Raw genomic sequence first — 62787 nt, forward strand, 5'->3', positions numbered from 1 at the left:
GAAGATAATGTACAATGATCTTCAATTTAGTGAGCAAGCATCAAACTCTCTGAGTCTAAGTGACACCAACAAATATAAAGAACAAGCATTATCTGTACTAGTACTTTCACTTCATATACAAATAATATTTATTTATTACTCACAGGTTGAAAAGTTAGACAGAAATAATGACAGAACTCACCAGTTTATTATTAGTTTTAATATCATGTGGTGCTAGAGCTGAATAGTCACTGAAATAATAATATACCACATGAAATGCAACGCCATGTAATGCTATCTACAGCTAACAGAAATAATAAAATCTCATGAAATGAAGCAAATTTATGGAGTTTATGACCTACTTTTCTGCATCTTATAGGGTTAACAAAAACAGGCAATGCCATGCAGTGTGCAATGAGGGAAATTTGGCCAGGCTGCTCTTTTTCGATTTCCAACTGTTGAGGTATCTGTATCCTGTAGCAATCTGAATTAATGCTGCCATGATACTATTAATGTTTTTAAGGTTTTTCTAAAAGTGTGAATTATGTTCTATTGTTCCATCTTCATGTTTTTTTCGACAAATAAGATTTGTGATAATAGACAATGCAACAGGAATTGGGCTCTAATCTATGATGTCAAAAGCACACTTTTCCTTTTAAGGAATATTTCACTTTATTTCTTTTACAATAACAAAAATTCTAAACTTACATGAGATCTGGTCTGAAATGATTAATTATTGCACAAAAAGCCATCCCATTTCTCCAAGATGTTGTCAGGTTTGTGACCTTGACCCCTTTATAACCCTTAGTAACCAGTTTACACCAGTCTAATAATTCTAGAGTAGGATCACATATTGATTGTTCAGGAGATTCACGCTGCAAGAAAAGATGATTTGATAATCATTTGAAATATAAAAAATGTTAAATGATGTAGATTCATATTCAATGAAAACTGTTAATAAATGTCATCAATACTTACTAGGAGTTTTCACTTATATTGTTGTTCTATAATGTATAATACAAAATCAGTCATTGAGCATTATGGAAACAAATGCACCTTTACTTATAGAATTGTTCCATCTTACATAAGATCTATATCAGGTAAGGACAAGACAGATAAACTTTCTAAGTAGAAACTTACTGTTTGAGATTCAGTTTGAGAATCATCAGGTGATATTTTACTAAGTGATCTGAAAATATATATTGTTAATGTAAAGTCAATGATATATCATAGAGTTTTACATCCTATTGTTTTGTTCATACAGACTTGGCAAATAATGCAAAACTGAAATAAACCAGATCGCATAATCTCTAACTGAAAAACTCAATGAGGGTACACAATTTGATATCAAGGGCTACCCTGAATCATTCTAAGATTACAAAGCTTATTGCATCTTATTGCCAGAAAACCATTAATTTAATAGTGCAGAAGGGTGAACTGCTCCTACTAGGCTAGCAACATCACCAGTTTATCAGATGGTACTTATCAACTCACCTCTCTGTTGAAGTTGGAACTATTTCTATGGGTGGTGGAGTAATAGCTCTGATCTGTGGTTTCTCATCTTCAGGGGTAGAGGGGGGTGTTCCTTCATATAGTGGTCTTTCAGCAGGGGACAGGGACTTCGTCATCTTTAATGTAAGAGCCTTTTTGCCATTACTTTTCTCTCCCTTTTTAGTCAGATTAGATGGTAGTGTACTGTATTTTCCTCGCTCAGCTGGCTTCGGTTCTGGTTTGAGAGCATCAAAGGATTTCGACTTCACAATTTCATTTGGATCCTCTTCATCTGAATCCCCGAAAGGATTGGTTGAGAATTTTTGAGGAGAAGGTTGAGTTGAGACAGATGTATTAAGACTAGAATCTTTAGAAGTATTTGCTTCCTCCTCATCATCGAAGTCACCAAATGGATTGGGGGGTGGAGGTGCTCTCTTGGTTTTTCTGGGTTTACATTTTTCAAATTTAACTGGAGGGGGATCTTCAGCTGAAATAAAGATCATACCATTTGCTCTCTATGACTTTTACAGGCGGTTAAGTCTCACAGGAACTTAAACAATTAAACAAGATTTTGGAAAAATTAAACTGAAATTTCAATTCTGAAAGAAGAACATTAAATATCAGACATGATCATTTCTGTTTAATATGAACAAAAGTGAAAGAAATATTGCAGAGCATGATTTGCATGTTCCAGACATTTACAAATACTAACATTGTGTTAGATAAGCATATTATAACATTTTGCAAAAGAAAGGCGAAAAAGAATGCCAAGGATCAGAAATGAAATGAAATGAATGGAGCTTTACGTCCTTCTTTTGCCAAGGATCAGAGACAGCATGATAACAAATGATAGTCACATAACAATACAATGTTATATTCATGCTTATTTAAAATAGGTACATAGGTTAATATACTGTCAAACAAAGATAAACACATAATCAGGAGAATTCATACAATAAATATTCAATCCAACAACAGAAAGAAACCTAAATTACCAGAAAACGAAAATGAAAATAAAAAGGACCATTCCAGAAAATTATTTCAATCTGAATTATCTTTTTAATTGCAAAACCTATTAGAAATCAATAAATGATCATTATCACTTTAATATCAAAATTTAATTTTGCTAGACACTACTTTGTTGAAGTCAGATGACATCAAAATACTTAGTTTTGGTCAAATCTTTACTTTAATGAATCTAATTGTCTTATATTTTTCTTGCACAATTTTTTTTTTCAAATTTTATCTGGTATGATCCTTTAAAGAGCAGAAAATAAAAAAAAAACAAAAGCACACAAAATAAACAAACCAAAAGGATTTAAATCATCCTCATATTCCATGCTATCATCAAAAGGATTACCAGTATTACTCTCTAGTTGGTCTATCTGATTAGTTAAATCTTTAATCTTAAACGATAGATCTTCTTTAGATTCATCATCTTCTTCTAGTTCATCTAAATTACCAATATCACTTCTTCCTATACTCATTAAACTAGCTACACTCTGCATATCTTCATCACTAGAGAGAAAGAAAGAAAAAGTATATTTTACAAGGATAACAACTTAGGTTCACAAATAAGGATCCTTTCTACCAGCTTGTCCAGGGTCAAACCTATTGGCATTGATCTTTACTAGATTATCTGTATCTATTTACAGCTGGGTCGACCTGATATATTCAAGGTCATCACAATTTCACATGGGGATAGAACCCATTGCCATCATTTGTTTGACTGACCAAGCAAATGACTTCATGTAAAGAACCAACGACTGTGCTATACATGCTAATGGGTTCAGAACTGCCTTGACTTGTGAATTGTCAAATAAAGAAGATTGATGACTTACGTTGCTTTGCCTTCTCTAAGAAATACACAAGATAATGTCAAACATATTGTAGCTGATACAACTTTCTTGGTAGCAGGTTTAAATCTGATTTTAATATTAGTTTGTGACGGTATCTGAGTAGCGTAATCCTTCATATTGATAGTTTTACTAGCTAGAATCTTCCTTCTTCCTTTTGATTGCTGAAATTACATGTGTAACATAATCGAAACCAATAATGGCAGACCAATCTTGAGAGAAAATATATGAAATGGATATCCTACTTTATGGACTGTATTTGGAGAATGTAGACATGAGCACATTATGGGAAAACAAATACATAAAAATTAGAGACAAATACACCCCTACAAAATCATAACACTATGCAAAGATTTTAAAATTCTACTTTAAAGGGATTGTTAAGAGTTTTCTAAATATTTTATGTGTATCAGGGACACCAATCAACACCATTCAATTTTTAGTCAGACGTCCCCGATGCTTATAAAAATTTTAGAAAATCTCTTTACAATCCCTTTAAATTCAGCCCTATCCATAACTGCCAAAGAATTTTAGATGAATAGACTTACATCTTCAATAACAAACGTCCATTCTTTATCTTCATATTCAGCCTGTCTGGAATCTCGGAAAAGTGTGACCATTATCTCCAGATTTTCTGGTACTGTCCAACTCACATGTCCACAATATGGATTCTTCATTGATGGCTGCCATGTTAAAACCTTCAATATGAAATAGTACAGTGTTTCTAAGCTGTCTTTTACAGACTTCTTTACAGAAGTTCATAAAAATATTAAAGAAATGAGGACAACATGATGAGTTACCTAGCTTTACATTTGAGTAATGCAAAAAGGATGTGACCAAAATATTGGCAATGATATGATGATGCCTATTTGTTGTAAACACAAAAAATATTAATAATACCTGTGAGGACTTCCTTCTATTTCTTCTTGTCCAAACAACACAGATTTTATTGGGTTGCCTTAAAATAAATTATAATGTAACTTATAAAATTCATAATATTATGTGAACAATAAATTTTGTTTTCCTATCCTAAAATGTTCACCCAGTCGTGAAGAGCTTTTTACAATATAAACACAATCTTTAAGTGCAACTTTAACAAAGTCAATTCAAATTGTCAATGATAGGCTACATTTTGTACACTTATTCAGATAATGTTTTTGAATAGAAGTTAAAAATCAACATCAGTTTTTATAAAGACAATTTTTCCAGACAACTACACTACAAACTTTATTTTCTACTTTCAGCTATCATAGAAAAATCTTTTCAAATTTCTTTATTCATATTTGAAAAAAAGGTGAAATATAAGTTGAAAGGGAATGAAAAGAAATATAGATCTTTATCTGTATTTGAATAGGTAGATCCAATAGAATACAGTGTACTCTGTGATATCCAACATCTGAGTACTCCAACATTCTGCATAATCCGACATCTTCTTCCGGTCGCGATTGATTTCCTTTGTATATCAGTTTTAAAGAGTATTCCGATATTATGTGTACTACGAATTACGACAAAGAAATCTGTAACATCTACTCATTTGACCTTACCTTGGTTGGTAGATGACCAGTTTACGTTCGCTTCCAGCAGATGCTGATATCGCAAACTAACCTTGACCTTATCTGGGTCAGTGAGCTATATATAGTAACATATGGCACTTTGAGTACTCCAACACTCTAGCTTTTCCAACATTGTTTTACGGTCCCAGAGTATGTCGGATTACATAGAGTATACTGTATTTCCAATTCCATCTGAATTTGCTGTTCTAAAAATGGTACCAGTATTTCATACACTAGTTAAGAATATTCTAAAAAGCCTTTCTTTTTTTGGCTTTCTGCTTACCATTTTTTAGTCACTTCTAATTCAAGGTCTGTTAATGATGCAGTAAATTGAAATTTGGAAGCAGATTTCCCAACCCTCTGTAATCTTTTCCAAACACTCATCTTTAGGCTGTGTAATTCATTCCATGTTGATTAACTTAATTCATCTAAACTTATAACCTGGAATATAATCATTCAAATAAAGATAACAGCTAATTAACACCGTCACACCCTTCAGGCAGTGTAGATTAATGACCCAGTTGGTTTGTTGGTAGATGATAAGTTAACGTCCACTTCCAGCAGAAGTTGATATCGCAGACAAAGTAATTGTTGTAGTTAGATGAATTGGATAGTTTGGTACTTACTGTTGGTTTGGAAGATGGATTAAGGACCCTAAAGTCCTAGATTATTTTTAACATGATGAATATTTAGATGGTTTGCATTTAAGAGTAGAATTCAGTTTAAAAGGGATATGGTTATCTAATATTTTTCCCTAAAAAATCTGATCACATTCATGCATAGGAAAAGCCTAGCATGTAAACTTAAGTAGCTTTCATCGAATTCAGCAGATAACTAATTATAAATATCAGATAATCCTCATTTATTATCCAACTATGGGGAAGTAATTCTTCATTTTATTTGATCTTACACAAGAATTTATAATTAGGAGAAAAGAAAAGTAAAATTATAGGAACTCCACCCTTGGCCTTGTACAAGTTAATCCTTGATTGCCATTGACCTTATCTGCTTATCAATAAAATATCTTTCCTTAGTTTGATGCTCTGACTTGTAATAGAGATAGAAAAAAATATGTTATAAGAACTACCCAAAATCCTACGCTTTTACATTCTGGCTTAGTCATTTATTACAAAAATTTAAATGTCTCAAATAAATGTCAACAAAATACGACTATACTATGATTCAATGAAGAAAAATTTGTTAAAAAAATATCTGTCCACGTCTGCTGGAAGATTTCTTTTTTGGCAGTTTTATCATAAATTTATTTGAGACATTCGAGAGACCGGTAACAGGCGATGAAATAAAAGTGTACCCCATATGGTTCAGAATAATCTAAAGTCATAACAAAATAATTTTTCTTACCAAAACAATCTTCGATGTTTATTAACCTTCACTTCCGGTTTAACTTATCATTTAGACTCGATTATCACAATCTGATAATTGAAATTGAAAGAGTAGAAAAGAGACAGGATAATCACAAATTTCATTAAACTCACTTTGTCTCATTATTCTGTTTAATGATTTTTTTAGGCCGACTCATATTCTTATAAAACGTAAAAAATATTACCTTTAATTATTTTTTTCAATTTCTCCAGTTAAATAAATGTCTGACATAGCTTGTCGATATCAAAATAATTAATCTTAACGCGCATGTTTGGAAGAGCTAACCCGATTTTTTTCTTTTTACATTACCTTTAATACTTTATGTCTCGACAATGGGGCACAACTCCATTTAATGACTTTTATTGACATTTTGATCAAGTCTACATTATTACATATACTTGTTAATCAAGCCTATGGCGTCCTAGGATTCAACATGGACGACTGCAACTTAGACAAACTTTCTTTGAAACCTGGAAAATTAGACAAGAAATTTGATAAAAATGTTACTGAATATAACACGGTGTTAACAAGTGAAATTGAAAAAGTAGCAATTGATGCATTGACCAGTGATTCTGGTGCATCGTACAGAGTTTTGGTGAGTGTTCAAGTTTTTGAACGAACTGGTGCTCTTGTTCAAAACTTGTTGACTAGAAAAAAAAATGAATCATTTAATGATTGATATTATTGAAATCATCCAGAGTGATTTGATTCAGCGCAGAAGAATAAATTTGTGGCGCTTACTAATAATCGTAGATTTGTGTCTAACAATCATAACAAGGTTTAATTCTACTTGTTGTCTCTTAAATCCCTTACATGCTGATAATTTTACATGTTCCTAGATAACTTTAACTGCAGACATGGGATTGGGATCTATGGCAAATACTTCTCCCTCTTAACTATGATGCATATTATTCATAAGTAATTTTTCTTACCGCTATAAAGAGAATGTACAAATTTTGTTTCTGTTTTAGGGTGGTGATGAAAAGAAACAAGTTACATTACCTGAAGGATGCGTTACTGATATTAAAGTGGAGGTCACAGCAGAAGATGGAAAGACCATGAAATTTTATGTCATTCATGCTAAAAGATTGTCAGCTCAAGATGCATCTTTAAGTAGCTTGAAGTTAGACAGAGGCATTTTATTACCTGAATTTTCATCTGATAATTTGTCGTATTCAGGTATGTATGTAAATGAAGAGAATAGAACTGAGTTAAGTGCTTGCTAAAATCAGTGGTTTTATATAAACAATTATTGAAACCTATTCAACCTGTTTGCCCCCTGTCAGTAATGTGGGTTGTAAGGGCTAATATTGAAAAAGTGTCTAAGTTAAGCCATTTGACTTAAATTGAGGTATTTTGAGGATCCATAAAATTGAACTACAGAGTAGCCTTAAGTTGCTGTCCTATCAAAATTACCTTCATTGCACACAGTAAGAATACTTTCAACTGTTGAGAGAAATCTTTCCAAACTTTTGTATTATAATTGAAAAAAGAAATAGAAAGGAAGGAAAAGAAGAAAGAATATAGAAAATAAATTGTCCATTATCAGAGATATATAGCCTAAGATATAAACTAAATGTATCTTTGTTACAGTATTATTGGCATGTAATGTATCAGTATTAAATATAACTACTACAGTACCAGATATAAAGAGTACTATAACTATAAACAATGAGAAACCTGATATACCGGTACCATTAAATATTGGTTTGACTATAATTAATATAGAAATTACATCGGTAGATGGCTCTAATAAACAGGTAGGAAAATGTATATGATATGTCTCTGTTTGAAACCATGCAGCCTTATCAATAATAACTGGACTAGGGTTCAATTTATCCAAATAGCTTTGTATCAGGCAGTGGTTGTGTGGACTTAAATAATCACTAGCTATGAAGGGTTTCTCATGCTCACAGAATCACTCTGCAACAGGTTATGTCAACTATCCATTTCTTTTTTTAACCATATCTGGCTTATACTTATTCTGATTTCATCAAAATGGTACATAACACTGAAAATTCAACTGTGTGCCTTTCTGAATTAGAATTACTTTTGTTATATTTGTCATTGCAGACCTACACATTAGAAGTGGCACGCAAACAAGTACCAAGATTTGTTAAACTCTCAGATCCTAAAGAAGCTTTGACCTACGAATGTCCAATTTCATTGAACCCATTTTACCAGCCTATTACTATCAAAGACAGTGATCCAAAACGCACTTTTACTGGACCACTGATTAATGAGCTGACCAAAATCTCTAAATATGATCCTATTAATGGCCGCCCCCTACCACCAGAATGGAGGATACAAGATTACAATGTTGATAAGAAATTATCATCAGTTAATGTTGTTATTCCCTGTATTGATGGATGTAAGTATAGTGAGCAAAATTAATGTGTATATCTTTGACTGATTCAAATTATAAACACAAGCAGTCTATTTTATTATTTGAAGTTACCATGAATAGAAATGGAAACTATGCAAACCAGGCTTACATTATGTTCATTACTTCTGGTACCTAAAAACAAATATGGCTGCTTGTGTTTCTTTTCTTTTTTTAAATCACATATTTAAATTGTATGCACATAAATATCTGTAAATTTGATTTACATAGCTTGTGAATGTGTTGTTTAGCTGTTGCATGGAATCTGCTTCTCTGATCTGATGATTCTGATCTGATCTCTGATAATGGTTTATTATTGCAAACCAATTCCACAGACAACTCTGAGATATTATGTTTGGACTTTCTCCCACAAATTTTATTTTTAGTGGCTTCCTTTTTGTTTTATTTTGAAAAATTTGCACTTTCATCAGCATGAGTATGACTTGTCTTTAGTAATCATTTTCTTCAATTGCACTGTTCATTTCTCTGTAATCACATGTTTTGTAGCATTTTCTGAAAGTGTTAAATTCACAGAAATTGGTGGATTATTAGAAAAATGCAACATTTCACCTAAAGTAGAGGTAATGTTTTTTCAGCACAACTGTTCTCTAGAGTACAAAGACTTCTTCCACTTTTGTGAGGTGCTGAGCAATCAGAACCTGGATTTTCTTCAGATTTGAATTTTTTTTTAACTTTATAAAATTTTCAATGGCCCCATTAGATTTTAAGAGTAACCTGGCTTTACCAATTATATTGTAGAATTTACAAGACAAGTTTAAAGCTACCACAGTAACCTTGAATCATACAATACAGGTACAGTTTTATTATTCAAAATTTTTTTGAAATATTCTCAACTTAAAGACACTTATTTCACACCTTATATAATTGAAGATGTGCACCATTGTAAAAACCACACCCAGTCACCAATAAATAGATAGGACTGTGGTTCACCTTATCCAAATACTTTAAGAAGTTTAAACAATTTTTCATATGAAAGGACTGCCTGTACTTCATTATCCAAAAGATCTTGCATGTTCACAATCGTAAAAATAACTTTGTGCAAGTATGCTGTTGTTTTGTCTCTCCTTACTTACTACAAAGTTTTCCTGCTATAGTGAAACAAGGAATAGTCTCAGGACATGTTGGTATCTATGGTATGAAATAGTCTACCAAAAAATTATTCTTTATAACTTTTAGTCTAGAAAATGGGAGAAGAATTTACAGCAGATTTATCATGAAAATGATGTGAATGAATTGGTGAAAACAGGAAAAGAAGAATTAGAAAAATATTTTGATGCCTTGCCAAAACCAGGTAACTAGTCTTTATTAGATGAATTGTGACTGTTTTAAGTTAATTAAGCATCAATTCAGTTAAATATTGATTGACCTTAGAATTAAAACAAGTCAATCAAAGAGCTATGCCGAATCCCCAACATAATGAAATAAGTTGTAAAATATTGCATTCGATATTGATCAAGAGGTTCCCAAAGCATAATATTTAGCCTTTTATGTGGCTATTCCTTAATAACATAATTAACTTTTTCAACACTAGTAACCACATAGAATGATGTTATATTTGACAGGTCTCTATCGACAGTTTGAAGAAGGGGAATCCCCATTAGATTATCTAGAAACTGCCATTCAGAACTACGCTACTGCTGTTAAAAATAAACCTAAAGATCCCAGTTTACATTTACAACTGGGTTTATTGTTAGAAGAAAAATATTATGTTGAAGATATGCATGGTTTGAAAGCTGAGGTGAGTAAAAAAATAATTTTATGTGCAATCAAATGTGGCTTTGATATGTTGTGAGTTTCAATAAAAAGAAACATTTTTTGCTGATTTCTGTCAGTTTCAGTGTTCAAAGTCCACTTAGATCCTCTTGACTTCTAATATTTAAATTCAAATAAATATTGGGGTATATGCTGCTTGACAATGGTTTTCTTCAATAGTCCAATTCTGTGCAGAAAAACATGGATGTTGAAGTTTATTTTATCGGGCTTTATAACATCCATTCCTTTGTTTGTAACATCCAATGTTATTCATGATTGAATGAGACCTTCGACTATATTTTTTGTGGATGGTACTTTTTCAGACCTATGATGCATTACCAACAGCTAACACTGAAGCTAAAGAAGGTTCCAAGTTAGAAGAAGCATTAGCTATATGTCAGTTACGTGGAGTTGATTCCACAGCACCAGTCTCCCTGAAACTGAAAGCTATAGATGAAGAATATCATCATTTACTGGACTCAGGACAAAGCCATAGAGCAGATCAAGTCATGGGAATCTATGCCTGGTTCTCAAAGAAGATGTCTCAGGTATGGCTTCATCCATTTTGACAAATAAGTTCAAGGTTGTAAGGTCAGCAATCATTAAGCTTACATTTATGGTTCCTTGGCCACATTTTACTTGAAGCTACCTTGGCTCAGTCTGGATATTTGGAGATTAATTCATAATAGTGTGTTGAGATAGTACCTTCAGACTTTTTAACAAGGTTTTCGCTGTCAATGATGCAGGTCAAAATAGCTTATATCAGATGAAACAAAAGGTCTTGTAAGCTACTGACAGTTTACACTAGTTAACATTCATCTACAGTCTAGCTTTCAAAATTTAACTTACTGCACACTGCAGGGAATTGTCAATCTTCATTAAAGAATCATATGTAGATGAGAATATATTTTTGAATTCTGCCATATATTTACTTCCAGGAAGGTATGGCAGCCCAGAAAGTAACAGATGAAGAATCCCCCCTGGGACAAGCCTATTTGAAATACCTGGATGCTTTATCTCTGGATGAAACGAAATCCCTTTATAATTTCCATGTTGGTAGATTACTGGTTTTACAAGGGGACTATAAAGAAGCCATTAAAAGACTGGAAGTTACAATCAACTGGAATCCACAACATCAAATGGCAAGGTAGACTTGAACATCTTGAAATTAAATTGCTATATCAGAATTGGCAGATCTAACGTATGTTTGTATGTATGTCTGAATGATATTTTTCTGGGATGGTTTATTTCAGATTCTATCTGGGGTTAGCTCTAGCTCTACAACATGGTGGACCTGGTAGTCGTAGTAACGAAGCTATTAGTTATCTATCAGAAGCTATGGAAACCTTGTTAACAGAAAATAGTAAATTAGCCATGACAGATGATGAACCAATGTAAGATCAGTTTTATGAACAATTCAAAACTCATCTTTGCATAAGGGTGCTTGGTTTATTTTGCTATCTGTCAGCCCTGCAACCAGCATAACGGACAGGTTGAAAAATCTAGGTATTATCTCAATCTATGCTAGGATTGAGCCTTGGACAATCAGGTTTGCAGACAATTGTCAGCGCTCACTGAGCCACCCCAGCACCTTCTAAAGACCACAGATCTTTAGGTTTATTGTCATATTTGAATCCAATGTAATTGTCTTTGTTTGATTTCAGATTACGACGTGAATTATTATGTGAGAATTTATTACGGTCTAATAACGTGATATTACTACGTGGTATCATACAACTAGGTCAACTTTTACTCTCTAACCAAAATACATCAACTATTTCTGCTGAACATGTTTTTTATACGTAAGTAGTTTTACAATTCTATGTACAGTCTGTATTGATTAGAATCCAGTCATTTATTGTCATCATGGTTTGTAGATGAGTCTGCCTATCTTGATTTTAGTATTACAGTCATCTGAGTGGTCAATCACCTCCATTAATTACAATTTTAATTTTATAATCCAGATTACTGGACTTAAACCTACTCAAGGTTTATCGAAATAAGGCCCAAAATTTCAAAATCATAAAGTCTGTACCCAATTTGATTCTTTTTTTAAAAAAGATTCTTCTACAATGCTTGAAATGTGACATAAGTTAGTAAATTCTTTGATTTTTGAGAATTTGAATGTATAGGCCTACTTGTTGCTTATTTATTTTTAAATTTTTGTTTTCAGTGCCAGTTTATTAGCCTCCCAGGTTCTACCAACATTATCTCGTGGAGACTTATATAAACAAATAGAATGGATATTACTAGACTCTCATTCTAATTTATTGGAACTCTACACCAAATCTCCAAATGCCACAGAAACACTTATTGTTTTACACTGTGAAAGATTGTCTGGTCTTATTTTCCATTGTACGATTCCACAAAATGGACCATTACAGGAACTTCAAGAAAATGTAAGTACTGAATAAATTCTAATACACTACCTGCATGAAGAACTATAAATGTTTAAAATGGGTTTGTGAGTAAGTTAATCAGGCATTCAAGTGGAGCTAACAAATATGCCTCTCCCAAACAACAAACTGACATCACATAGCCATCTTGTTTATCAAACATTGTCTTCATGATTTAGGGATAGGACTCCAGTATTTCATTTCCAAATTTGACATAAAGGATATCTTAATGTAAAAATGAATTTTTCAATTTCAGACTTGTCAGAAATTAGTTAAAATTCAGCCATGTAACAGTCATGCTTTATATCTCCTGGGAACAGCTCAGATGGCAAGATATGAAAATAGTTCAGCTGGGGAGGCAGCAGATAGACTATTAGCAAACGCAAAATCATCTTTTAAAGCAAGTATAGCATTAGAAGGTCAGCCAAAGTCAGGGGATGTACCAGAATTAGTGAAAGGTATGTTGGTTACATTGGATTATAATTTATCATCTAAAACACTTAAAGAAACTGGAATTTTTTAGCTGAGCTATTCAGTAATAGTGTTCACAGCTCACCGTTGAAATTTGAGCTTTCAAATCCATGTGTATCCAGAATTATTTGTGTTTGAATGTTAAAATGATACTCTGTGATATATAGAAAAGATATATACAGAGATAGTGAGTAAAATTCCTAGTTTGAAGTATTTTTATAGAAATTATGTGATTTTTGTACATTTCTAATACTTCTGAAGACTATTTACATATATTCAAAACTTGAGATCCATTCTCCCAACTGGTCCTTGGTCAAACTTCTTGACATCTTTCCTGTATTATCTTTATCCCTTTACAGCTGGGTTGACTTGAATAAAGAGGACAGATGAATATTCAAGGTCACAAGATCAAAAGTTTAGTACATGTATTGTAGAGTTATCTTCTTGAAATTATGCAGTGTGGATGCTTGATTTGTGCATCTCACAAGCTGTCCTAGTGGTGACCTTCCAATTACAGAAATTGTCATGACTCGTTCTTTGCACACATTGTAGTTTTTCTATCCACCTTTAGAGCAAGGATGGTGGCAAAAGAAATTAAAAGAAGAAGAAGAACGAAAAAAGGCAGAAGAAGCCAAGAAAGCTAGTGAGAAGAAACCAGGACCAGCTACAAGAGGAGGAGCTACTGGTAGAGGGGCACTTGCTGCCAGGGGTAGAGGAGCTCCTACAGCTCCTAGAGGAGGTATGGTGATTCATAATACACAGAATCTAAGATGTAATCATATTATTTGTTTTGACTTTGAATAGAATGAGATATTAAATAAATATCTTGTTTAAAATTCTTGGAATTGCAAAAAGTAGGATACAGTTTTCAAATGAGGTAATTGATGACTATATTTCAGGAGCAGCTGCAAGAGGGGGAACAACTCCAGCTAGAGGTGGAGCAACAACCAGAGGAGGGGCAGCTGTAGCACGAGGTGGAGCAACAAAGGTTTGTGAGGTATTCAAACAACAACTCGTAACTATTAACATGTATATTATTTTTTTCATTATCATTTTAAAAACTATTGTAAATCTATAATTATAATTTCCCAAACCTGACATAATGTAGACTAAACATAAATGTTACTTTTTCAGCCTGCAGCAGGGGCTAAATCTGCATCTCCTGCAACAAAAACCAATGTGAAACCAGCAGGGTCAAAAGGTCATGTCTGTGAAGCAAAACCATCAGCTACAGGTAATTCAGTATTTTCTTGATGGTGAACCTTAAAGGGTGTACAGTCTTCCACAAAAATGGCACATTTCTCTCGTATCATCTATCCCAGGGGAAAAAGCTATCAAAATTATCTGTTGGATCCTGTATGATTCAGAGTTTTTAAATTAAGACACTCTTACTCTATACTACACATCAAATCATCTGAATTGAATACTTTCTGTTTGTCCATCAACATTTATTTTGTTCCTCCAGATTCCAAAGCAAAAGCGAGTTCACCATCAACACCACAAACACCAGCTACTGACAATAAACCAGCAGCATCTGGACCTAAAAATACACCATCCTATCTACCACGGCTTGGATTAGGTAGAGCCTTTAAAGCATCCAATGAAACTGAAGAAGCTAAGAAATATTATGAAGAAGTTATTGCTATGGCACCTGAGGTAAATTTTCATAGTTATTCTTGGTAAAGAATCATTTGCTTTTGTTTTATAACAAGGTGTAAAGAAAATTTACTAGGGTCTGATTGCCTTCAATTAGTCATCTTCCAGTCCATCCAGCTGAAAATGGGTACAGATAATCAGGAAAAAAATTAATGTCAAGAGGTTTGGTCAAGTACAAGCTGGCAGAAAGGTTCCTTTGTGAAAATAACTTGTAAATTATGGTCCTTTCTTTCTTCAGAATTACCATTATTCATTTTGGAATAAATCGTAAAATGTTCTTCCATTAAAGGTCCATGATGCTTATATAGAGAGTGCTGAAATGTTGACGAAAACAGAACCAATGGCAGCTGTAGATATATTTAGTAAATTTCCAGTACCAGAAAACCCATCATTTGATGATGCCTATATTTTTGGAGAGATTGTAAGATTATTAATGAAAAATGAAAAATATGATGATCCTAGGCTAACCACTAATCTTATAGCTTATGGTAGAGTTTTAGGACTAGGTAAGTCATCCAGATCATCCGCATAACTAAAGCTGACTTTAGCTTATGTTCTTACATGTTCGTTAAGCAACAGTACGATGATTATGCACATCTTACCGTTGCTTTCACAATGCCGTATTTGTGAAACAGTAAGATAATTATTGTACTGTTGCTAAAGGAACATGATGTTCTTGTGGATTATACAACCCAACTATTGGGATGCTATCAATGGAGTGGAAATTGTAAATGGCAGAACTTTAAAAGGGAAGGAGACCACTGCATATAATTATGTTCTAGCTGTCTTGATTAATTCCTTAGAGCCAAGCTAATGTCTATGTTTTCGAATAATTTCAGCTGCTTTGGAGAAGAATGTAAAAATATTGGAAGAAAAGTTTAAAAGTGAAATATTGAAGAATGTTTATGCTGGAGTCAATCATAAATCTGTAGATGATCCTGATATGCAACAATTTTTTAAATTCAAACTTTGGATTTGAAATTTTGAAATAACTGAAAGCTCAGATTGTCCTGATAAGAATCCATTAAATTGATTCATTATGGAATTGGTAGATGCATATGAATTTCCCGACAAAAGTCTGCAACATCCCTAAATGTAATTTGTTAATGCTTATTTGGATTCTGACAAAATTTTGCACCATTTAAACTAATATGTCTCGCAGCCAAAATTATTATGAATATGTGATACTAACTTGTTTCATTTATTAATTTATAAGAAAGTTATTAACTGTGATATTTTATTGTTTTTGTGATATTTTACAGCCTTGTTAGTTTTATTTATTTAAAGATATGTTTATTTATTAATATTAGAAATAAAAATTTTATCTGTGAATTGACTCTTCTGATAAATCTGCATCCAAGAAATGATGATTACATGAAATTGTGTCATCCTATTTGTCTACATCTGATTTAGTTACTGAAGACAGGAAAACCCATCCTGTGTTCAATGAGAGAAATTTTGCCTGGAGAGAAACATTTGGCTTCTATTTTCTCTAGGGATCTTGTCCTATCTATCCAAACACATTTTCCATGTAAACCTTTCTGATCTACATCAATGATCTTTTCACATGCACAGCCTTTAGTGCGAAGGGCCTGGAATATTGTCCTAACTGAAAAACTACACATTTTGCATCACAAACAGGATGAAACCAGGTTGTAAAATCTCCCCCAAATTAGTTTGACCTTGACTGACATAAGGCCTTATTAGTCCTTGATTGTGCTTGTGATCATGTTTGTAATACTGTAGTCCCTATGTTAGTTTATTAGTAATAAATAGAAATACAAGCATAACCCTGCAGTACGTTAATCAGCTGCTCAAGTAAAGTCATGCAATAACAATTCTTGACTGAAAACTGTCAACTGTTTAGAGAAATTTCATTTCACTCATAAAATAGTAATAGATACAAACGATGGTCAGTAAAACAAACTACCGGTACCAGATAATTACTGCACAGTATGTGTTTCGGACTAACAACAAAACCGATTCGGGTTATGTTCGAGAGAAAGAACGTCTGTCAAAAATGTCAAGTTTGAGATTATTATTGGCACAAAATTGCCAGAGTTTATTGATATTACACGAATGTAAGGCTTGTATGAGATTGTCTACACAAAATAATCGAAAATTCAATAGAAGTTCTATAATTTATCGAGAAAAGGTAAGAGAGTTGGAAAGTGATTTTCTGATTCATTCGGACATCTTTGTTTTTCTCATATACATGTAATATAATCCGAAAATTTCTGTAAGCTTCGCTTTCTGAATGACCTCTTTTATTTAACATTTGATCACAGAACTAGTTCTATGATTTGATTCGTAGGATAAAAAGAGTCCAGGTAACAATTAACAATTTTGTCAGTTCATGGGTGGCTTAAGTGGAGTATCTCACAGAAATAATACTGAAGGAAACATTTTATCGGATTTGCCTGATGTTCAAGAACTTAATCATCAATTACCTTATACCTTTTAGAAGAGTAAAGAGAAAGAGGTTACAGTTAAACTATCAGAAGCTGATAAGAATAAAGATTATATTGGGCCACCAGATTCTGTGTCAAATTTACGTCAAATATCATTCCGAACTTTAAACCAATCAGAATTAGAGAAGAAATATCACACACGTTCTGAAGATGTTATGAAATTCAATCAGGAATTTTGGGAACAACATAACACCAATTTTGTCAAGGTAATCTGGTTAATACTATTTTAGGCCTTCTATTTGGACAAGATGTGAGCTGGCTTGTTTTCATGGAAATAACAAAAGTAGGCTACATAATAATGTTTTGTGGCTGAAAACTATTTAAGAACTCAGAAGCTTAGTGTGACCGTTTATACTCTCAGGTTTAAATGATTGATCACTGAATTTAAGTGGATTGAAATCATTAATTAAGAGAGCATTTTAACACCTTAACCTTATTTGCCAATACATCTTTATAAACAAATGGAATATAGTTATACAAGTATCAACTGGTGAATCCAGATCAGCTGCCTGAAGAAGTTTTCAACCATAAAATCTGACACATGGTTTTCCTCATTGTAACAAATTCTTTTTTTTGAGATAAAAATTAAGATTTACATTCTCATGCACTGTTATCACAGCAGTGTCATAATGCTGGCAAAGACTTGACATATAAATTACTTTCAAAAAAACACTAATTTATTCAAAGGATTCTTTTCATTTAATTTATAGGAAAAAGATAAATTTGTAGAAGCTAGATTGAAACTAAAGAGAGATGGAGAAAATACACTGAGTGCTGAAGAAATGTCTGAATTTTATAGAGAATTTTTAAATAAGAATTATAAATCTCATGTACAGTATAACCTGTAAGTTTTTATGTAGCTTTTATATTTAATTTTGAACTTAAAGGGTTTACTTTTACCTAAAATTACCAGTTTCCAATTCATTTTCATTTCGATAAAGGAAAACTCAAAATATCTTTAACTGTATTTTAAAGATCCAACATGCTAACAAAGTTAATGGAGGAACATAGATTATAAATATTTACTTGGAATAAATTTAATATTTTTACTAGAACATTTGGTCTTCCTGTTACTTTATCGAATAGTCCTTTTTTTATTACAGAGAATGGTATAAAAGAAATATTTCCCTACTTGGCCCAGCATTTAAAGTTTCTATACATAGATTACTACAGAAAGTTGGAATCAGGTGAAATGTGTTAAAGCAAACCAGAAAGAAACAGCCTTGAAAATGTCACTGTACATCAATATAGTGTCCATGTGTCAATTTTGTTCAATGGAAATAACTTTCTGTCATTGGGGCTCTCAAAATATGAAGCAAATATGTTTCTAAATGAAGAGTTCTTCTGTATATAATGGTTAACAGTTGATAAATTTAAATGTGTATGTGTATTTTTAATAATTGTGTTACAACAAATAAATCTTTTTAAGTAATATTGACTGCAATGAAACTCCTACAATTATTTGACTAGTCAAGCCATGAAGGTGAATTTTTCTCTCCCGATAGCAGTAATATTTGTAAGGTAAGAAGAGGCAGAATCGTTTGGTATCAGATGTGTATTTTAGCAAACCTCCAAAAGATTACAGATTCTACCATTAAAGAGTCAAAATGACCTTACAATGTGTATATAAGCTGCTTGAAGAGGTCCTTCTCAACAATATTTGCTATCATCATTAGTTCCAATACACTTGTCATGTTAATTGAAGTGTTAAAAATGAGGCAATGAATATTCAACCAACAAGAGCTCCCAATCCTCAATTTTGAAGCTATGACTGACTTTTATGTGGTAGTAATGTCACATCAAAATGGCTGCTATAAGGCCACATGGATCTCTTCCAACCAGAATATGGGACACTCAAAGGGCATGATTAAAGTCAGATTAGATTATATATTTTATTATGAAATCTAGATAAATACAAAAACTATTATATATCCTATTCTATAAAATATATATCATACACATCAATCAATCAACTTATATTTACATTGTCTCCATATAATACATATATACCATTTAAACATCTCATACAAAAACATCACCATAATCCTAAATGTAACGTTCATAGATAACACTATTTTGTTCTTATATTAATGCACATAATCTCAAATTGGAGAATTCGGTTAAAGCCAAAACACCAACAACAAATATCACTCTTACATGCTATCAATTATGAATTGAAGTAATAAATCATTATCTTATTTCATGTTAAATAGTATTGCAATAACAAGATTTCAACTTTTGCACATAACCAGTCTTATAGTGTCAAGTCAAAGCGATAATGTGGAATGAGTCCATATATAAGAATTCTACAATGAATGTGATTAAATATCAACTCAGTCATGTAAACAACCATAGTCCTTAAGTATAAACATGCCCTATTCTGCTCAGAAACTGTACTGGAAAATCATGATTTAGAACTTTTCAAGGAAGCTGAAATAGACAAAACTTTATTATTACAATTTTGTAGATTTTGGGGGAATACAGTTTGTAGCACATGGGGTCTCAGTTTATTGTCCATTCAAACGACTGCTTTATGGACATGAGGAAGTAGGGTTGAAAATTCCAAAAATTACTTACATTCCACTTTCTCTAATTCTGCCAAGAACTGAGATTCTATCAAAGGATCATCACAGTTGAAGGAATCATCATTAAATAAATCTACAACAGTAAACAAAGTTACATTTAAGATTGCCATTCAATACATTATGTGTTTTCTTTCACATTTACTGGATGACCAATTTTCTTAAGAATGATATAATCCCTAAACATGTTAAGTCAAAAAATAATTACGTTTGTGGCACATCAGAAACAGATTGACCATAACAAAAGCAAACTTTTCCCATGTTTGATGAACATAACTCTATTGGATCCTTGTAAATGACAATCATTTGCCTGCCAATACCTTGTTACTATAGATGCCAGGCAAATGAATGAATCCTAATTTCTTGAGCCTTGCAAATTCTTGTAACATTAATAGAACATACCTTGAGTCATTGTAATTGATTTATTAAGAGGCAGTTTATCAGTTGATTGAAAATTTTTAACTGGATTTTGAACCGCTGTGTTTTGTCCCGGTTGATTTGTCTTGGTGAACCCTATAGTTGACTTCTTCTTAAAACTAAACTTATTTTGAGATGGGGCGGAACCTCCAGAGGGAGGTTTTACAGGAGGTGTAATATTCTTCAAAGGTTTACGGACTCCAACTGATGTCAAAGGCTTCTTCACCAAAGTCTGGTTTGTGGAATTTACATTTTGATATGTGGACACAACCCTTAAGTTTGTTTTAGAACTTAATAAATTTGAGGAAACTGGCCCTTTGTTCATAATGTTTGGCTGAAGTTTTTTACAATTTGTAGATGTTTGCACACTTTGTTTCACAAATTTTGTATCACACACTTTATCTGCAGATGTCCTAAAAGTATTTTGAACTGATTGGTTTGTACCTATTTCTTGCACTTGATTTGATACTGTTTTTTGATTAAAAACTTTCTTTTGCACTGTTGGATTTGACACTACTTTTTGAGCTGAAATATTTGAATTTCCTTTGTGAGCTGATGTGTTTGACACTCCTGCCAATAGATTTGATATTTTTTGGGGGGAAGATGAAATTGAAAGTCCTGTTTGAGCTGATATATTTGAAATTCCTTTTTGAGCCAATGAGTTCGACATCCTATTTTGCACTGGTGGAATTAATACTCCTTTTTGTGTCGATGTCGTCGAAACTCCTTTTTGAACAGAAGAGTTTGATATCTCTTTTTGAACTGGAGGGTTTTCTAAATTTACATTGATATCAGAAAATGAAAAGTCATCATCGAACATTTCTTGAAGTACCTCATCATCCACAATATTGTCATTCACGTCTGCTTTCACCTCCTCCTTCACTGGAGGCTCCTTGGGTGTTGCCTGGCTCTCCAAAACTTCATCAGGCTCTGCTAACTGACGTAAAATTTCATCAGAAATACTGGTATCCAGAAAACTATCATTTTCTTCCATAAAATTATCAATTAACGACTTAGGCTTTGGCACATTTTTTGGCTCAGGTTTTTCTTCAGTAATTTTTGGAAGAACACACATTGAATTTTTATTGATCACAGAATTCAGATTGTTGTTATTAAATTGTTTGTCACAATTCAAACCATTTCGCGATAAAGATCTCTGAAAATCAGATCGACTAGTTCTAGAGGGATTGGTTTTGCCAGTTGGTGTGCTTGTTAAATGCTTACTTGCATCGAAACTTTTATGTTTACGAAATGGACTCTTCACAGAATTTCCAACATTATTTTCTACTGGTGAGATATTTGGACTTCCAGAAAAACTGTTATGTTTCCTGAAAGGTGATTTTGTTGAACTGTAGAAAGAGTTTCGAGACAGGAATGAATTAGCATTTGCTGAATTTGCAGGCACAGGTTTATTTTGAGCTGGAATTACAGCCTGCTTTGATATCACAGTTGGTTTATTTTGTTGGTTATATAATGTAGGTTTCGGAATAATTTTTGGAACACTATTTACTGCTGCAATCTGTGTAGCACTAGACTTGTTGATGATATTTGGTCTTTGATTCACAGGGGCATCTGTCTTTGACACAGTTCTCAAATCTTTGGACGGCTTTCCAGTCAAGCCAAGACTATCACGTTTACGCTTGTTACTCTTGCACAGTTCCGCTAGTTTATTTTCAGACATTTGTGTAGCCTGCATGAGAAATGAATCTTCATCAAAAAGTTCATCATCACTCCAGCCATCTTCTGTATTGTCAGAGGAGGATGTCTTAACACATTTAATAACACCTGTTGGAAGCAGTGTATCATCTTCTAATAATAGATCTAAATCAGGATCATCTAATAAGGTCTTCTTACATATATTATCATCACTGAAATATCAACCATAACATGTAAAAAGCTTCAAGGAAAAAATGTATACCTGATCAAAAAGCTATTCAGAAGTACATACAAGTTTTTTAAGCCCTTTTTAAGGTCAAAAGTATAAACTTACGTTAGAATTTCACAAGGGATTTCACACACTTCTGTAACTTTCACTTCTTCTTCTATAAAAAGCATTTGAAAATAGATGAATAAAATATTAATTCTTGTATTAAATCCTACAGAAAACAAATTAATGGTGAAAATCTTTTTTTCCACTCTGGTACTTTGTCCTTTTTTATATTCGAGACTTTTAATATACCATGTACTTACCTGCTTTTCTCAGAGCTTCAATTTCGTCTAACCAAGCCTGATACTGCTGCGTAAAATCTGGTGCTATGAGGACTCCTTTAGATCTTTTCTTAACACCCCGCTTACTAAAAAACAAAACATTAGAAAATGTTCAAAGTGAATGTGTAGAATGAAATAACTTGAGCTGTGATTTTTCTTGTGGACAATGGGGAATCATGTATGTCATTAACATCAGCAATGAGAATCAGGTATGATATTCAAAATATTTGCACCAATAACATAAAACTGATAGAATGAGAAATTAAAACCTTTTTTTTCGAGTTTCTCTCTTCACAGCATCTGCAAAGCCAATATTTGGTTGGCACAAACCCAGCAGTGATTTATCTTTTACATCTTGTTCTTCATACTACAATCACAAAACATCGATTAGATAAAACAACATTTGTACCAAACACACATCAACAAATGAGCTTACAAATTGTATTGAAAATATAGAGCTGTAAGATTAATAAAAGAAGTTTTCTTACATTAAGTTCATCATCAGAAACTTTGAGTCGTTGTGCAAGTTCAGATACTGCTTGTGTTTTCTTTATAGGTCCTGAAATAAAACAAACAATTCAATGATTTTAAATACTTTTTTAGTAGTTTTTATTTTGAAACAAACTTGTTGTTCCACCTGGTACTAAGTTTGCTTACTTTGAATGTTATAAAATAATGCCATGGTACAACATATGTTAACCTCTATAATTAAATTACAAAATGCTTGAAAGTGAGATATTAGTAGTACTTAGGTAACAGTTGGACCTTTGATATAACTTGATGAATATTATAAAATTTATGATAGGGATATAATGTATCGTAAAGGTTGTAAGTAGACCAACTTACGTTTCATGGCTTGTCTAATAGCATCAGGTGATGTACAATCCCATCTGACATCACACATTGATTCTGTGGCATTCTGAGAACATAAGAATTCATCCCGAAATATTTCTTTAATTCTCTTCTCTGTTGGTGTAAGACCAGGACTCCCATCTAAAATTATTAGTAGAGTCAAAGTATATTAACAAATTATATACTAATTTTTAGGCACTTTGATACAATAAAACCCTACTATCACTGACTAATGTCAATATTGAAATGTAGCCTATTTCATATCAGATATAGAAGCCACCTAAACAATTTTATATATCTAAGAAATGTAACACTAGTAAGTAAGATCCATTATACTAATTAAGAACTATGGGATAGATCTAATTTTCCAGTCAACTCATTTTGTTTCACTCACCCTTTTTTGAGGCCAAATCTTGATCCAAGTCAATGGTAAATTTATTATTTTGGGGGGACCTTGGTGGTGTTGTGATTATTTCATCATGTGATTGTTTAGCATTAGGCTTGATCTTTCTGTATGGTTTCTTAGTCATGTTCTGTAGAATAGAACGTTTATCTGGTGTATGATTATGGTCGACATTCTTTTGATTTTGATGCAATTTTAATATTGAGGTTTTGTTTACATTTTTATCTGTTTGGTTCTGGGCTATTTTTAGCGTTTTAGGGACAGTGACATTCTCTTCCACTTTCGTCCGACGGGAAGATCTTTTCATCTTACGTTTTTAAACATTGCTTTTGGGATAGTTTTGTGGATGTTAGACAATATTTATCTAATTTTAAGCAATTTTACTAAATTTTGTCGCCATTTTCTTTTTGTAAAGCCCTCCGAATCCGAAACGAGGCTACAAGACTTGTTAAAAATAAGGAACTTAAGAAAAGATAAAATGAATACATAAAACCGAAACGAAATATAAAAAGGAATATAAAATTCATCAAGTTCCTACAGTTTAACATTAGAAATTATTCATAAAGTAGGTAATATTTATACAATTAAGATTTTAAAAACGTTTAAATATGAGTGTACGAATCTATAGACTTTTGTCTCCTTCAAAGGGAAGTTTTTAACAGGTTGTTATACCTTTTCTCCCCTTATGTCAGAACCATTTATGGCTTTTGTTGGCTTAAGTTTAATCAAATTTTATGTCAGATGTCTGTGGTTCCTGAATTTTGAAAAGTCTAAACCGCATATGAAGTCACTATCGTAAAAGAAAAAAAAGAATGCATAGGTTTAACGGAATTCCATAACCACAATAGAACCAACCTGTCACGTAGTCGTAGAGATCCTCTATGAGGAAGGCGTCGACATCTCTTTATCTGGTCTGAATAGTTTAATATAATTTTTAAAATAAAATCTTTAATAATAAGGATAGAAAATTAGGTCTTAGTCCATTTTACAAATTTGTCCTGTAAAATAAGATAACATAAAAAAAAAATACATATCAAATAACATAATGGTATGGACATAATTATGTGAAAAATAAAATAAAATATAGCTTGCCAGGCAAGGTAATATACGCCCAGTGGCAGTTTTGATTTTAAATAAATACACTTGGCAGTACAGTAACAATTACCAATATAAAATATTAAATCTTCAGTCTTCCACTTCTTTTGTGCTTTTTGGGGCGATACTGAATAATATTACCAAGTTTCATCAAAATCTGTCAAGAATTGGGCCTAGTTATAGAGCGTTTTTAAGAACAAGGGAAATAACTCATACTAATTATTTTTCGATTTTTCTGATTTTCAACAGGTTCTACCTTGATAACACACACCAGGTTTTTTCAAAATCCGTCAAGAATTGAACCTTCTAGTTTTTACAAGCTAAAATTGAACGCGTTTTCAAGAACAAGGGCAATAACTCATACTAATAATTTTTTGATTTCCCCGATTTTCTGTAGAGTTCATCTTTGGGTGATAACAAACACTCAGACCAAGTTTCATCAAAATCCGTCAAGAATTGCCTCTTCTAGAGTGTTTACGAGCGTTTCATGTACAAGGGCAATAACTCATACTATTTTTCTGATTTTAATAGGGATCATCCTTGGGCGATTAAAAACAACCATAGCATGTTTCGTCGAAATCAGTCAAGAATTGTGCCCTGTAGATTGTTTACAAGCAATTATGGACGGAAGGACGGACATGGGTGACGGCAATTTATATACCCCCCATTTCATGTGAGCGTATAAATATTAAGAAGGCTATTTGCCGACTAAAGGTATAGACAGGTGGGAGGGGAAGTTTGAAATACCCAAAAGCCCAAGCCAATCAATATTTGTTTTAACTGTAGGCCTACCATCGAATGAATAAATATGAATATTGAATACCAATCCCCGATAATCAATTGATTTATGAATAAAATTATTATTCTAACATGTTGTATCACCATGAGTTTAAAACCATTCAGAAGGTAATATTTTTTTACTGGTACACCTTTGCATACTCAATATCAGCTAGCCTTGGTTCTGTTGACTGCTGATTTATATTTGTTTAGTATGAAACTGTGTGAATCGGGAAAACTTTTAAGGTTAAAAAATCTCGCGTCCATCTCTTCATCACTGTCGTCAAATAGCAAAGTACACGAGGCTTGAGACCACTTTCCGACTTTGGCGTCAATCGTCCTGTGTGAATCCCCGTGCTGTGTGAATCCCTGTGCTGTGTGAATCCCTGTGCTATGTGCATTTAGAGTCCCAAAATCTATACATGTATATAGGATTGAGAATTTTCTTTTTCTTTTCTTGTGCTCAAAATGGGACTAATTTAATCTAGATCGTTTTTATTTCAGACTTCTGTCTCTGACACCTCGACTCTTTATTAACCATTTCTGGTCAATTCTGACATCGATATTACTGTTGTCATTTCTTAGTGTATGGATCACATCATCAGGTAAGTCTAATTCTTTGACCCGTTTTTTTATAATGAGAATGATGTTAAAACACTGTTCAAGTAACTGTGTATTACATCACGTGTGACGTAGAAGCCTATGTAACATAATTACAGAATATAATATTTTGTAAAATAGGTCCGTAAACCTACCTGAAAAACGGCATCTGTGACAGAGCATCCCAAAGCAGATAAACACGGACATTTCGTTGGACATAACATAACATCTTGTTAATATGAACAGTTTTCTATTACTGTATGATTCAGCGCCACAGAGTTGTCAAGTTTTCTTTCCCACTTTAAATTGATTAAGTTTAACACTTGACATAATTATATAATATACATGTCATTTTTATTTTTCTTTTCAGACCAAGATGACAACAAATGTACCTATTCTATTCTTAATGATTTCTGGAACAATAATGCAGAAAGTTTGAAAGAGTTCGGTTGGGTGTCCAGGAAACCACAGAAGAAAATACTGATCGTAGCGTATATGAGGAGTGGATCAACATTTACAGGCAGTATTATACAATCTCATCCAGACGTCTTTTATATCTTCGAACCTTTACATGCTTTACATCGATACAAAATCAATTCTAAAAGATATCGATCAACCACTTTTCTACTGGACGGACCTAGGTCGGTATTTAACTATTTATGTGGATCTGGAACAAGTAAATTATATTCTACACAAGTAAAAGACGCTCGTGGATTGATTTAGCCATTTCTTCGTGTGTAAAATACTGTTAATCAAAAAATATACCGACCGATTCAACGCCTCGACGTGCCCTTTCAGAAGTGGAGATGCCGATGAAATGAAAAGTTTGCAAAACCATAATAGAATATTCACAATGCTCATCATTGATTTAAAATTGCACCATCCAATCGACCTTTAGCAATTATTAACAATGATCGACGATGATTGCTTTAATCATGCGGCACAATCTGAACCTTGGTTGTTCGGAATTACTCGTATCCAACACGAAAAAAATCACCTACTCCACTTGCTTCATACAAATACCACTAATTATACCTTTATCGTTTCAGAGAAATTGACGATGTTAGTTCTTCTGATGAGATGATTCAGTTGGTTTTAGAATCTTATTTTGCTTGTGATTTCCTGAATTTGGATCTTAAGACCCTGCAAGATCGGTTTCCTTTTTTAACTCACAGACATGCTGCATTTTCAGAATGTGTGAAAGCCAACCCTGGAATGATCGGAGTGACACAATGTTTGGATACTCTTTATCAACATTGTTCATCTGCCAAAGCATCGGCGATTAAAACAATCCGAACTTCAATGTTTGTTGCGCGTAATATGCTTCTCAATGACCCGAATTTAAAGATAATTTACTTGGTTAGGGACCCAAGGGCAATAACTCTTTCACGACTAAAGCTGAAACGAAAGGAGCCTCATATGTCTGCTTATAATAAAACTGCCATTAATCTTTGTAAGCATATGTTAGAAGACCTAAATGTTTGGATAACCCTAAAACAAGAGTATCCAACACAAGTTCTAGGGTTGAAATATGAAGATCTTGCCACTAACCCTTTCGAGGTATCCCGGAAATTATTTAAGTTTGTGGAATTAGATTTTGATGTCAATGTAGAGAGTTTCATCCGCAATATTACCCATTCTGATCGTGATGACAAATGCATTACATGTACCCATCGCAAGAACTCGTCATTGGCGTCTCAGAAATGGAGAAATGATATCCATGCGATCGGAGCGATGGCGGTGGACAAATTATGTGAGCAAGTTAATTCTATGTTAGGATACAAACCCATCACTGACCCAATACAACTGTTCGAGTTTAAGTTTAAATTGAGTTACAATAAAGAATTTTGATTCATCGATATCTTTTTTGTTTTCTATAGTCAAATTTGATTAAAATAGATAAAGTAGAGAATTTTATCCAGGGTCTTGTGATTTTTAAAAAACTTTTAATGTTCCCTGATTGGTCACAAATTCGATATTAAGTTTTATTATCAATTCAGAATACTGTTTTTCTGAAACTCTGTCGTTTTCTTGTTAAAGTTTTCTTGAATAATTAAGGCCCCAGATAGCAACATGAGCTAGGCTTTTATATCTGATAGCACATTATTTTTCTTTTTACTTCATTTTTGGAAGTCTTATTAAAATTTTACAAGGTGGTCAAGAAGTCGTTGTGCTTACAAACAGACCGGAGAACAGGTATATAACAGGTACAACAATGGCAATGTAGGTCTAACTCGATCAATGGTTTGGGCCATTCATATTCTTCTCATTCCAAATAGATTTATGGAATCCTCTAATTAGCCCAACACCACTTTCTCTTTTATAAGCTAAAATTGAACTTAAGCACTCAAATCGTTCGTTTGAGTCTTTTTCTGACAAATACTGCTACAAGGGTTTCGATCGTAAACCAAGGGAAATAACTCTATTTAACGATGATGCAAAGCCGGAAAGTTTTGAGAAATTTCTGAATTATTTCAAAATAGAAAATTGAAGATAAACATGCTGTCGGATCCACAAACAACGTCTAAAACGGGAATTCAAGAAGGCACTAGGGTGATCCTACAGAAATCTGAGGATTATAAATCTGTCATCGTGAAAAAAGACAAGTAAGCTAATTTTGTGTCTTTCTTCGGTTCTTACAGTTGGTGTCTGTGATTTGCCTATTGTCCAACTTGCTTGGTAAAAGGAATGAGTGAGAATGTGGAGTAGCAGACGGCACATGCCTGGTATTTATCATTAGATTAAATCAAAGGCCTCAATTTGTAATTTTACACTTGTAATTGTACACTTTGTGACTTTGTCAATGTAAAGCGGATTTTGATAAGTAATTTAAAGCAGACAAGGGTTATGGGCTAGCTGCGGGCCTCATTTAAAGGGCTTAGACTTTCTTAAATGGTTAGCAAAATGCGCTTCTTTGGCTGCAAAGATTGTGGTCAGACAATAGATAAAAGCCAAATAACTATGTATTGTGACTGAAATTGTGTTTTGTTATTCGTCTGATTCTGTTTTTAAGTGTGATACGAATGGGTAAAGTCAGGTTTAATTTAAATGGTATTATTGGAAAGGAATTCGGAACACAGCTACTGATAGAAGATGAGAAGTTAGTTCCAATTGATAAACCAACACAGGATGTTCAACCCATGGATGTCCAAGGTACAGTATCTTAAAGACGAAAATTATCAAGATAATGATAATGAAAAAGCCATACAGGCAAAGGGTCTTCAGGCATTTGGCCTTACAAGAGTTCTGCATTTGCTTTCAACTTACAATCTGAATGGTAATATGCTGATTAGATCCCTGAATGATAAGCCTACAAGTTTAGTAGTTAAGGTACCAGAAAGCATAAGGTTCATATGTTAAAATTGAAATTCATAGCACCTCTAACATAGACATAAAAACAAGTTTAGTGTAATAGCCTTAATATTAATGATATCAGTTTTAAAGTATAGTAACCAGTTTTCTTATGCCTAACAAATGTAGTTTATTTTTGCCTATAGTCTAAGTTCAAAGTTTTATGTAAAAGTTTCATTTCATTTCAGTGAAATATTCAAATTAGTTAACAGAAATATATCTTATATATTTTTCACAGCTTGTAGTTCTGATAGAAGTAATAAAGATCTAACAGAATCTGATGAAAATCAAAGAATCAAACAGGATGAAATATTAAAAATGAAGGAAGCTGGAATATCAGGAGAGGTATTTAGTTTAGTTTTTATGCAATATTTCTTATTATGATCTCTGTTCCATCATGAAATACAACTACTTGAATATTGTCACAGCAACTTTATTATTCTTACAGAATGAAAACAAATTGCAGGATAATATCTAACATTTGAGCCTCCCTGAATCATATCATTTTACATTTTATATTTCAGGAGATAGTTGATAAATTAATAGAAAATAGTCAGACATTTCAAAATAAAACAGAATTTTCACAAGAAAAATACATCAAGAAGAAAAAAGAAAAGTAAATTATCATTTGTGTCAGTACATCTTTCAGAACTGCTGATATTGCTCACTTAGCTTTGAGTGATATTCAATTGGAATTTTTGCAATTGTGCCGTCATAAATATCTTAGCGTTATTGGCATTCCAAAGTTTAAGTATTTTGTCATCTGGGGCCTGTTGTCTTTTGTATAGCATGGTTAGTGTATGAATATTGGTTTTCTTCTTCTTATAACGGGTGTCCCAAAATAAACGTCCCAAAGTTCGATGGGTATCTCAGCTGTTGGTAAACTGATTCTCACAGATATACATCAAGATGTCGTTATCCAACCCTGAAAGTATGAAAGTTATAGAATAAAAATTGTACAAGTACTGCCCCAAACAAAATAGTATGCCAAAGAGCAATATCAAGGCAACTTACCTATTTCAACCTGAGTTCAATTTGCCCTCCGTTTTCGTCGACCACCGTATTTGTTTTTCCCATCCCGAGTAAGAGAATGTTAACCTTGGTCAATATTTAAATAACATAGACAACTGAATATGTGTATATTATTTGTTTACTGTAGACATGTAGCTGTGATCAGAGTTTTAAAACCAACAACCAGATTAGTATTTGAAATGTTTTATAGAAATTCACCAGCTGATATTGGGTAAGTGAATACTGTTTGATATGTAAGTTACATTTAAACAAATATACTGGTTTATATCTGATTTCTTTTCAAATTTTACAGTTGACAATTGTTAGCCTAGTGATAAAGTCATAATACTAGGGTCTCTCTCAATACCTACAGAGATTGCCATTTACCTCACAGTAGCCAGGAAAGTTCAATAGAAATTTTTTTTACCTTAATGGCAAAAATAATTTCTTTGTTATTGGCAGTATTTCTTTGAGTAGTAGTGCCATTCAAGAAAAGAAAAATTCTGGTGTTTTGGATGCCCTTGACCCAGGTAAGTGTTCAACCTTATGACGAAAAAGGCATCATGGGATTGGAAGCACCATTATCTATTCAAAAAGAATTATAACATATTTTTTTATCTTTGTTTTGTAGGTATATGAGAGTTGATACATTTTCTCAGATTTTAGCGTTTGCTAATATAATTCGTGGTAGCCATATTGGTATTATAGATACATATAAAGGTTTACTGGTAGCTGCTGTTTTAGACCAATTAGGAGGTAAATTTTTCAATTTTTTTAAAATATATTCTTAGACATACTTGAATATATCTGACAATATTTCAATGATAATGTTGTTATTTTGCTTGTGCATAAAATGATTAACAAAAGTCGAGCAACAGAAAACACTTTACATGCAACAACATGATCAAAGATTTTTTTTTTGCCTTTTTGAGAATACTATTCTCATCTGACCCTGCATGGTCTTAGTATTGTGTAACAGAATTATAATTTGAATCTAATAAAGTAGGGTGACAGATTGATATAAGCTGTTGATTATTCCTGTAACCCTGTTTATTTTGTCTATAATTTCATATGAAAAGTTGTTTTATCCAAATTATTGTAATATTTAATTGAAATTGTGTAAGTAACAATGTTATTATGATGTTTAAAGGTACCGGAGCAGTTGTACAGATGATACCAGATAACATATTCTTAAAGTAAGTTTCTTTAACAGCAATTAGTATAATATAACTAACAACAGTAGGTTAGGTGTTATTTAGAAACTGGTCCTACATGACAAACTTTGATTGGTTAAGAATAGCGTCATTGTTACATTACAGTGGTGAACCAAAATATAAGAAAAAAAAAAGGAACAAAATTTGAATTAGATGATTAGATGATCCATTTGAATATATTACTCACGTCAACAAATTTATTTTCATTTCAGAGATTGTTTGAAATATTATGATTTATCTGAAGAGTCATTAGAGAGTCACTATCATTACGGCATAGAGCAACTGGGTACATTAGAGTCAGACTATAATAAAGATGACACAATGGACCAATCCAATATGGCCACCTCCACATCATCAATGAAGATGGATTACGAAACACCTTGTAACCTACCAACTGATGACAACCAATCAGCTAATGGAACTGACACACTGAAATCAGAATCAGTAGAATCTACAGAATCTCAACCTAGTAAAAGAAAACGAAAACGTGAAGAAAAAAAGATTAAGGTATTGACATTTGCTACATACTTTCTAATTAGAACACATAGAGAAAATTCTTGGGAATCACTGTCTAGAGGTTATCTGATGTTGCTGACACATGTTTTGGATAAACAATCCTCAGCAGAATAGCGTTATTGGAAATGAGTGCTCAATTTCTAAATTGGACTTAAGCGAATAAGCAAGTAAGCGAAGTCACTAAACAGGAGCAAGGAATTCACATGGAGAATATTCTTAAGTACAAAGACTCAAAACTAATCTAATGGACACATATACATGAGATAAATGAACAAACTGACAAACTCATTTCCTTTACATCTATCAAATTTGTTCCTCCAGAACTCTCGGTATCTCATTTTTCAACCCAGCTTCCTTTAGATCACATGCTTCTTTGGTATTTTTGGCAGATTCCTGTTTTGTTTCAATATTTTCAGACACCAGAAGAATTAGAAGCAGACAGACAAGTGAGGTTGAAAAATTCTGTCAAAAGAAAAAAAGCTCAGAAAATATTATTAGATAAAAATTTAGATGCGTAAGTAAATAATTTGCATGTTAATTGTTGTCATAACTTATATACAAAGTTTAAAAACTTAAGCGGAAAATGTAAAGAATTTTACCATTAAGGAAAATGGTTTGTGGTTGATTTTGAATGTAAATTAAGATTTTTGTCTGGCTTATTCAGCAAAGTGAAACCCACATGTCCTAATTGAGAAGACCCTTACTCTATGTGGCAGTGTTATAGCTCAGTTGGTAGCTATTTGGATTGACATTTGGATTAAATACATACAAGTTAAGGAAAATTCTGATGCCAATGCTTTCAAGATTCAGCCTCCTGTCATTTAGAGACAATGTCAGATCACCTACTGACCATTAGAGATTGTAGATAATTTCTATTTTGTTTATTTAGGTTAATTATATCCAGTAAATTTCACCCTACACCATTATTAATGAGAATGTTAGAATTTATTAATCCTTCACGTCCAGTTGTAGTTTATTCACAACATATAGAGGTTAGTATTCTTTGTATACATATATATCTTTACCTAGAAATATATTGTCGTCACCCCTGTGTTTAATAGTCATGCAAAAATCATTGCGCAGCCTGCTAGATAGTCCCAATTATGTGAATTGATATTGCTTTTGTGATTGTTACATGAACTGTTTGTGAGTTATTGCCCTTGACCTTTTCCCATATTGGTTGGATAAGAAATTGTTCACATTGTTAACGCTACCATGATATTTTTCTGCCATTTGGGTAGTACACGTATAATCTTGTGGTGACTGTTAGTACCAGAGTAGTGCTAATAAAGGATTTGAACTTGGCACTGAACGATATTGGTTCAAGTTGATATCACAATATTAAGCAATATGTACCACGATATGGAGATATATCACGATATTTATTAAGTATGGTTTTTACTATTTTTGATACAAAATGTTGTTGTTTCTACATCTAAAAATTTTAAATGGAAGAAAAACAATTAATCATAAAAACATCCTAGTCTTGAATATCATGTAAAAAATATCTGTTTTAAACAAATTACTATCTGTACAAATATTTGACTATATATCATAACTATCAATATCACACTAAACCAATATTTCGGTATTTTTTAATCATGCGATATTACTAACAATATATGTTCCTATACCGATATTTATTGTGATACCAGTATATAGCCCAGCCCTAACTTAGCAGTGAACTTACTGTATTATATAATATCTGTTTTTACAGCCTTTATTAGATTGTTATATGAAGTTAAAAGGTAGTGGTAAGGGAGTTAACTTACACATCACAGAAACATGGTACCGTGAATATCAGGTAATTATAAGTTCTTACAATCAAATTCAGCAAATTATTCATCGTATTACATTTATTAAGCATGAGCAGAGATTAATTACTACAGCTATTTTCAGTTCTAGAGATCCTTAGATTAATTGTTGCTCTTGGTGCAAGGGGTTGAAATCGGCAAGGGGGCAACTATCAGTCGCATCAGAATTTTTTACCTTAAGGAAGAATAAAGCATTCGAACCCACTGCGCTTAATCATTTAGCAGACAAAAATCCAACTAGCTACAAACTGTTCTTATACACTGCCATTCAGTGAAAAACCAATGTGGAACATCAAAATATTCCACTCTGGCCATAAAAGCACTGTTTATATTAATATTCAAGTAATTAATATTTATTATTTTAGGTATTGCCACAAAGAACCCATCCGGTAGTTCGAATGTCAGGAACTGGTGGATATTTATTAACTTTCACTACAATTACACCTTGATTACATTGTGTTTTATTTTAACTTTCTGGTGCTTTCAGAAATTGTTCCCATTTTAAACATCAAATTATTTAATAAATTGATGCTGTTGTTCATTCATGATCATTAAAAGTGGAAAATATTAATTTATGTTTTTTCTTGTCACCTCACGTGATTTCAGTTCAGTATTGTCCATTATTGTTGAGGTTGTCATAGTTTTACATGATTTTGTTGGTTTTTCCAAAGATGTTTCCCAACAGGGGGCGAAAACGCAAAAAAGGGACGGCTCCTTTCACAAAAGTTATATTTTTCAAATTTACTGTGAGTGCAAAAATTTACTGGCAATAACTTTTGGTCATATGATTTTTGTGAAATCAGAATTAACTAAAGCAGCATCTCTCCAACCCAAAAGTATTCAAAAACCACATCCTTCACTTGCAATAAATATAGATACATTGGTACACAGTTAAGCATTTTAAGTGATAAACTGCTCATATGTTAGTACAGATTTTTGTCCTTTGATAGCCACCCCATTATCATTGCTGCAAAGCAGATGTCCTTATACAGAGCTGCAGTATAAATCTTTCAATTCAAAACACAAGTAGTATCAGCAGTATCAAAAATATTTAATACACTTATAAGGCACTAGAATAATAATACCCTTTAATACAGGGTTTTAATACAAATAGATATAACATTGATAATATATACCCTGTTACAAACTGAACAATTAGACAAATGAGATCTTCTATAATAATTTTAAGGAATTTGATTTTATTTCTCTCCAATCTATTAAAAAACATTTATTTTCTAGTCAAGCAATTCTCCGACCTCTTTGAAATATACCATAAAGGAGCAAAATGAGCAATGAACCAATAAACAAACAAAATGATTTCCATGGTATTGATTTACATCCAATATTACCCTGATCACTTATCAATATCCACATTTTTATGCCAGAAATGCATGAAAATTACTCAGATTCTTAACAATGGTTAAAGGACAGAACATTTTTTGTGCATATCTAATAATAAAATGCAGTGTTTTGATAAGATAATTTGAAGTTCTGGGGTACATATGAATTTATCTCATCAACAAGAGAAAGTATAATAGATGTAATAGTTATATACAAGGACACATCAACAACAACAAAAATTGCACATCACGAAATATCTAGAAATAAGCACTGTGTGTTCAGACTAGAAAATGCAATACTCAGGACATGAGATGACTCATACAAAATTGTGCATATTTTAAAGAAATATAAATTCAGCCTGATAATTGATTGCTTCTCAATAGAAAAGTCACCCAAATTAAGACAATATAATAGGGGGACCAGTTTGACCTGGTGGAACCAACTAGATTTTCAATGTTTACCAGTAACTGATGCATCTTACACTTTCTAACAAACTAAACATTATACTAATGTTTGATGGTATCAATTGAGTATGTACACAAAGTTTTTAACCAAAAAGGATGAGTGTAATAAAGAAATATAAAAGAGGTAAAATACTAACAATCATAATCTACAACACCAAAAAAATCAGTAGATAAGTTTAAAAACTAAAACACTAAATGCTAGGACATATGATGTGGAACAAAGTTTTTCAAGATTATTAAAGGTTTGTTTGTTTCTAAATGCTGGAAATTTATAATATCTAGAAATGGTTTATGAACTATGCAGCTCTGAAAAAATCATGAAATATTTAAAACATCAAAGATAAGAAAGAAATAGGCAATATAGTATGAATATCAGCAATGAAAGCTCAAATAAGACATAAAAATACTTACAAAATAATGATTTAATATAAAGGAAAAAAAATCAATAAAAATATAACAGAAAATGGTCAAATTAAGAACAATAATTGGAAGCATGGATACATAAGCTTTATTGAAATATCACAGTTATAAAAACTTGCATGCAGCTTGAATGCTAGGTGATATTTTCACTTAAGATCCTGAATAATTCATGACCCATTCAAAATGTATAGATGACTTAGTCTAGAGTACAATTTTGGAGAGTTAACCCTCATTTCCAATATAGCTGTCCTCATTTATCCGAAAAAAGATCTGCAGCATGAAATGATCTCAACTCAATAAGATTCCTCAAAAATAATTATATTTCACAGTAAAATCAACCTACTGTAAATATTTACATGTATTCATCTTAAAATCAACCTTTTAATGTAAATATTTACATATCACCTTAAAATCAACCCTGCAATGTAAATATTTACATGTAATTACCTTACAAAAATATTTACATTAATTTCTTTCAAAAACCCTCCTTCAATTGTAAACATTTACATGTATGTACCATAAAATCAACTTTCCATTGTAAATATTTACATAATAATCTTAAAATCAACTTTCCATTGTAAATATTTACATGTATTAAACTTAAAATCAACCTTCCATTGTAAATATTTACATAATTATCTTAAAATGAACGTTCCAATGTAAAATCAACATGTATGTCCTAAAATTAACCATCCAAAGTAAGTATTTACATGAATGCACATTAAATTAACTTTCCATTGTAAATATTTACATACATTCAATTAAAAATCATTTACCATTTGTAAATATTTACAGAGGAAATGGAAGAGCTACAATTGGAAATACATGGATATCAGCATAGGTATTGGATTTCCCTATAAATCCATGTAAATAAATAAACTTATAAAGCTAAGATAACTAGAAAGTATTTGATATATATACATTTGAGTATTGTAGTCAATGTACTGGAACTTTTCACTTCACAGAAACTGCTATCAATTATATTTGAGACAATTTTTGGAAAAAAAGAAATTACATAACTTTGAAAAAGTCCCACAAACTTTGATGTGGACATGAAAATTGGAACTTATTCTCGAAAACTAGACTACGAATCCAGATTCTAAGAAAATACAGTGATCTCAATTTGATTATAAAAGTAAATTTAAAATCATGATCAGATGACTGAGTTTTCGAGTATAAGGGCCCTATCAAGCAGCTACAGTTTGAATATAAAATTTAATTTCAAATCAAAGTGATAACCATGTGGTTTACTAGAAACATAAATCTTCAGATAACGTATCTTAAACCCTTAGTTTCTAATACACTTTATATTGTAATTCTTAACAAAGATATATGAGAAGACAACTGATTAATGTATACCTGTGCATAAAACTGATAACTGATATCAGAGTTTTCTACCTACCAATAATACAGCAGGATGTAAATATGGTTGTCACAGAACACAGTGAAGATATCAGAGAGTTTTCTGTCGTGCTAATAATACAGCAGGATGTAAATATTGTTGTCACAGAACACAGTGAAGATATCTGAAAGTTTTCTGTCGTGCTAATAATACAGCAGGATGTAAATATTGTTGTCACAGAACATGGTGAAGATATCTGAGAGTTTTTTGTCATGCTAATAATACAGCAGGATGTAAATATTGTTGTCACAGAACAAGGTGAAGATATCAGAGAGTTTTCTGTCGTGCTAATAATACAGCAGGATGTAAATATTGTTGTCATAGAACAAGGTGAAGATATCAGAGAGTTTTCTGTCGTGCTAATAATACAGCAGGATGTAAATATTGTTGTCATAGAACAAGGTGAAGATATCAGAGAGTTTTCTGTCGTGCTAATAATACAGCGGGATGTAAATATTGTTGTAAATAAAATATACTAGATGGTTGTTTACTAATCATCTCTTCAAATGGATATTTTTCAGAATTGGCTTTCTTCGGCCCAAAGTCCATCTATAATAGATAAACAGAATCAGGATTTAAGTTTACTAGATTCTCTAAATTTTTTTTCACATACAAAGTAATGTGTTTTGGTAATAGATAAACATAAAACTTATCAGGATTTCAGTTTCTTACATTCTCCAAAATTCTACAGAACACAGTTATAAGAAGAATGTCATCAGATCATGGATGGCTAGTGTAGTAACCTGCAGAGTATCTAATACCTAAAAGGTATCTTATTAAATAGAGTAGGAGTTAAAAATATTGTACATTTCAGACTTTTACTTTGAATTACTACTCTAACACTTAAAATCAAGAATAAGGTAGTAGAAAAGTTGGAATATGATCCTACCTGCATGAGATAAGTTACAATGGAATAAATTCTCTTTTCTTTTCGTGCTGGTTCTATTATCCAACCACTTGATAATAACTAAAATTACAATATAGAATAGCATGTTACATGGAAATTCAGTTAATTTGATTAAAGTATAGAGACAATGCCATGCAGTCTGCATGTAGAGAATCTTGTACATAAAACATCCTGTGACACTCATTTCAACAGAATTTGACTTTATGACACAAAAGAATACATACAGTCAGCAAAGAGACCATCTTTAACATTTGACACTAATTTCCTAACTCAATTTAGCTAGGTTTAACCTACATAAGGTTTATTACAGTTATCTGTAGGTTTATCTCACCTTAGGTTTAGTGCAGTTATCTGTAGGTTTATCTTATTCCATAGGTTTAACCTACCTAAAGTTTAGGTTCAGTACAGTTATCGGATAATCTACCTTAGGTTTAGTACATTTATTTGATAACCTACCTTAGGTTTAGTACAGTTATCAGTAGGTTTATCTAATTTATAATCGACAGACTGGTAAGATAAAATATATTTTTCTCCTTCTATTCTTTCACTTTGTAATAAAACTATTTCACAACAATCTTTTCGCAACAACTGTTGTAATTCATGGTATTGATACACTGTAAGAAATATAAACATAGATTTATAATACTTTCAACACTATTAATCTGAAAAGTTTTGGTTGGAAGTGAAAGTGGGATAGATGAATTTTACTTTAGGAAATAAGTATGATAATAGACCAATTGATCTAATTTAAATACTAACCTATTTTCATTCTGTCTGAAACTGTTTCTAAAATATCTACTTTCTGAAAAACAAAGAGAAGTTGTATAATCAAATGGGCTGATATTGATTTTTAAGGCTGTGTATGTATTTAATCTAAAATTGTATGTCTAGAGAAAAATTTATTCAATTCACCCAATAAACTTGTACACATGGGTCTTAACAAATGTTCATTTTTTAATTTTTACTACGGTAATTCCCACAATTTTACAGGCCTCTCATGGTAAAAAAAATAAAAGACAGTGCAGCAATTCTGTGTTAAAACATATGTTAAAAAACTTACCTTTAAAGTTTCATCGTATGTAAATCTAGTTCTTGGATTTTTTAGGTTTTCCCAAACTGTTTTAGGTGGAGCTTGAACTAGTCCTTTACCTAAATAACTGGAAAAATAAACATAGTCAATATACTTGAGGTTTCTAGTTTTTGAAACAGACCTTATCAGGATAGAGCCAAAATAACATTAATTTTAACTTTGATTTCTATCAATTTGATCTAAAAATCTTTCTTGATATAAAGCTATGTAAATTTATCAAAAAATTGCAAGAAAATACTGTTAGTCCAAGCAATTCATCAAATTACAAAAAAAAGTAAATCTAACATTTGGTATTATAAAGTGTACAAAAATAGATTACCACTGAGCAGTAGAATTGTCTTTAAAAACCTTTCTTAATATAACAACATCATTTTCTATACCAGTAAAACTACAAATATAAACATAAGTTACATTGGCCACTGGGTTACCCATAAGACTTTCATGGCCACTGGGTTAAACATAAGACTTTCATTGTCACTGGGTTACCCATAAGACTTTCATGGCCACTGGGTTACACATAAGACTTTCATGGCCACTGGGATACTTATAAGACTTTCATGGTCACTAGGTTACTCATAAGACTTTCATGGTCACTGGGTTACTCATAAGACTTTCATGGTCACTAGGTTACTCATAAGACTTTCATGGTCACTGGGTTACTCATAAGACTTTCATGGTCACTGGGTTACCCATAAGACTTTCATGGCCACTGGGTTACACATAAGACTTTCATGCAACTGTTTGAGCCAATGAAGACAAGGAATGTGCACTGGCATAAGCTTATTCATTTAAAATTTTTGACAGGGTATTTTTTCATGTCCCCCCTTCAAGCTACTTTACTGACTGGTGTGACTTGGTAAACAAAATTCCAAAGACACGAACTTGACTTACAACTTCAAGGTTGCTGAATCCTAACCTGAGGTACTACTGGGTATTCAAAGACTATGAAAGGTTATAAATCAGGGCTCAAGGTTAGAAAAAACATCAAAACTTACAGCCAACCATTAGATGATTCAGCCTGTTCTTCAGCAGATTTATCAAGTTCTATATTGGAAGCTTTTAAAGCCTCAGCTAATAATTCTCCTGCAGCATGGTTAGCTAATGTTTTATACTTAGCTTCATTTGGATCTATAATAAACAAACCAATTCTTTAAAAAAAACCTTGACTAGATGCAACAGAATTTAACACAAACAATACAATATTTTGCTGATACATGTATATAAAACTTTTGCGAAAAACTTTTCATTTCAGACTAGTCTACCAAAGTTGAGTTGTAACTAATTCAAGACCATTATAAAAACTGATTAGCTTTAGCGTAGTTCTTGTGTGAGTTATTAGTGTAAATGAAATATAACATCATATACCCTGAACTCATTCAATAATAATGAAATGTGTATAATGTTACCACTAAGTGACATAAAGTAATTAGAAATGGCCACTGGGGCATACATCATGTCACTTTGTGGCTAATACAGCAGTCTTGAAGGTAGAAAGGTTTAAGGATTATGACTCCTGCATGTCAATACTAGAACCCAACTTGACTGCAAGGTCAATTCATACACTAGAAAGTTAGTTTGTATAACAGAATTTAGTTTTTTACCTGAAGGTGTTCTGACTAACGGATAAGAAGATGATCTTTTCAATGATTGGTCTTTTTTCTGATGAGTAGGTGTGGTGAAATTTTCATCAAAGGAGTCTGGTTGATCTGTATTACTATCAAGCGAGTCTTGATCACCCAGTTCATTAGTTCCCTCAACACTCTTTGATCTGTGTATTATTTTTTGTTCTTTAGTTTGATCGCTACCTCCCTCATCTTGACGTGAAGTTTGAGTGCGATATTTCAATATCGAATTATAACGTTTTAATTCAGATTTTTGCATGTCATATGGTCTGCTGGAACTTCCTTGAGATATAAATGAACGAACACGGGTCAAAAACTTGGTTGGATTCCGTTTTCCTCCATCAACTTGTTCCAATGTTCCATTTAGTTCTGTAGCAGTAATAACTTGTGAATGACTAGGTAATGTCATGGAAGACAAAGGTGTCGCCACTAATTTACGATACACTAAGAAATCTTCTAACGCCAAGAGATTTTTAGCAGGATAACTGCGAGATCTCTCGTGATCATGTCCACCACAATGGCTGACAACGGTCAACATACACTGATCTGTTTCTGTAATAGATAAATTACCATTCAAAACAGTTGTTTCTCACTGCAAGATGTCTGCTACCAAGAATTCATAAACTCAAAATTTCATGAAATTTTATGGAAGTATTCACCAGTAACCAAATGGTTGTTTGAAATTATATCTCATATCTACATATCTATTCAACTAAATTCATCTTGAAAGCCTCAGTTTATGTCATCAATGTCACCAATGATTATCCATATTTAAGGCATTCATTTTACTTTCACCAGGGGTAAACATGATTGCCAAATGCAGCCATATCTACAAGAGTCAAGGTTCTAAGATATATAATTCCAAAAAGAGTGAAGTTACCCACAGAAAAAAAAAACAAATATGCGGAGCTGTGTTCTAAAACGAATTTAGGAAAAAAGAACCCTCGTTTTTGGCCAAAGAAAGAATAAGGAATAGAGACATAGAAATAAGTAGAAAAAAGTACCGTCAACATTACCCCATAACCTTTCATGCCGTTTGGAATCTAATTATAGACAGAAAGGGAGATAATAAAACGATACCGACCAAACCAACCTTCCACAGGCTGAGCAAGAAAAAATGTCCATTTGCCAGCAGCTTCATTGATTTGAAATAACCAGCAGCAACCATTTTCTTCTTTATTTGAATATCTGAAAACAAGAAGTTGTGTCATGAATCACATGTTCCACATTCTTACAGAAATTATACTTAATGATTTGAACGAATAAGGGAAAGGCATACCCCTGCATTGTGGTACAATGTGTGACTCAGGGACAACATAGAATATCTGGCGTTGTCTTTATGGACTTTATGGTTAAGCTTTGTATAAATACTATACTTTATATCAAGTTGAGCTTTTATCAATGCGAAAAATTCTAAAAAAAACATCAAATCCATGATGGGTTGAATTAAGCCCACATAAAGTGATTTTTGGTCCTATCCAGAAATCACACCTATATATCACTGTCTGAGGGACTGAGTAGATCCAGAATCAGATTGTTTTTACCTAATATATTCCTCAGTTACTGTCTGAGTTACTAAAGACTGCCAGGAAGTCTGTTGGAACCATGCTGGTCTGCGGAATACCCTCTCCTCCTTGATTATATCTCTATGTACATGTGGTAAGGACCTAGATTTACTGGGGGAATCAGGTGATACTTTGTGGGTTAAAACATAAGATGTGGCTATAACACCTGGCTTCCATTCACACGTCAGGGATATATCACGTAATAACTGTAAGACATACTGAAATTCAAAATAAAAGGTATGAATCCTTTATTTCTACCTAACCTTATGACCTAAAGACAGAAGACAACCTAAAACCAAGCAGTACACAGAACACAAGGATTTGTTCTTAGGCCTTCTTCCTGTTATTCAAGTTTTAAATCCTATATTTCTCCTATTATTGACTTTATTAAGGTACATGCGTGATTGTCAACCACGAAGAACAATAGACTTGAAACCATTGAGATGAACAGGCCTTGTTCAATAGCATTTTCTTCAGCCCCTTTCTTTAGTCTTCAATTTCAATAAAAGAAGATCTAAATGGTTTCTTGTGTGCCTTGTATGACCATGAGCCTAATTTGTATTTACCTACAGAAAATAATACCAACATTTAGATCTGTATCTTAATTTGAAATATTGTTTCAAGATAAGAAATTTTATATACCTGTGAGGAAGCTCTAACTTTACTATAAGCAGCATGAACTTTGAGATTGATCAAGGAATCATTGTTTGGTTTGGTGAGAAAATGGAACCACACACGATGACCATGAGCAAAACTATCTATTTTCCAGCCTTTCTGACATCCCACTGGAAATGGCTGGAAATAATAAAAAAAACTATCTAGGCTAATTCTGACAAAAAATACAAAGTAGTTGAAAATGAGATCTACCAACAGTTAAAGCAGACAAACAACTTTATTCCTTTTAAAGGGACCAAGTTGACTATAATCCATATTCAATTTCAATTATAAGGTTTTTTCACTTGAAATGTTAACTGATAATGTACAATTGTGTGTTTATTGCGCAATCCCACAGAGGAAAGATTGCAGAGTGTTCTAGTTGTTGTTTAGAAATATAAAGGTTTGTAAATATATATATCATTGACTATGCCTGGTTTCTTACCTTGGAATATTTGAGTAAATGAAGAACTTCATTTGACGTTAATCTATCTTCATTCTGTAATAAAAATTTTCTTTCTTAAAATCATAAACAGATGATAGACATAAAATCTGTTGAAACACTTTTTTGATTAGTCTAGTCCGGTGGTTCCCAACATTTTACAACCTTCACACCCCTGGAGCAATCACCTGGACCTTTTACACCCCCAAAAGTTTGTATCATCCACATTTTCAGCCCGGTTACACCCCTCTGGAGCAATCATCTGGACCTTTCACAACCCCAAAAGTTTGTATCATCCACATTTCCAGCATGTGATGATGTGAGGTGCTCTCTCAATTCAAAATAGATTCTTCTCCTGTACTAGTTGGTCACACCCCTGACACCCTAGTCTCCCACATCTAGGGGGTGAAAACACCACAGGTTGGGAACCAGGGGCCTAGACAAACCAGTTGTGAAAGATTTTTACTGAGTGCAGCTGAAAGATATGAAATATGTCAGTATTTTATTTCTGTTTGAGAATGATATTAAATATCCTATCCTTATTTACAAATAGCATTTATAACATTATTCATTCATATCTAATAGCTTTTAATTCATAATCTGTGATAAAGCTGTTACATTATACAAATTGTATGTTTGATAATTTTCAAAAATACTGGCACGGTTAATTATTTGAATTTCTAAAGATATTTCTAAAGATATTTCTTCCTATTTAAATGAAATTTACGGAAGGATGGCAAGCAAAATATGGCACAAGGAAAATTGATACCGGTACTTCTATGCAATTGAGTTTTGCCAACTTTTTATCCTCTGAAAGATTAAGGTCTCTAATTGTCTTATTCCTTTGTATACAATCAAATGATTGTATTTACAAGTATCTGTGAAAAAAGAAAGAAAGCTATTGAGGTTAAGTTGTAAGACGAAGTTCGTGAAAGCTTGACATTGAGAAGAAGCCCTCTGCAAACCACAATTAAACTTTTGAGTAACAACAATCCTTTATTTTAGTTCTGTCTCAACATTTTTGACCCTAGCAAAATAATTCTGATGCACGGACAAATTATCAAGTTTTATTTATTCAAAAATTATACAAAAACATTTGTAAATTGCAACATTGCAAAAGTATGTAAAAGAACCATTTGTTCAACTGCAATTTATTAAAAAGAAATATCTCAAATACGACAGATGTATATAATTGAAAGTATTTATAAATTATAAATGTGATATATCAAACAGTAACAACAGCTGTTGTTTCAACTCATTAGAAATATCATATCAGGAACTCTCATTTTAAACGTTTGCATATGTACTGTACATAATCAATAGTTTTATCAGAGCTACTATAATGCTCAGTTTAAAAAAGATTATCCAAAAGATATTCAAAGGAAACTTTTGTACATTATTCTTTGATAGAAATCTCACTCAATAGCTAATCCACTCTATTCCTGGTTTTCATTCATGTGAATTTCAGAATCAAGTTCAAATACATGACTGGTGAAAGCTCCAATGTTATCATATTTCAATGTGATGAGTTAGTTTTGTTTAATGGATAATTGATCAAAGATGCAACTGTTAACATTTCAATCATATTCATTCCTAAAGGCCTACTGTTTTCATTGAATTGTAGGAGAACTGGATGCCAAGTTGAAGTGAAATACCGAAAGCAAATATTCACTCCTATTCAGATGGCTGTATCCCTTCCTTCAAAGGGACAAAGCTCTTTGCCAAGATACAAAGTGACTTTTGCTACAATATTCTGCTCCATCACGGCATCAGATCACTGAAAAACATTTTTTTTTTCAAAAAATAAAAAACAGTTTACCTTGCTGAAAACATAAGCACGACCACTTATCCATCTCAATAGTGATAAATACTTCAAACTGAACACGAAAAGGCTACACAAAATAGCCACAATGGTGGAAAGAAACAATAGTTCCATAATTTAGCCTGAATTTAATGAAAAAGCAGTAAAATTCGTTTCTGAGTCATGGTTTTCAGTTGTGGAGTTTAAAGACGCAACAGGTTTTCATAAACATTTTGATCATGTGATCATAGTCTCGTTTGTCATAAACGCAGTTTTCATAATGCTAAATTGTGGGATTCCCCTTTTTGTTAGGGGAAATCCCAAGAGTAGCATCCCTTCGTAAAATGGCGGCTTCCTAAGACATGAACATGTAGTTGTTTTCATTTAGAATTTTCATGTATAATGCTGCTCAACGATTTCTTATCATTTGTAAGAGTATTTTCCATCTGATTCTCTTACTTTCGACTTTCTGCTTGATCTATATTTTGGCATTCGAGATCATACATAGATATCATTTTTCTTGATGAAATTTTTGTCTTGACTTTTATCTTATTATTAATTGAAAATGAAGTTATTTAAACTTGATTGATTAAAGAGTCGCTTTTTCTTTTTCAAATTGATGTGTGAAATCTCCAAATCACTCATGCTTCTTGGTAGGTTACTTGGATTTGGTACTCAGGGCAGTGCTCAGTGAGTTGTGTGTCAATTTAGATGTGGATATTGTTAGTACAGACCATTTTTTGCAGAGCAGCTTCAGTCTTCAATGCACTAAAACAGAAACAAAATCATGGCCATGGCTATGATCACTTGTCAGTGACTATGTTTATCAATGATGGACCAGTAACATAATGTAAAATCCATGACTACAGAAAAATGTTTATTATCTTGTTTTGTAGAATCAGTAAAACATTTAAGATAAAAGATGACGTCGATTATCAAACTACATGTATTTTCGGGAGCCAATGATGAATCTCCACCATGTTATTTATTACAAGTGGATGAATTTAGATTTCTGTTGGATTGCGGATGGAATGAAAATTTTGATATGTCCATGTTGAAAGAATTAAAAAGGTAACAGAAAGTTGAAACTTATTCAAGGAAGGGAGTTTTGTAATAAACATGTGTGATTAAACCAGGGTTTGAATTTATGTTGTCACTATTTAGAAGCTTGAATGTTGCAACTTTTTCAAAGCATTTAAAACCTTGATTGATACTTTTTACAAGGGTTTCATTTTCACTTCTCTAACTTATAATTTACTTACTGTGCTCGTACTGTAGTTAATTGGAAAAGTAACTTCTATTTTCAAACCAGCTCTCCTTGAGGATTTTATTTCAAAAACGTGTCAGCAAAATAAAAGAAACAAACAACCATGTTTTGCATGGATAACAACTTAGGTTAGCAAGGATCTTTTATTCCAGCTGGTCCTTTGCCAAACTTCCTGGCATTATTGTTTATATGATTATTTTTAATAAATAATTAAATCTTGGTATATTTTTTCAGACATATTCATCAGATTGATGCTGTCTTACTATCATATCCTGATAATATTCACCTGGGTGCTCTACCGTATCTGATAGGAAAGTGTGGACTGTCATGTCCTATATATTCTACTATACCAGTCTATAAGATGGGACAAATGTTTATGTATGATCTCTTTCAGGTAGGCATCAAACATGCTTATATTCTATGAAATTTTGGTTAAGAAATTTTCTCAATTGTGAATAAAGCCCATATAACTCTGTGGCCATGATTTTGTCAGAATTGCAAATTAAGTACTTGATGACATTGCCATCAAATAACTCATGTTACAAGGTTCATTAAAAGTGTCTCTGATTGTTCAGTTTTACTTCCTACTGTTCTGCTCCAGATTGTATTAATAAAAATGATTATTTCTGTTTCAGATTGTATTAATAAAAATGATTATTTCTGTTTCAGATTGTATTAATAAAAATGATTATTTCTGTTTCAGATTGTATTAATAAAAATGATTATTTCTGTTTCAGAGTCGACACAATACGTCTGATTTTGATATATTTACGTTAGATGATGTTGATATGGCATTTGATAAAATAACACAATTAAAATATTCTCAGACTGTCACATTGAAAGGTTTGGTTCAAATTTGGTTTTCCTTTTTCATGGTTTATTGTACATTATTCCATTAACTTTTACTTAGCCTGTTATGTTGACATTTTACCATTCGATGGAGCTCTGTTTGATTATTAAGCGGTGTCTCATTATATTGTAAGCTTATACAAGTATAAAACTTTAGATTAACTGCGTATACTTTTTCAACAACAAAATTCAACTTGGCAAGTTATTTATATTTTTTCTTTATTTCAATCTTTGACAATCATTGATATGATTTGTAACCTTGTACTTGTAGTTTATAAATATCAAGATCAGAGTTTTGTCACTTTTGGTTTCTCGAGAACACACATCTTGTTATTTGACTTTTAGTACTATGTATTCAACTTGAATAATTAAATTCTGATTTTCTCCTAGAATAACATTTCCAATTCTGATAACGATTTAATATTTAGGTAAAGGACATGGGTTACAGATTACACCACTACCTGCTGGTCACATGATAGGAGGTACGATATGGAAGATAGTAAAAGATGGAGAAGAAGAAATAGTTTATGCTATTGATTATAATCATAAAAAAGAAAGGTAAGAGTTATCTACCTCTAGTTACAATAGAAGATCTAAGCTGTGCTTACCTGTTTGATAGTTTAAATGCAATAGAATTCATGTATTTAGCTTAGCATGGGTAAGGAATCAGGATAAATGGCCTGGAAATAAGGGCCAATAATTTGAATAATCAATTTAAAAGAATTTTTTGCATGAATTTCACTTGTTATATTTTGTTAGTTTCTTGTTGCACATGTATTTTGGTTAATGAGTCTCTCTGACAATAACTTAATTAACTAAGATTGAATGATGAAACTGAATTTAAATTCAATTTTCTTCAAATGAACGCAAGACTAAATCATTATATGCTTAGATTTAAAGAATAAAGCTTCTAGTCCTAGCATCAACTGCAAAATTGAACCGTAAGATTTTTGACAAGCTCTGTCTCTGCATATATTTTAACATTTTGATATAGTCTAAAGCTGCTCGAGACCATGGTTTCAAAAAATTTAATTTCTGTTTTTTAGACATTTAAATGGTTGTTCATTAGAGATGTTTAATAGACCATCGTTAATGATAACAGACAGTTATAACGCTAGTTATACACAGTCTAGACGTCGTCTACGTGATGAACAACTCATGAGTAAGATTTTTATATTTTATCATTCTAAGCATGAATCTTTCTAGTAATAGATATTAGGCCCCTTGATGATTATTGGCATAGTCTGAAAAACCTAAAAATGGCAGTCAATATTCAAAAATCATCTTTATACATAGAGATAGCTTGATTCTTGTTGACTCTCAAAAACCAGTGTCGACGAACCACAGCACCCAATATCCCTGCATATATACTTTTAATTCAAAGAGAGTCATTCTCCAGCAGTAGATCATTGATTTTAAACACATTGCATTAAAAGGTTATTGTTTTTTCTGTGTACATCAGTGTACCCTGGATATAAATTGGTTTCCCTGCTTGAGAACGACACTGTCACCCTATAAGAACAACAATTAAAATGATTTGTGTATTAACTCATTCATTATGTACTAGGAATATTTATCTTGAATCTGATTTTTTCCAGCCACAATATTACAAACAATGCGAAATGATGGTAACGTTTTAGTTGCTATGGATACAGCAGGTCGAATGCTGGAATTGGCGCAGTTATTAGTAAGTTGTAGTTACTTCCCTTGAATCAAGAATTCTCAATGAAAAGTGTAAATTCTTTGATATGAGTTGAGTTGAGCTGAGTTTTCAGAAGACACCTTCAGATAAATAAGTTTCAAGACTCTATACTGACACCTTTGAATAAACAAGAACAGTAAAAGATCGACTCACCTTTGTTTTGTCAAGCAAAAATATTTGTGGTTATTAGGGTACGATTTAAACATTTGGGTAGTTAAAAATGGTAATAACCACAATGCAAGACTTCCTGTGTGACAGATTGCTTAAATTAGAATAACATTTTGCCTACTGATATTTTCTATGTTATGCCTTGTATGAACCTGTATCTGAATACAGATGTATTGGGCACCATTTAGTTATTGTAATGTCTGAATTATGTTAATTTAGCACATTTGTGGCCCCTAAAATTTACAGGGGTTCAGTAGCACCTAACTTGGCGTGTTTAATCTGAATCACTGTGCATAGATATATTTTGTTATGTTGTATATTATTTTAGGATCAGATGTGGAGAAGTACAGAATCTGGTCTATCAACCTATTCTCTAGCTTTATTAAATAATGTTAGTTTTAATGTTATAGAATTTGCCAAGTCACAGGTGTGTCTTTCTTATTATAAATTATCAGACAAAAGATGAAATAGAAACCTTGAAATGACTTCCAATATAAAAGTGAATCACAGGTCTAGTTTATTCTTGGATAAAAAATGCCAAATTTCATGCTCAGCATTGTCAAGAATGTTTTGGCGTCAAAGTTTTTATTCTGCATGTAGCATGTGTTCTGATTGCTATTGGAACTATGATTAAAATACATATTATGACCTCCAAACATTTCGTCTTCAGGTCTTACAACTTGCTATGTGTATAAAACTTTTTGTTGAGGAGTTAAATTCCAAAACAAAATGGCTGTCTCGTTATGTTCATCAATGTGCAAATTTTCATCAGTATTTTGAATCAAGATCGTAATTTTCTTTCTAATTTTTTAATTTTTAGGTGGAATGGATGAGTGATAAAATTATGAGAGCATTTGAAGACAACCGAAATAATCCTTATCAATTTAAACATTTAAAATTATGTCATAATTTAGCAGAACTTTCTCGCATTCCAGAACCAAAGGTAGGTGCCTTTTACTTTATCCATAAACCTCCATAACACTCTGCATTCACCAGCAACAAACAACACCATCACATTTTAGAAATAAGCTCTTCCAATCATACATATTAAACAGTTTCATTTTGATAAAAAGTATGCATGTGTGGAAGAATTCAATATAAACTAGAGGGATGTCAAATAGTTTTTCACACTGTTTCCATTCTTGGCATTTACATTGTACTTGTACACAGGGGCAATATTATCTTAGCATCAAAGCTTAACACAAGCAAATTATATCTTTTGAGATAAGATCAAGTGGTTAGGCATTTAAAAAAACATAAATTTCTATACAGAAACATAATAACATTCCATCACCTTTAAAAAAAAATTTGACTTGTTCAGTTCTTTACAAGATATGCTTTGGATATGTCTCAATTAGGGACCTTATAAACTATATTTATATATAAAACTGTTTAACATGAAGTACTTGTACCTTAACATGTTTATAAGAAAATAAGACTTTTTTATCACATAACTTCAATGAACAACACTCAACATTTATTGAAAACAGCATTTGAAGACAAGTGTATAGATTTTGAGTACAAGCAAAATATATTGATCATGGTTATTGTGTGCAGTTAGTCTTGAACCACTTGTCTTGTCTAACATCCTTTTAACCGTGTAATATGGTTCAAAAGTTGTGTAGTACTTACATAAACTGAAATAAGTACAACTCATCAATACATTGTTGTTGATTATAGACTAATTACCAACTAATTAGTTCAATAGGTTTCTATGTTCTTCTGTCAAGTTTATGTGTAAAGAATGTTTTATTTCTGTGTATGTTCAGTTTTTCAAGTGAATTGTATTGCCTTCCCCAGCCTCAACAAAATTCTTGCTCTCTTAAAACAGTGAAGAAAATGATGATTATTGAAATGGCAATTTCAGATATTCTTCAGGTTCTCCATTTAATGTCTGCAGAATCTAGTTTTGTGGAATTAGTGTATCCAGTACATTTAAATATTTTATTGACACGATTTAAATTTCCTGTACAACATCTGTAGTTCCTGTAAGTGTTCTTAGTAGACATGCAATGGCCATAAAATTCTATAAATAGTCGATTCACGCTATTTGGGACAAGGATCAATATTTTTTGAAAACATCATTTTTTTTTTTTTAATAGTGTTTAATAAAACTCTCAATTTACAAATGAGAAAAAACTTTAAAAAAAAAATTGATAAAGATTTTATAAAATCAACAAAATGGTTTATATACAAAGACATGATCATTAATTTGTTTATTTCTCCTTTTTTAAGATATGGTCTACAAGGAATTAGAATAGTTGAATATTCTTGCCTTTTTGAGGAGATGTCAAACACTTTCTGTATTTATCATGACAAGATTGATATTTTTGTCACGCTATTGCAAATTTGTAAAAAAATGAAGTGAAAGTACATGAAGTGCTCTAATTGAGTTTCTATTTTAGTCTGTCAAATTGTTATAAGGAGGTTTTCAAGAAAATTGCTATGAGTTCCAAAAAAACTCTTAGTGCAAAATTTTTAAAAATTCTACTTTTTAAAGAAGAATATAATGGATGAAATATTGTAAATTTGGTGACAAGTGTAATTGAAGATTAGAAAATGGAATTATAAAAATTTAGATAATTATTTAACCAGGCAGAAAAGAAAATTTCAGAATACACTCTCTGGTGTCACTTTTAACGATTGTAAACCAGTTTTGGCAATACAGAAAACTTCTTAAATTTGTTATTCCTCGTCATCAGAACAAAGTCTTCGTTTTATTGGTGTTCCTAATTCCATGGTATTGTTAAAGCCTGTGGTACGTGAAAACTCATGTCCATTATGATTCACCTTTTTCCAGCCACTGAACAAAAGTTTCCCAAACTCCTTTCGAAAACTGTCATTTAACCATCCATATAGAAATGGATTAATACAGGCAGAACTCATGGCAAATATCTTTATCAGTAGATCAGTTAATCTAAAATATTTAATTGGAATGCCATTTGGCACAAACTCGGTAAAAAGGCTGAAAATATTCCATGGCAACCAACACAAGGTGAAGGTCAGAACAACAGAAATGAGAATTTTATTTGTTCGTCGGTTCCGTCTTGTTTCATGTTTTTTGATTGGTCTATTTTTCAACACTATGCAAATTAGACTGTAGAATATTGTCGTTAAAATTAAGGGTATCACAAATTGAAGAATGAAAACAGTAACAGCATAAATTCTTTTGGAACGAATATGCCATTTTTCAACGCAATAAACTTTAAAAAGCTGAATCGCAGGTTCGTTGATGACGTCCAATTCCGTAAACACCATTAATGGAATAGCCAAAACAATGGTCACCACTGTGATGATAACAACCAATACCATTGCTTGAAAGTTTGTCATACGAGGTTTAAAGGGATATACTATTAATATAAAACGATCCACGGCTATAGCCAGGATAGAAAGACTCGAAACAAATACAGGCACTCCAAACGTAGGGTTGATCACATGACACAGTACTCGACCAAAAGACCAATAGTCTTTGATTTGATAATGTAATTGAAACGGTAGATTAAAAAGACACAGGGCTATATCTGCCAATGCTAGATTAACTATAAAGATATTAGTGACTGTATGTAATTGTTTATATCGCCCAATGACTATTACTACTAATAAATTACCAATAAAACCAAATACTATCACTATCACATAAAGTATTATAATACCAATCTGCCAACGTTTATCTCGTAAAATATCAAATTCTGTTTCGTCAAAATCTTGTGAAAAATTGACGTACACTTTCATATTTTTCTGCAAGTCGTCAAGTGACATGTTTTCAAAGTTTAACGACAGAAGTAAATCCTCTTCCATTTTGACGTTGATTTAAATTTCCCAACTAAAAAAAGCACATTTTTGGTTTTTGTTTCTTGATATTTTTTTTTGATATTGATAACAAATTTGTTTCTCTTTAGGGAATTTTCGGACTGAAATCACACATTTTAACGTTGATTACACATTTGTTTCTTGATTGAGATTTCTGAGTATAGTAACATATAGTCATGTTATTAAGATATTCATCTGCATACAATGTTCTGTCTACTTATCATAATTCATCATATATATTTATCATTTGCAATATCAGTTGTTCTGGTCCAGTTATTATCCATCAGTTCTGAAGATTTTTATTACAACTTTTTTAACTTTTATCTCTGATAGATAACTTTATAGAAGTTATCAAATTGTTTGAAAATTTCAAATTTTATGATATTTTCATGAATTTACCAAAGCTGATCGATTTAAACTCTTTAATAAAATGTACTTTCTAGTCTTTGACGTAGATCATGAAATTCACAAAGCCTATGAAAACCACTTTTAACTGGTATTCAAAACATGTAACTTGTTATACTTCACGTAAACAATTTTAGATACTGTACATTTCTCCCAACTAATGATTCTGTTGGTTACTCTTATAGGTGCACAAATGTTACTCCAATTGTCTGAATTTTTGTTGTTGTGTATGTACATTCAACCAATGAAGAAAACAAGAATTTTCTGTAAAAACTGTCCATGTCTTTCTACTGAAGAAAATCTGATTCCAATGTCAATTTGACCACTTGATAGATACATTAAAAAATCACATTCATCTCCGATATCACTTATTGATACAAATCAATAAAAAAGTTATGATTAACATCAATGTCAGCTTGTGAAATATTTACTGATCATGTGATTCTGGAACATAAGTTATTCAATATTTTAATTTAGTGTCAGAAACTGGAAATCAATTTAGTAAGGTCCAAAAGTAAGGTATTCCAATATTGTGGAAAGGTCAGGTGGTATTCTAACGATGTTGACAGGTGCTAACTTGTAATCAACAAGCGATAATTACACAATGATTATATGAGTTATTCCAATATCACTAGGTGAAAGGTGCACAAAATATTCCAAAGTCAGCAAAAATTGAGTTGTTGTACTCCAAAGTGAAAAAAAGTTAGTTGTTATCCTTAAAAGTCAGAAAAAAGTTAGTTGTTGTACTCCAAAGTTGTTAGTTGTTGTACTCCAAAGTCATCAAAAGTTATTCAGCAAATTTGTCAGCAAAAGCAAATGTCACATTAAATTTCACTTTGCACACCGATCTGAGCTGATAAAAGTTGCATCTATTATTCCATAGCCAGCTGGTAAGAGTTTCACATTTTATTTCATAGAAAGCTGGTAAAACCTTCACAATTTGAAAAGTTTTAAATGTTTTCCCAAAGCCAGCTAGTAAAAATTTCACTTATTATACCAAAGCAAAGTTTCATTTTTTAGCCAGCTGATAAAAGTTATTCCATAGTTTTTTCATATGAAAGTTTCACATGTTATTCCATAGTTACTCCTTAGGAACCTGATAAAAGTTTCACATGTTGCTCCAATCTCAGTAGTTGATGTAATGAATTGTGTGTGAATGACAAGTTTCACTAAAGACACAGTCTCTCTCACTTTCTCTACTCCTACACTTGACTACTCCTTACTGACTAATGTAGGCCTCGTCACTTCCTCTACTGGTACTCAGCCTGAAAAATCAATAAAAGAAACAATTTATTAGAGTTTATGGAAGAGGAACATACTTTTAAAAGAGATATGAAATATGGGCTAAACTTTGTTGGAATTATGAACAATTTTTTGAAAATTTTGAAACATGGCAGAAATTGTAAAGTATCTTTTGATTTTTTTTGGATTCATTTGTTTTGTGACCAGCAGGTCAAATGATTGTGCTTGCTTTCAAGAATTTCACCCTCAACAATCCTTGAAACATAACAATAGACACATGCCTGGTATAAATATCTTTCTGAAGATTTTGATGTATGAAATAAAAAGAAAGATAGGATAACAACTTAGGTTCACAATTTAGGGATCCTTTCTACAAGATGTTCCTTGGCCAAATCTCATGGCATTGATCTTTGCAGAATTTCCTGTACCCTTATGAGTGAAGATGACTTATTCATGGTCATCTGACTTTCACACGCTGATCGAGATCGGAACCCACAGCCATCATTTTTTTTGACATAACCAAGTTAAGAACCAAGACTGTAACCGACTGTGTTGTAGAAGCTAACAAACAGTATTTTTATATATTACAGTCAGATGTATGTCACACAGTTGAAATTAGATTATGACATCCAGTTTGTGTAATACAAGCCTAATTACTATGTTATTATTATATTATGTGACATATAATTTATAACACCCACTGTTTTCAGTGTGGACGCCTGATCTTAAACATTACCATGAATACAAATAATCGATTTGAAAGTAATTGAAAATCATGAGAAAAAAAACATACAACTATCAAATGAAAATATTTTCCAAATGAATTTGGAACTTTTCATTAGTGCTGGGAATGGCCACTCATAATTAATAGGAGTGATTAATGTCCACCTTCTTATACTTACCAAAAATTTTCAAATCCCGGCATAGGTTGATATAATACTTTTAGATTTTTCAACCTGGTTTCCCTGTCAGTGACGGTAAGAGGGGCTGACATGGAAAAATGGTCTAGTCATGCGGAAAGACTTTGTTATGATTACAACTTCTTTATAATATTGACATTGAAATAAAATGTAATGGAGTTTTAATCCTGTCTTTATTTGCTCAGTGACGTGTGGGAAAGAAGAGCTTAAAACTCCATTTCGTGTCATTTTCAATTACTGGTAATAATGACAGCTAAGTGTTTTAGATCATTGGAACCTATACATCGTGGCATCATTGGCTTGGTTACATGGGAGACGTGGTGACTCAGTGAGTTAGACGCTTGCTCGCTAACCTGAAGGTCCAGGGTTCAATCCCAGCATAGGTCGAGATATTACCTTCGGATTTTTCAACCCAGTTTCCACCTGTCAGTGATGCAGGTAAGAGGGGCTGACATGGAAAAAGCGTCTAGTTGTTTGGATGGGACAATAAACCGAGCCCCCGTGTGCTACAGGCAGTGCACGTTAAAGATCCCTCGACAATTGGAAATAAAAAAAGAGCAGGCTAATGCAGTTGTCCTGGCGAAATTTCCCTCATCGCACCCTGCATGGCGTAGCCTGTCTTCATTAGCCCACATGGTGCATTCATTTCATTTCATTGGCTTGGTTATGTTGAATAAATGATAATTTTATTGACCAGTTTGTGGAAACTGGGTGACCTTAATAAGCCATCTTTCCTCATTCCAGTTGAACCTACTGTAAAGGTGTATTGAGAATCTTGGATATATCAGTACCAAGAGCCTTGGTCAAAGACCAGTTTGTGTACGAGATCCTCATAAACCTATGTTGTTATTCTTGTAAAAAATGATTGTTTTATTTTATCTTGTTCTAAATCTGCTGTAGAGATATTAAACCTGGTTTTTCTAAACTGTGTCATGTAACATCTGAAGATAAGCTGCCAATTTGTACGCCATTCATATAAAACACTTGTTATCTATGTGTTAATTACCTGAACTAATGCTAGTAACAATCAATTAGTTTAAAAACAATTAATTATAGATAAGATATTTAACATACTTAATAAGTAATTACTTATACTATTGGCTTATTATTGATGTTTTCTTTAATTAATTCATTAACACATTTCCTTTACCCATCAAATTAATTCAAATGGTGCAGAAAAGTAGGGAAAAAAACTTTCATTTCAATTCACATTTCTTTTAAAAGGGAACTGTGCGCATCATATGATACCAAAAAAAATTCAAGTCAAGTTTCTGGTCATGCAACCAATAAATTCACCCTGAAAATCATTAAAAGGGAAACTGTCTGCAATGCTATTGTTGACCCAAAAATTGTTTTCTTTAAATTGCTCAATCATGAAATTCACCAAGAACAAGTTTGAAATGTCACCATTATTGTGAGAAATATGATCAGAAGCAGTTATTTCATTGTTTTTGGTTGAACAGAAAAAACAATTGTTCAATTTGTTGAAAACATCAGATTTCAATTCTCCTTGAACCTGTCAAATATTATGATTGATATTCAAAGGTTTAGACTTGCATCTTAGATTTGACTTCGCTCAGACCTTATTTTAAATCCTATCTTCAGAAACTGTTGAAAATTTCATTACACGATCGATAATTATCACTAAAGCTTTATAAAAACTTGTATCATTTCCGTGGAATTGACTGGCTTTAAGTGGCTTAAGTTCAAGATCATGCATATGTCACTTAAATGTAGCACATGACACGTTGCAACTGACAAAATGTTGAAGCTGTTGTAATTGAGAATTTACAGGCTGGATATTGAAATATTTATTTCATAGTCAGCAAGAAGAGTAAACCAGATACCAGATAGGGGAAATTTGACCCAAAGGTGCTAGAGATTGTCCACTAATTTTTCTAACGAGGCCCATGCTCTGACATGGGAATTTTATACATGATTTATACCCATATTGAGTAAATGACAGATGAAACTTTAACAATAAATAAATATTAAAGGAAACTTGATTATTTGATTAATTACAAGTTATTGATTGGTTTTCATATTCTAATGATAGCTATGTGAACTCTTGGGAAACTTTTACCTTCCAGTATTTTTGGATTTAGAAAATGTAGAATATCTGCCCCTTGGGCACTGCACTTAAGTTGCGACATTATAGTGTAGATGTTATAAAATACCAGAGAAGAGCATGTATACTTTACCAGCAAAAAAACAATTTCATTATAACTTACATGTACCGGTATATATCGTGGTCCATTAACTGTGAACATAACATCTGTGTAGCTAAGATGACAGTTTTAGCCCAAGTCCCTTGAAGTTTGTCAGAAGGCTGGTCAGTCATTGTGTTTTTTACTTGATTATTGTGTTTCTGTATGATTTGATTAATTTTCCAGTGGACGTTGTTGTTTTCTTTTGAATTATTTATTACAGTAGCATGCAATCAGAAGGCTGACCTTTTGGGACATTGGTAAAAGTAAACATAACATTGTTTACATTGAAACATTGCTGACATGGACCAAAACACCTAGGAGACCTTCTGTATTTTTATGTGATTGATGTTCTGAATTATTAAATGTGAAGCTCTTTGTTGAAGATGTTAAACCCCATATTATTTCATATAGGTTTAAAAGTAAACAATTTCTTCACCTCAATAGTTTTTAAGTTGAAATCTCCTAAACATGAACAGGAAAAAGTTTTAGACGGAAAGTGTTGATTGCCTACCAGAGCAAGCTGTCTTATAAAAAAAACTTTATTCTTCAATTTCAAGAATCTTTGCCTGTTTCAAAATCATCCTGGAATTATTCTCCATGGCATTAAATGAATCTAATAGTCTTGAATCATTCCAGATAAAAATGAAAGAGCTAAGTCCAGTTTCTTCTGAAAGAGAAAGCACTATCTGCCAAGTGTACTAAGGTGAAGTACTTTTGTCTTCAGAGACAGGACTCAATTAGGCAAATAGCAAAATCCCATTTCTAGTTTGTAATAATGTATTTATTCATATACATAATAATGGATAGTAATTTTAAAGTTGGACTGAGTTAAAAAAAAAGATGATGTATCATTTCAGTTAAAAAAAACTCCATTAAACCTTCTCTTGAGATGTTAAAAGTTAAATGTCAATTCATTTAGATAATGACAAAAAATGAGACGACAATTTTGTTGGCATTTCATTGATTCCTATGAGCCTGATGTAGTTGTGTTCTTCATTTGACGTATTTATTAAAAAGTTCTCAAGAGTTTTCATAAAATGCATTGTTTTATTATGAAAAAAAAGACACATTTTGTGTTTTTCAAAATATTCTATTCAATATCCGAGTAATATGAAATCATACGGTAACGCTTTGAGGAATGAATTTGACGCACCAAGCACAATAATCACAAAGTGTACAGTGGTATATAACACACAAAGTTTTTGTAATTATAGAAGTGTGTTATACCAATATTCCTTTATTGTGTTTTTATTGTTATTTACATCTTGTAAAATATAAACTGTCAGTTTTGTCCATAAATTGTATTTTGTTGTATTTTGCCCAATCACTTAATGTCTTTAAGTAACAGTGTATTTATCGGAGCTCATCACATACTATCAACACATGTTTTGGATATACAGTTCTCATCAGTCAGTCGGTTTGGAAATGGAAATTCAAAATCCAGTATTTAGACTTGACAAATTAACCGAATAACTATCTCCTGATTATTATCTGGCCATGACCTTGATGATATTGACAATATTAAAAAGGGTCAGGGATGAGTTGAAGTGAAGTGAAGAAGCTGTCCGAGCCCCTAAAGATTCAGATGTATGTTCTGATGTCTCGTGACAGAGTACTAAATAGATTTTCATGTAGTAAGTGGTTAGATGTCGGCAATGACTCTCTTGTGTCTCTCATTATCTTACTAATTATAGTACACTTCATGACAAATACCTCCCCGCTAGCATCTACTAATTCCTTTAAATATACATCATTATAGCCCAATTCAACCTGCTTTTATACATTCTCAATCAAGAATAGATTTATCTGCCACAAACAATTTTAAAGGTGGCATCAGATTTCCTGATTTTGAATCAGAATCAATGTTCCAGCAAAATGTACAGTGAATAGATTAGATGTTTCGTCACCAAATAGAGACAGAAATCTGAATGAAAATCAGTTTTGATGTGCACAGTGAATAAATTAGAGATTTCATCATCAAATGATGTGTTGGTTTAAAATAATTCAACTATTAAAGGTGACATCCCATTTTAACTGATGTTCTTGCAAAATGTACCAGGAAAAAATTGAGATATCTCCACTAAAAAACAGATGGCTTTAACAGATTACAAACAATGTAATGGTGACATGGTGGTTATGAAACTAACACTTCAGAATCAATGTTACAACGAAATGAACATGGAATAGATAAAACTAACAAAGGATTTAAAGGTGACATGATCACTTAGAAACTGAAATTTCAGAATCAGTGATACAGCGAAATGAACAGTTAATATATAACAAGATTCATCACTAAATAACAGGCAGTTTAAAAAATCTTTTACAACTTTTCTTCCATTCCTATGGCCTCATATTCCAATAATCCTGGTTAATTTTCAAAGGTTGATATAACCGTCTATAAAACAGGCATGATTGGCTATTCCAAACCTGCTACTAACTATGATGAGTTTATAACATGTTGTGTTTAATTGTATATGACAAGAAGTTAACTAGACAATATTTAAAGTATACAGGTTAATACCACCTGGCATATATATATATATATTTATCTCACAATAAATAAACCAAAAACCAACAATCTGATCCAAAACAACAAATTGGCAAAACATTGGTAGCAGCATAGTAACTTTTCACATGAGAAAGTATATCAATCATACGTGAGTAAGTATTTCATAATGAAAAGTGTTATCAGGTGTGGAGAACAGTAAGCATACCCTGCCTGGTATCAGAGAAGAGAAAACAAATGAACAACAGAAACAACCCAAATTGCAAAGCTAATGAAGTTTTTTGGATTCTGTAGAATACAATTTGGAAAAGCGAATGTATATTTTAAGCTACTCTTATTAATTCTTATCTTAACTTCTGAGTCTATATTAGGAATATATTAATAGGTTTCAAAAGATTTATTTTAATATTCTATATTTGGGTTTATCTATTGGATGTCAGATTATGATGAAATAAAGATGACGCTATTAATGCTCCAGATAATTTTATGGAAATTTTATGAGAAAAAAGACATAAAATGAAATTTTTATGGTATAATTCAAGCAATATTTTGCCAAAAGATGTCTAGCAAAAGTTTAAAATTTAAAAGATTCACATAAATGTCTCAGATTTTTACATTAATCAAAGGAAAATTGCCTGAAAACATGCAGAAACATAGATAGCCACCATTTTTATATCTGAAATCTGGATTAAAGTGAAAAATTTAAGTCTCACACAGTAACTTACTTTATAGATGTCAGTGTTCATTTTCATTTTGTAATTTTTTAAGAAAGTATTTAAGACATGAAAATAGATATTTATACAAGGTGGTTTCATGCTCGCTTTTCAAATAGTGATCTTTGAGACTATTGGAATGTCAGTCTACCGGTACTTAAAATTAGACCAAACTTTTGTTCCGCTTTTATTTTTAATAGTCACTTCAGTTAGGGTCTAACAACAGTCCTCTTAAAGATCATCAAATAAACCTTGTGACCTAACTTGATGACGTCTGCTTTAACTAATCAAATTTCTACCCTCTCCAGGGGTCACATTTTGTGATGAGGTGTTTATCAGGTGTTTTGTCTCCATAAGAATACCCACAATCTGCAATTATTGTGCCCAAGCTTTCTGCCTTACAATTTGATATTTCTGTTTATATGATTTCAAAAGATAGCAGAAGATTTAGGAATATTAGCAGACGTCAGAGCTGAAGTAGTGAATGTTGTTTAACATTTAGTACTTTCTCGGATCAAATTCTCCTTACTTTCACTAAATATCTCAATCACTGATGATGATTAACTTTGACAGCCACATTTTCTACTACAAATCCTCCACTTTTTCTTAATAATGGCTATTTATTTTTTTTTATCAAGTCATGACACAAATCTTCTTGTCCTCTTCTGGACAAAAATTTCTTTTTTGACAGAGATGATTGATTATTTAAATACATTTTTAAGCTCCATTACAAAAATCACATTGACTAGCGGTCACATACATGGTAGGGTATGCTTGCCCCTTCCAGAATACTGGATCAAAGAGATTTGACCAAGCTGGTAGAAAGGGTCCTAAATAAACCTAAGTTATTTTTCTGGAATAAAATGATTGTTTCTTTCTTTTAAACAGGTGTACACAGAAAGAGTAAAAATGGTCAGATTATAAGAAAACATAACAATAAAACTTGTAAATAGCACCTACTGAGGCTAAAACTTATTAACTTTCAATCTTATTACAACTATTGATCCTGTATTAAATGATGGTTTCAATTGTCTT

At 32.2% G+C, this 62787-nt stretch overlaps 9 protein-coding genes across 9 annotated transcripts in view; 5 read left to right on the top strand and 4 right to left on the bottom strand.

The window, feature by feature from the left end:
- Positions 1-5263, bottom strand: part of LOTGIDRAFT_127247 (hypothetical protein) — a gene marked incomplete at both ends in the record, with an annotated part of 19861 nt that extends 14598 nt beyond the window's left edge. Inside the window, 8 exons of the mRNA XM_009063381.1 lie at positions 182-230; positions 688-814; positions 1637-1762; positions 2831-2988; positions 3312-3490; positions 3875-4024; positions 4227-4284; positions 5163-5263. Of these exons, the coding sequence (XP_009061629.1) occupies positions 182-230; positions 688-814; positions 1637-1762; positions 2831-2988; positions 3312-3490; positions 3875-4024; positions 4227-4284; positions 5163-5263 (948 nt within the window). The remainder of the gene's footprint in view (positions 1-181; positions 231-687; positions 815-1636; positions 1763-2830; positions 2989-3311; positions 3491-3874; positions 4025-4226; positions 4285-5162) is intronic.
- Positions 5264-6691: 1428 nt separating this feature from the next.
- Positions 6692-16272, top strand: LOTGIDRAFT_234972 (hypothetical protein). Its single transcript, XM_009063382.1, has 20 exons — positions 6692-6857; positions 7234-7441; positions 7856-8022; positions 8336-8633; positions 9153-9226; positions 9405-9458; positions 9843-9957; positions 10229-10404; positions 10742-10966; positions 11357-11565; positions 11672-11812; positions 12083-12220; positions 12592-12817; positions 13071-13272; positions 13857-14024; positions 14185-14273; positions 14420-14519; positions 14751-14941; positions 15231-15447; positions 15781-16272. The coding sequence occupies exons 1-20, from the start codon at positions 6696-6698 to the stop codon at positions 15918-15920; spliced, it is 3300 nt and encodes a 1099-aa protein (XP_009061630.1). The 5' UTR covers positions 6692-6695; the 3' UTR covers positions 15921-16272.
- A 1187-nt stretch (positions 16273-17459) lies between these two features.
- On the top strand, positions 17460-18603 carry LOTGIDRAFT_127290 (hypothetical protein; the record flags this gene model as incomplete). The annotated part of the gene is made up of 3 exons (XM_009063383.1): positions 17460-17618; positions 18123-18256; positions 18516-18603. Coding segments are annotated over 3 exons (381 nt in total), but the record flags the coding sequence as incomplete, so codon positions are not given.
- A 1213-nt stretch (positions 18604-19816) lies between these two features.
- LOTGIDRAFT_166329 (hypothetical protein) lies at positions 19817-24001 on the bottom strand (the record flags this gene model as incomplete). The annotated part of the gene is made up of 9 exons (XM_009063384.1): positions 19817-19842; positions 19990-20070; positions 20397-22279; positions 22402-22507; positions 22602-22705; positions 22889-22986; positions 23108-23178; positions 23466-23612; positions 23866-24001. 9 exons carry the CDS (start codon positions 23999-24001, stop codon positions 19817-19819), a joined length of 2652 nt encoding a protein of 883 aa, XP_009061632.1.
- Positions 24002-25852: 1851 nt separating this feature from the next.
- LOTGIDRAFT_166330 (hypothetical protein) lies at positions 25853-28197 on the top strand (the record flags this gene model as incomplete). Its single annotated transcript, XM_009063385.1, has 4 exons — positions 25853-25875; positions 26251-26351; positions 26717-26987; positions 27396-28197. The coding sequence occupies 4 exons, from the start codon at positions 25853-25855 to the stop codon at positions 28195-28197; spliced, it is 1197 nt and encodes a 398-aa protein (XP_009061633.1).
- Positions 28198-28784: 587 nt separating this feature from the next.
- On the top strand, positions 28785-34823 carry LOTGIDRAFT_234974 (hypothetical protein). The gene is made up of 12 exons (XM_009063386.1): positions 28785-28952; positions 29360-29499; positions 29936-30042; positions 30222-30313; positions 30857-30940; positions 31340-31464; positions 31859-31904; positions 32135-32429; positions 32855-32952; positions 33328-33430; positions 34156-34242; positions 34618-34823. Exons 1-12 carry the CDS (start codon positions 28846-28848, stop codon positions 34699-34701), a joined length of 1368 nt encoding a protein of 455 aa, XP_009061634.1. The 5' UTR covers positions 28785-28845; the 3' UTR covers positions 34702-34823.
- A 2275-nt stretch (positions 34824-37098) lies between these two features.
- Positions 37099-46095, bottom strand: LOTGIDRAFT_234975 (hypothetical protein; the record flags this gene model as incomplete). The annotated part of the gene is made up of 13 exons (XM_009063387.1): positions 37099-38428; positions 38769-38846; positions 39243-39400; positions 39546-39588; positions 39847-39943; positions 40196-40264; positions 40872-41004; positions 41478-42050; positions 42592-42686; positions 43043-43281; positions 43706-43858; positions 44163-44216; positions 45979-46095. 13 exons carry the CDS (start codon positions 46093-46095, stop codon positions 38291-38293), a joined length of 1947 nt encoding a protein of 648 aa, XP_009061635.1. The 3' UTR covers positions 37099-38290.
- A 229-nt stretch (positions 46096-46324) lies between these two features.
- Positions 46325-50925, top strand: LOTGIDRAFT_219936 (hypothetical protein; the record flags this gene model as incomplete). Its single annotated transcript, XM_009063388.1, has 9 exons — positions 46325-46613; positions 46857-47031; positions 47462-47621; positions 47965-48070; positions 48505-48634; positions 49123-49238; positions 49675-49763; positions 50275-50373; positions 50767-50925. Exons 2-9 carry the CDS (start codon positions 46883-46885, stop codon positions 50923-50925), a joined length of 1008 nt encoding a protein of 335 aa, XP_009061636.1. The 5' UTR covers positions 46325-46613; positions 46857-46882.
- A 1706-nt stretch (positions 50926-52631) lies between these two features.
- Positions 52632-53678, bottom strand: LOTGIDRAFT_127250 (hypothetical protein; the record flags this gene model as incomplete). The annotated part of the gene is made up of 1 exon (XM_009063389.1): positions 52632-53678. One exon carries the CDS (start codon positions 53676-53678, stop codon positions 52632-52634), a length of 1047 nt encoding a protein of 348 aa, XP_009061637.1.
- Between the last annotated feature and the right edge of the window lie 9109 nt (positions 53679-62787).

This window comes from Lottia gigantea (assembly GCF_000327385.1).
Source record: "Lottia gigantea unplaced genomic scaffold LOTGIsca_57, whole genome shotgun sequence".
Classification (NCBI taxonomy): domain Eukaryota; kingdom Metazoa; phylum Mollusca; class Gastropoda; family Lottiidae; genus Lottia; species Lottia gigantea.

What these genes read in the sequence shown, in the direction of transcription:
- LOTGIDRAFT_234972 (XM_009063382.1), top strand. Translation starts at nt 6,696, where the DNA reads ATGGACGACTGCAACTTAGACAAACTTTCTTTGAAACCTGGAAAATTA. An exon ending in GTGCATCGTACAGAGTTTTG is followed by an intron (nt 6,858 to 7,233) that starts GTGAGTGTTCAA and finishes TTTCTGTTTTAG; the next exon opens with GGTGGTGATGAAAAGAAACA. An exon ending in CCTTGAATCATACAATACAG is followed by an intron (nt 9,459 to 9,842) that starts GTACAGTTTTAT and finishes TATAACTTTTAG; the next exon opens with TCTAGAAAATGGGAGAAGAA.
- LOTGIDRAFT_234974 (XM_009063386.1), top strand. Translation starts at nt 28,846, where the DNA reads ATGCTGTCGGATCCACAAACAACGTCTAAAACGGGAATTCAAGAAGGC. An exon ending in TTAGATAAAAATTTAGATGC is followed by an intron (nt 32,953 to 33,327) that starts GTAAGTAAATAA and finishes TTGTTTATTTAG; the next exon opens with GTTAATTATATCCAGTAAAT. An exon ending in TTTATTCACAACATATAGAG is followed by an intron (nt 33,431 to 34,155) that starts GTTAGTATTCTT and finishes CTGTTTTTACAG; the next exon opens with CCTTTATTAGATTGTTATAT.